Here is a 72089-nt window from a genome sequence, read left to right as displayed (position 1 = left end):
TAATATTTCTTTCTAATTACCACACCACCACGAACGTTATTCCATAGGTGGCTATCTACATTATGAGATTCTAATATTTGTCTTCCTCTGAAATATCAGATATTGACCACTGCTAAAGGGAGGAAGATAGAATACCTAAACGAGCAGTGTTGTCCTGTATTGCAAAACTAAAGCAGTGCTCCTAAAGCATTAAGGAAACCTAAGTAACTCATACCTATTCCTGAAATATCTCCAAAAAATGGAGCAGAATGAAAAGTCCCATCACTTCCCTTCCTGGTGGTGAAATACCAGAAAATCTATGGTTAAATGGACATAATGCTAACTATCTTTTATGCCTTTTTGCAAGGATGCTAAGAGCAACACATACTAAAAATGTGCTTATTGTACTAGCTTATTATAATGGGAGAGGCTGGATGCTCTTATAAGGGTATTTTAGAGAACTGTGCTTATTCTGAACAAGCAAAGTTGTTCCTTACAAGGTGCTTGAGACCAGAGGAAATAGAGGGTGGTAAAACATACAGTATCTCCATACTTGCAGGCATTCAGAATGGATTCCTAAGAATATGTATTTTAGAAACCACTTATGAGACAAAAGTGCAATTTAAAACAATTGTCTTATTTTTATGCATTTATGAGTTGAAAAAGGAGAGTACATCCTGTATTGTAGCCTCAAATAGTTGCTACATAACGCCAACTAGTTAGGAGAACACAGCTGGAAATATCAGTGGCATTTTGCTCTTATCAAAAGTATATTATCTTGTAATAAATATCCTTAGAGAAGTGATTGTTCACTTCCTTAGGGGAGTCTTGTTGTTAATAAGAGAAAGTCCCTTTTAAACTGGAAAGAACATTTGGTTAATTCCCTTTGGTGCTAAGAGAACTTACAGTTAATTTGTAGGAGGTAAAACAAAATGAAAATAAAATGGTTAAACACACAACTAATTACATAAAATGAGCTAACTTTGCTGTTGTTGATATAGCTCCCCCTAGTCAAACTCCCTGACTGCCTCTCACATGCTGAGGAACAAATGATAACATAAGGTCAAGAAAGCAACATCTCTTTGCAGACAGATAAACTCACTTTTTTCTCATGCCATTAAACTAACTGAAAGGATGTGGCATGACACTTCACAATTGTTAAAAGCCAGGTCATTTGTGCAGTGGATCATCTGCTGAAAAGAAGTTTTCAAGGCACTAATTTATTATTTCCACCTCCCGCTTCTTTCTGACTAAAAGCTAGTCCGATTATTTAGGGGTCCTCATTGTAAATCTTAGCAGCTAATAACAGTCCGTGTTGCCTTCCAGAGGCCCTCTGCACTGATCTGCCTGTGGGAATCCACCATTTCTGTCATTTTGCCGCCTCACTTTCCAAAAGCAAGGCATTAAGAAAAGCAAAAACAGTCTATCGGTCATTTGTGAAATAAATTGTAACATTCAAAGGGATACATTTCCCAAGTTCATACATATATATACTGTGAACAAAGACACTTAGCAGTTCATGACATAGGAAAAACTGGGTGCCTGGGTGCCTTCCCCAACAGTTGTCAAATGCAGCTGCCACGGTAACCCTGCTAGTGCTTCAACAAAAACCGCTCAAGGGGAGGCCAAATAGCTAGAGCTGGGGCTTGCAAGACATGTTTACAAGGGTTTTTTTTAATTGACCCCTGCAGGGGACCCTGCAGGTCAGATGCCTCCTACCCGCACTGATATATATACAGGCAAGTCATCACAAAGCCAGATAATGCAGTGATGTCTCTAACTTAATCCCAGCAGACTTTATCAGAATCAGAGCAAGGTGGCATGCCAAACTGGGAGGCAATTAGGTCCAGCTGAGCCTTGTTAGCCTCAGAACCTTTAAAAGCCTGAGCTGGCATTAAGGAAGAGAAAGTTAGTTGTCTATAAGCCAGGATAGGGAGACAGAAAAGTGTTTTGTTTATTGATTTGTGTTTATAGATAGTTGGTGGTTGGCTTGTTTGTTTTGTTTCAAATTAATGTTTAAGGAATGGATCAGAGACAGTGACTGGTTTTGAGTCATTTTAGTTGCACTAGACTAATTTAAAATAAACCTAAAAACCCATAGAGGGGTTTTCTGCTTAACCTAGGTCTCCTGTGAAGTTTTCCTTCAAACAGACCTTATCCCTGCAACCAAGCTAAATGACTGAGAATTCATGATGGAGGAGATGAAAATCAGGGGGAACAACAAAACAAACATTAATTAGCTCCAGAGCCTAACTGTAATAAAGAACTACTCCTCAGTTCTACCCCTAACAGTATGATCTGGGGACTTATTATTCCCCCTCCCAGGATAATAATCCATTAATATTTTCTATTCCATCCAGATCATATTTGTAATATTTACTGTCACCCCATGGTGACCAATCTAAATAAAGCATATTTAAAAAACATCATATTTAATACAAAATTAAATGCTCATTATCATAAAATGACTTTGTTTGTTTTTGTGCTTTGAGTAAGCCAACAGCCCAAATGCCATGGTTTGAGATTTATATGAAAATACTCTGGTCTGTGGACTGTCTGTATCAGCTTTATTTCTGAGTACTCCAAGCCTTATTACAACGTTTCCCTTCACAAGCATTTCCTATTGTTTGGTCTATGGGGGACATAACATAAAATTAGCTTTTACCAAATTGTCGATCTAATTAGACTGCAATAAAAATTCCCTCAGGGAGAAGCAGAGGAGCTGAACAAACTGCACAAAAAAGTTCCCACAATGAAACCACATGAGACAGAAATAGTCTTCCACAGACAGCTTTTACTTCGTTGGTGTAAGACGAGTTCCAGTATATCATTGTTCAAATTGTTTCCCAGTCAGCACTTAGAGAGAAAGTATTGTGTTTTGCCATGTCCTTCGCAAAGCTAGTCTGATGTTGATCTTTAGATGGTGGTAACATTAATAAAACAAGAATCTAACCATAACAGAGAATTAAAAGGCTAGCAGACTCTTAAGGTTCTCATAGAATATCAGGGTTAGAAGGGACCTCAGGAGGTCAACTAGTCCAACCCCCTGCTCAAAGCAGGGCCAATCTCCACTTTCTGCTCCAGATCCCTAAAGGGCTCTCTCAAGGATTGAACTCACAAGCCTGGATTTAGCAGGCCAGTGCTCAAACCCAGGGGAGGGATAGCTCAGTGGTTTGAGCATTGGCCTGCTAAACCCAGGGTTGTGAGTTTAATCCTTGAGGGGGCTATTTAGGGGTCTGGGGCAGAAGTGGGGATTGGTCCTGCTTTGAGCAGGGGGTTGGACTAGATGACCTCCTGAGGTCCCTTCCAACCGTGATATGCTATGAATCCCTTTATGTTGTTCATAGTGTTGGAATACCCTCTTTAATCTCTTTGAACTTTTGTCCCTGATATACAGAGAATATATGAGTTAATTGTTTTTGACTGCCCAGTTTTTCCAATCAGACAGTAGTTAGCTATCACAAGCGTTGAAAACACATATGCTGACCTCCAGTATACACATTCCTGTGATTTTAACAGATCCCCTATGACCCACTGTTCTTTACCATTATGGAGTTCATTTTGGAGTTATGGAATTCAGGAAGCGGATATTGTCCGTCTCCCCAACAGCAGCTCCAGGACCAATGGAATATTATAGGAATTGCCTACCACACTAGGGATAAGTGAACTTTGCAAATGTCTAATACTAACTATCATCCCAGCTGATCCCAAAGTATATGACAAATTCGACATCCATGTGTGCCATTGCAACTGCTACTGCAATGTAGTCAGCTTTGGGGTGATATGAGGTCAGGTGTCAAATAACTCACGTCAATACTACACAACAGGTGAAGAATATTTATTTTATCAGGGGTGTGTGTGTGTGTGTGAGGGGGTTGTTATGATTTTTTAAAAAATGAGCTATAGTTGAATAGTACCATATCCAACTGAAACTGCAGGGAGAATTTAGGTAGACAGAATACAATTACCCAAATTAGAATTTTGCAAGAACACTAAAGTGAAATCCCCATCTTACCTAAAGGTCATAGCCTCCAGCAGTACAGTGATCCTAAACATTATTCCTGGGGCATTTGGTTCAGAAAAAAGTGCCAGCTACTGAACCACCAGCACCATTTTCTGCAGCACAAAGGTTTAACAACAGTTGCTGCCCCAACAAGCTTATAGTCTAAATAGTCTTTATCATATTTGGACTTATTTGAAGACAGCAGCCTAGCATAGAAGAGAAAAATGAAAAGTCATCAGTCACATGGTCTTACACAGTACTTAAGCGGTCCCTTCTGCATAAGTCTCATTTGCCATTTAGAAAATATAACTTTTAGAAAATAAATTCAGTTTTGTGGCTGATATGCAGTGTATCTTGTATGAGATTTGATTGCAGCGCAAGTGTGGCACAAGTCAGACTTAATACAAAGTATTCTATTCAGCTAAAATAATTTCTAAACAGAGAAAAAAGAATCACATTCAAAGTTTGACGGCACATAAAAATGTAATCAATAGATGTTTAAATGAGTGTGCCATTACACATGAACAGTCAGATGGCTTTGGGTTTTTTTTTTTTTTTAAACAAAAACCTGTTTAAGGACGTAACTTTAATATAAGTCTATTCTTTATATTAGACATGGACAAGTCTGGAATATCTGGCCCCATCAGGTATGTCACACTACTCTAGACTGTCATGTCACTCACCTCTACAGTACATCTGAGACTGAGTGACTTCAAGGTGGTGGCACCCACTGATTCTTAAGAGGTTGCGTTGCTCAACATCTCTAACTTGCGAACAATGCTCTTGATACCCCCATGTTTGAAGGTACCTTTCTAGTTTATCTATCCCAGTTGAACAATTATTTCCTTTATAATAAGATTACACTTTCAGAGGTATCTTCTGAAGGTTTTCCTCAGTTACCTGCTGAACTTATAACATAGATGTGAATGCAGCAACATTGTGTATAGAGACTTGGATGCATCCCAACTTATTTTGATTATTTATTGTACTTTGTGGGGAGGAGAAAAATCAAATCATCTGTCTTTCTTTCATGTAAGATAGAGGGGAAAGGAACCACAAAAGGTGGACCCCACTAGCTTCCTCTACTGTATATAGAATGTGAAATAAGATAGTCCTCAGATACTATCATGCTGGGCCCCTTAGAAATAGACAGATGGATGGATAGAGAGACAGATATTTACTGTTTGTAACTGTTGAATTTTCCCTGGGGGTCACTTTATTTATAATATTATGGAAAAGTGGAAAGCTCCTTTCATCCATGTGACAGCCCACATTTGTACTCCTTATTAATGCATACATTCATTAAATAAATAAGAGTTTTTACAATATGCCAACTCCTTGTTCTTACTGTCATTGAATTCCGTGAGTAAAAACTGTGTCATTGTGTTGATTTTTAATACAATAATGATGAGTAAATAATTGGGCAACTGAATTAATTATGCCTTAATAGGATAGTCAGTGATGAAGCATCCAAACACACAAACTGTGTCTCTGAAGAAGGATCATCATTTGGATTACTCCATGTAGTCTATTAAATATATTACCTCTTTCCTGATAGTTCAAAAGTCATCTTTAGCAACCATACAGCTAACAGGTTTCAGAGTAGCAGCCGTGTTAGTCTGTATCCGTAAAAAGAAAAGGAGTACTTGTGGCACCTTAGAGACGAACAAATTTATTAGAGCATAAGCTTTCGTGAGCTACAGGTCACTTCATCAGTACTTCTATATTCTTGGCAATTGCATTCCTGGTGATTTGATGTGGAGTCCTGTTTAGTATTGCTCTGTAGGCCTGATCCAAAACCCACTGAAGTAAATTATATCAGACCCTTAATACATTTCTTCTTCACAAAGAGGATACCAATTCCTTTGAATTATATGGGGTTCTTATTCCCTGCTGCCTTTGTTGCTTACAGTGTGCTACCAGGATAATGAAAAGGGGTACTTGTGGCACCTTAGAGACAAACCAATTTATTTGAGCATAAGCTTTCATGAGCTACAGCTCACTTCATCGGATGCAACATCCAATGAAGTGAGCTGTAGCTCACGAAAGCTTATGCTCAAATAAATTGGTTAGTCTCTAAGGTGCCACAAGTACTCCTTTTCTTTTTGTGAATACAGACTAACACGGCTGCTACTCTGAAACCTACCAGGATAATGTTAAGGATATTTAGATTAGACTTTGGGCTGTCTTTGAAACATTTTCCCTGGCCCTTTTGGGAGTGTTCTTTCCTTGGTTCACTTGTTCACAAAGTATTCTCTTAGGCAATCTCTCACTAACCTTGCAGATTTTGTGGCTCATCTCACTGTCAATAGAACCCTTCTGGGTAGTAAAAGAATCTCATCCTTTCCTCTCATGGTGAGTACACTTGGGATTTTATTCACAGATTCCGTTATAAAAAGGACATGCCTCATGATCTGTGAGGCTGCAATCCAAAGGGAAATTTACAAATACAGTATTAGACTAACACCCTACCATTCCCAAGACATCCAGAGTCAAGACAGAGCAACTAAGATGACAGAACCACAAGGCTACTGTAGGTGTTCTTAGGTGGAGAGTAGTTGTGAGGGGTACAATTTAAAAAAAAAACGTTTAACAGATTTATTGTTGTTTAAATGTTTGTATTGCTTCTGCTTCTCCTACATCCAGCCCAGGAAGAAAGTGAAATTGTCCAAAGACAGTAACTCATAACACAGATCAAAAGTATCAGGCAATGCAAGAGAGAGATTGTTCTCATGAGATTCCCAGCATTGGGAATTGGGTTCTAATATGGTTCAATTTAAACATATTGAATATTTAACAGAAACAAACTCTCACACTTTTGAGCATAGCACAATCTAGGTAGCTAGCAGCAGATATAACAGCTTGTGGTCTCAGTACTTATCCAGATCCAAAATTGTTTGGCTAAAATCCCCAAAGAAGAACAAACTTAGTTATTCAACAGAACATTTTTAATATAGTGTGTGTGTGTGTAGTAAGATCCTTAAAAGAAGCTATGTCTACATGGCCCCACAGTTCAGTCTATGCGGGTGTGAATTGCAGCCTGCACTAGCATGCTACACTGTAACTCCCCCAAGTGGATGCTGCATGCACAAACTAGGTACCCCTAGTTCATGTTAATATAGTCCTCTTTAAACAGGACTGTGCTAATGCAAACTAGGTACTTTTTAGTTTGCACCCATAGGGTCCATGTGGGGGAGTTGCAGCTCAACACACTAGTGCAGACACTGCAATTTACACACCTGTGGTCCAAACTGCAAAGCTGTGTAGAAAAGGGACTACAAAGGGAATATAAATAAGAGTCCAGGCAGGCCTTTCAGTAAATGTATGTAGATTTATTAGCCTGGAGCCACTCCTGGTACACCTACCACTTTCTCCACAGAGGAAAATGACTAATGAGCAAACACAGTGATTCAAGGCTGAGGAACCAGACTTCTCCTTAACATTCATTCATATGAATTCAGGTTCACCATAATGCACACTTGGTCATTAAAATGTGCACTCCATGGGCTTAGACTATCTGGTGTGCCTAAGCTCTGCTCAGCATATCTGATGCAGGGGGCAGGGAGAGCATAGGCTTTCTGCCACAATTTGCTCCCATGACCAAAGGAGACAGAACAGAGGCAGCCCTCAGCATAAATTAGAGTATTAGCCTAGGCCTAGGATTACCAGACTGCAGCACTACCCCTCCCAACCAGGCATGCCCCATAAAACACACTGTCAGGGGTGGGCAACCTGTGGCTCCGGAGCAACATATGGCTTTTCAGAAGTTAATATGCAGCTCCTTGTATAGGCACCAACTCCAGGGCTGAGCTGCAGGTGCCAACTTTCCAGTGTGCCAGGGGGTGCTCAGTGTTCAACCCTCGGCTCTGCCACAGGCTCTGCCCCCACTCCACCCCTTCCTGCCCCCTCCCCTAAGCCTGCATTGCCCTTGCTCCTCCCCCCTCCCTCCCAGAGCCTCCTGCACACCACGAAACAGCTGATTGGGAGGCGCGGGGAGGGAGGGGGAGGCACTGATTGGCAGGGCTGCCGGTGATGGGAGGCACTGGGAGCAGGGCGAGGAAGCTGATGTATTACTGTGGCTCTTTGGCAATGTACATTAGTAAATTCTTGCTCCTTCTCAGGCTCAGGTTGGCCACTCCTGCACTAGGAGGGTAGGATGGAGATTTGTTAGTTTCTCAGGTGCCACAAGTACTCCTTGTTCTTTTTATTAAGGAAATTGCTAATTGTGCCCAGACAAGCATAGGGACGAAGGGGGGCATTCCTTAAACCCAATGACCCTGAAAGAGAGAGAAAGAGTGAGCCAGACTGGATTGCTAGGAGAATAGAAACAGATTCTGTTCTGTTTGAAAGAGAGGGACTATCCAATTTAGCTTGTAATGAAGGAGAAGATTAGCTAAGACTAAAGACAGGCCTACACTACAAACTTTTGTCAGCATAGCTCTGTATACAGAAGGTCATCAATGCACCAATGTTTATCACGCATCAATTTCCTGTGTGAGAAGTACATAAACAGGGGGAATAGATTTAAAAGAAGAACAAGCTTGCAAGGAACTGTTCATCTCTAACAGAGTTCATTGTTATCAGTGCTTTTATAATAGGAAATATTTATTTTGCGTAGCAGTGAGTTCTTTTATTGCCTCACCAAAGCAATATAAAAGCATTAAAGATAGGCCCAAAACAGCAAAGTTTGATTCCAGATATAAATTATACCCAAATTTGAGGATACTCATATCTCTAAAATGGCTTGGACCATGTGTGTGGACCATGATATATGAAGCAATATTTACAGTGCAATGCAATATTGATCAGAATGTAACCCACTTTGGAGGAGACAATTCATGCCCCCTTAGCTGATAAAACAAAACATTCTTAATGCCAACATCTAATATAGCCTGGTTAGAAGGCATTTTCTGGGCTTCAGTCATTAAGCACAGCTAGTAATGTTATTTAGTGTACTAATAATACTTACCACCTTTCGCCAAAAGATCTCAAAGCACTTTAAAAAGATGGGTAAGTACCATTATCCCCATTTTGCAAATTGAGTCCAGGGAGGTAAAGTGCCTTACTGAAAACCACAAAACATGTCACTAGCAGAGTCAGGCCTTGATTCCGGTCTCATGAATCCCAGTCCTACACATTGACTCCTGTTCCCACTGTCTCCTCAACAAACAGTTGTCTTTTATTTCCTGATATTTACATTATCTTTAGAAAAACAAATAAAAATAAATAAAGCTCTGAAAAGACCATGCAAACGTTCCTGGGATACAATGGCTACTAAGATTGCAGAAGGTCAAAGTAGATGATCAATGGTCCATTCTGGCCTTGGAATCTATATGGAGGCTGCTTTACTCTAATGGGAAACAAGAACCCAAAACTGAAAAAGAAAGAAATCCATTCAGACATTTATAGAACCAGTCATTTTGTGGAGTTCTGTAAATGCAGCCTCATCATAACTGGTTAGGTAATACAGCACCTGGTGGTGATGATTTGCTAATTATATTTCAGTTGTGAAAAATTATATATAATTAGCAGGAAAGTATTCACCATAATTGCAGTGTCAACTTCATAGTCTTGATGCCTGTCCCAGAAAAGCTAAATGTAGTGATGAATTTTCACAGAACAGCTTTCCAGATTTCTGCAACAAGCCATCTAACATGCTTACAGGTGTAATGAGCAACCAAATAATTGCAATGATTTGAAATTTGTTAACATGGCATCTGCTGAGATCACTCTCTGTTTCTAATTGCAATTAGCAAGCCTTTTTTTGACTTAGTCAGTTTCCAGTTCCAATGGGTTACTTGCTCTAATCTTTCATTGTTATTGCTCTTCCTTTTTCAGATTCATTTGTTTTGAATTTGATCCTTGGGATAATTGATTGAGGCTGTCCGCTCACTTGAAAGATGGTTAATTTTAAAGGCTGCTAGGCAGTCGGTCTAGAAGAAAAGCCTGGAGTCCAGATTCAAAGCCTCTGTTCCTAGCATCACTGCTGATTTGTTTCTTAGTTCACCCTTCAGTTCAACCGTCTCTAAAAGGTGTTAATACTTCCTTGTCCCACAGGGGCTCTGTGAATCTTAATAGTGGTCAAATTTCTTTATGGCACTTGCATGACATAGAAAGTATTATTGTGCTTGTTGACTGACTTTCATACCTCATGTCATGTTCTTCATTGGATGGTTAGACATTGAAGACCAGCACAGTAAGGTCATATCTACACTAGAAACTTTACCAGTAGCAACTTTAGTGGCATACAGCTGCCAGCATTGCAATGGCACTAGAGCATATACACACTTGGCTGCCTTTACTGTGTCTCCTAGATGCAAGAGATTCTGTTAGTGAAAAGGACATGGCACATAGGTAGGCTGAGGGTTGGCATCCAACTATACCTCATTGCTTTTGAGGATATTTTGGAAGTCCATTGCAGGATCCAGCACTCCTCTCAGGGAACTGTGGGAGTTTGACTCCCATGGTTCCTCACACTTGTTTTCAATCTTTTTAAACCATCTCATTGGTAGAAGCCTGGATGCCAAAGAGATCACAGAATTTTTGTGTCTGTTCTACAGACAATGCACCTGACCTTCTGTATTTGCAGAACATCAGCAACTCTAACAGCGTCTGGGCATGCAGCAATGAAAATGAGAAAACTGAGGAAGAGTGGGATGGTGGCAAGGAATGAAAATCGCCAGGTGCTGATGACATTCACTGACCAGCTCTATATAGTGGAATGGCATTTCTGGACCAATGAAACAAGCAACAAGTGGTGTGACCAGATTGTGATACAAATGTGGGATGACCAACAGTAGCTACAGAACATTTGCATATGGGAGACCACATTCCTGAAGTTGTGTCCTGAGCTCATCCCAGCCCCCAGTCCAGAGACACCAAACTGAGACAGTGAAGAAACAGCTGGCGGATATGCTGTGACAACTTGCAAAACCAGATTGCTATCAGTCAGTGGCAATCTGTTTGGTGTTGGGAAGTCTCCAGTGGAAGTTGTCATCATCCAGGTGTGCAAGGTCATTAAGTATGTCCTGCTGCAGAGAAATGTGATTCTGAGCAATCTGTAGCAAATAATTAATGTGTTAGATGCAATGGGCTTCTTGAACTATGGTGTGGCAATAGACAGTCCACACATCCTGATTCTGATCTCCTCCCCACCTAACACACACACACACACGCCTTGCTCTGGAGTATATAAACAAAAATGGATACTTTTGTGTGGTTATGCAAGTGTTTGTGTATCACCAGAGAGGTGGCATTTATTTTCTCTCACAAAATTGTGGGGACTGATAATGAGAGGAGGGATTGAAGATCAATCTCAACATCAGGTTGCTGTCTTTTAAATGAAAGAGAACTGTGCTGCCTCATGCATTATCATTCTGTACATGCCCCTTTTGGAGTGTATGTGAAGCAAAGCTTTTAGAGCAAATTCGCCAATAAGCATTAAGCATGTGTATTTGGATTTAATATAAGAACACAAAGAAAGCTTGATTGCTAATGGAAACAAGCTGATTATAAACTCAGAATTCATTTCTCGGCAGTTGATGACAGTGTGATATCACTAATCTGGGGCACTGTGTACCTGCAAAGTTCTTCAGGGTAATTATTCACTTATTAATGAAAGGCACAGCTTACTTTTTAAGAAGTAATTTGATTCAAATCTAACAACTCACAATCATTTGAATAGCGGCAAAAGCAACATTATAAGGTATTTCCACGTGAAATCCATTTGGATCTCAATAAAGTAATAAAGAGACTATTTTACAGAAAAGCTAGAGCTGCTGCTGATACTAAAACAAATCCCCTTGTTAGCACAGACTAGTCAAAGGGTACCCTTCAAAGTTTATTTAAAGCTATTTCCACTTATGGTATCAAAGCACACACAATATCTGCATTAAATAACCCAAATCCATGTTTACGTGGTATTTAGAAATAAATGGGGTGTTTTTCTTCTTTCTTACGTTACATGTTCAGATCCTGTCCTACCTGGAAGGCTCTATGATGGCTTGAGTACTAGTAAAATGATACTATTACAAGTATCAAAAGAGTGAAAACTGAGCAGTTGAAAGGGGAGACAAGTTTTTAGTCATACAGTTTAAATCTCTATATTTTAATTTGGTTTTTTGTTAACGGCTATTAATTTAAATAACTAATTAACTCTTTGGTGAATTGATGTGCTTGTCAGCAACCTCATATTTCAATTTGGGTGTGAAAGTTTATAATATATATTTTCTGATATCCCCAAACAAGACTTTCTAGCAAAACCAGGAAATATCAGCACTGGCATTCCTGGTATTTCAACGATAAAACCCAAGAAAGAAAGAAAAACCTTTGCAGAAACTCCTTTCTGGTGCTTTTAATATAAGGTTATGTTGAAAGTAGGGAATGGCTGCCATCAAGGGGTTTGGATTTTAGATTCACAATCAATCATAGTTCTCATTAAAGTCAATGGTTGTGCTAAGCATTCTTTCCAGACCGTCAGAAGGTGCAATTAAGCCCCCTGTATATAATAAAAATGGCTGCAAAAAATGGAAATTACTGCCCAAGACACTAGGTCTCATGGCAGGTCAGGACAAGACTGTGTGGATTGAGCAGGTTCTCTGGTCGCAAATGCAGGGGGATAGAAAAATGGGTTGCAGTTTGTGTGTGTGGAGGGAGAAAGCCTACAGAGGAATTGTGAGTGTGATTCAGAGAGGAAGCAAGGAAACAAAGCTTTATTGGGCAAGGAGCTTGTTGGAGTTGCAGATTTGGTGATTTCTGTCCAGAGTTGTTTGTTTCTTCTGTGTTCAGGGAAACAGGATTTGAATACATATTTGTAAATAAACAAGACTTTACCAAGGATTTTCCTGACTTGCATCCCTGATTTCTCCTCCTAGTGGAAAAAACCCTGCAAGGCTCCAAATATTGGGCCACCCACAAAGGCCAAAGGGGCAACAATGTCATGAAGAATTTCAAAAAGTCACAAGCCCAATATTTTTAGAAATACTTTGGTCTGCATCTGACATGGTCGTTTCTTTTACCTTAATGGTGGCCTCCAATGTCCCAATCTTGTGCTAATCCTGACTCTAGAAGGGATCTAGATATTATGTGTAGGTGAAAGACCACCCTTATAATGTTGAGGGAAATAATTTCCCGATCTCAACTGGGGAGCAGTATGAAGATAAATAGATGTCGTGATTTTGTTCTTGAACCTGTAACTCTTTTTGCACAGAAGTGCTTAATGAAACTAAGAATTAAAAATTGTTAAACAGGGAATGTTTTCTGATAGTGAAATATGTTTGGCAGTGGAACCCTATCCTTAGGAACTTTTAAAACAAGATTAGAGAAAACACTAGAATGTGTGCAGTAGGGAATGATTCTGCATTGGCAAAGGCATTGACTGGGAGATCTAGATTTTGACCCAGTAGGGTCAAAACCTCTGGCAGGTACTGCACTTACATAGACATCTACAGGCAGGGACATATGCAACTGAGTTACATGAATGCTTTTGCAGCCACTCATGAACCAACAATAGAGAGGATCCAGTCAATTCCCCCCCAGCTCCCCAGTCTTGTATCCCAGAACTGTACTCTCTTGCACTGGTCAGAAGCCTGGCCAGTATAAATTCATTACACTGTCTGCCCCTCTCTCAATCTGAAGAGATTACACACTAGCCTTTGTAAACTGAGCTGAGATTTCCCAAACAAACACACTTTTAAGTAAAACATAAAACAGATTTATTGACTATAGAAATATAGATTTTAATTAATTATAAGTAGCAGGCTTGGAATCAGAGTTGGTTACTTAAGAAACAAAAATAAATTCATAGTCTGAGTTCTACAAAGTAAACAGGATTTGAATCAAGAGTGTCTCACCCTGACAGATGGTACAAACAGATCACAGATCCTTAATAACAGGCTTGAACCTGTTATTGTCTCAGGCCACCCTCTCCCAGTTCAAAGTCTTTGTCCTCCAGACATGTTTCCAGGGGTTGAGTTGTTGGGGGAGTGAGGCCAAGTGATGATGTTACTTCCTCTCTTTTATAGTTTTTTCCAGCTTGTTGGAAAGATCTTTACTGTGAGATGGGTTAGTCATTATCCATTGGTCAAACAGTCTCTGTTGTCTACATGTTCTCTCTGAGAAGTCTCCATTGTATGCAGTTCCTAAGATAGAAGATTATTTCGTTGATGGGTGTTGGTGCTCCATTGATGTACCTGTTCCCAACCTCACAACATATTACAGTAAAACACACACATAGCAAGACTTAATAACTTCACATACAATGATAGCACATACAATCCAACAGGATATTAATATTCAAAAGATCAAGACTTTTAAAATGATACCTAATAAGGCATACTTTGTAGAAAACATATCATAATTGTATTATATTCTTTGCCAGAAGCTGGGAATGGGTGACAGGGGATGGATCACTTGATGATTACCTGTTCTGTTCATTGCCTCTGGGGCACCTGGCATTGGCCACTGTTGGAAGACAGGATACTGGGCTAGATGTACCTTTGGTCTGACCCATAATGGCGATTCTTATGTTCTTACGACAGTGGTGAATATGGGTGCTCCTTGGAGGTACGGAGTGTCACAGTCCCCATTAGGCTCCTTTGACAATCTCAGTCCATTTGGAAACAACGTTGAAAACATATGTTTCTCCCTTTGTGTATGAGGGGGTTTGGTTCTGCTTTGTTTTAGTTTTATTGCTAAAGATATTTGCATGAAGACGGGATTTATATTTCTTGGTTCATTTCCTCTTGCTGCTTATTCCACACTTGAAGTCATAATCTTCTGAACATGGTATCCCAGTCATGTCTGCAACTAACTGTGATGTTGCAAGCGGAGGATTATGGCTTCAAGGGAGGAATAAGCAGACGGAACAGATAAAAGCTTACAAAACAAAGATCCTGGTTACATGAAAACATATCTTGTGTGTGTGTTTTAATAAAGCAAGGGAAGAGAAACACAAAAGGGGCAAGAGGTCCATCTCATCAGAGATGGGGTGTGATCATGGTCTTAATAGTCATTGGGTTAGAGAAGAAAAGAGTGAGAATGATTCTGTAGTCCAGTGGTTCGGGCATCATAGGAGATGCAAGGTCCAGTCCCCCTGTTCCAATCACTCTTTCATCATTTATCCACAGTGGAACAGCTTCAACAGGAGAGACTGAGAGAGCCCCACATCAGAATATCCCATTGCTCGGTGGTTAGAGCACTCTCATGAGAGACCCCTTTGTTCAAATCCTTTGTCTCCCTCTGGCAGCAAGAGGGGAATTGAACCTGAGTCTCACACATTCCGGCTAAGTGCTTTAACTACTGGGGTAAAAGTTAGAATGTGGGCACATCCTCTTCCTCTGGCTGGCTTTTAAATGGGATTCAATGGGGTAGGTGCCCTCTGAGCATGCTTACCAGATTGGGCCCCACATGCGATTTAGGCAACCACACACCTGCCTTTCCTGGTTTGTGGATTGCTGTGGGAAGGAGATGGGCATCCAGGAGCCAAGAGGGAGGCAGTAGTGTGCATGCCCAATGCAAAAACATAGATGCCTAGGGAACTTTTACCTTGAAAAACCTAGGCACCTACAGAATTTGGTGGGAGTTTTGTGGAATACAGTAGAGCCAAAACTGGGATTTAGGTGTCTAAATTTGAGGCTTACGTGACTACATATTTTTGTGGATCTCACCCAGAGTCCCTGTCTAAGCTTCTCAGGGCAACAGGATGGTGAGAGTTTGGAGAGGGGAAGGGGATGTTCTGCCCCAGGTTGCCCCAATACAGAATATTTAGGCCATAATTCCCAAATTAATTTAATTTAATCCACCACCCTAATTACAAATAATACAGGCCACCCACCAAAATATTAATTTAGGACAGCCCTTCCTCTCTCCAGAGCTGAACAACTGCTGTCCCCAGGATGGTCCCATCTATTGCTGCTCCAAGAGTAGCTCTGGGACCAACCCTGTTCCTCTGTGCTCAGAGAGGAAGTTCAGATGCCCAGGAGCTGACTTGTTTTCCATGAGAGGAGAGAGGAGTCAGAGGGAGTAGGCTAAGCAGCCATATTTTTCACAAGAGAGAAGGGGGTGGAGTATTTCAGTCTGAGTGGGATTCAACTGCTCAGGGCTTCCTTCACTGCTACTATTCCTTCCCCTCTGTGAAAATAAAGTGGACCCATCTGCTCCTTCTCTCCTCACCCCCTTCCCGCCTCAAAATCCTGTCAGTCCCTGGACTCCCTCCCTCTGATGGTTCTCTCTCCTCCTTGGAGAGGCAGTGCAGAAGAGAGCGGGGAACCCAGAGCTGATGGAGAAGGGTCTCCTCCTTTCTTCAACCTCCCAGCCAGCTGCTGCCCCATGTAGTGAAAAACACCCTGCCTTAATATGTGGGGCAACAGCACAGGGAGGTGGAGTCAGCTCTAACACAAACTGCATGAGGCAGAACATAGAGAAGTCTGATTTACAGACTGGTGAATTAGTGTATGCTGGTGTACTTTATAGCCACAGGGCTGGAATCACTCTTTGCCCAAAGCTGAGCACAGGATTAGAGGCAAAAGCTAGGTCTGGCTGTCAACAGCCCCACTGCACCATTTTAGCAGTCAGGAATAGCTGGGACATAGAAATGACCCAACAATACCACAATGACCAAAAACACAATGACCAAAAACTGCCATGTTCCCTGTACCTGGGGTTCCTGTGCGGGTGGCAAAAAGCCAACTACGCTGGCCACACAATGCCTATCAGGGCCTTCCCTTATGTCAGGAGAATGTATTGGGGGACTGTTATAGCTTTTTTGTGCTGGCTCAAGAAAGTAATCCTGGGACATTGATAAATCAGTCCCAAAGCACCTGATTCTCTTTTCACTCATACTGGGTTTTAATGTGTATCATTCCTTTGACCTCTGCGGAGTTACTCCTGCTTTTAAGTGAGATCAGTGGGGACAGGGGCAGAAGCCTGGATTGTAGCAAGAAAAACAGCAGGACGGTGTATGATAAAGCAGCTCCACCATCACAACATTGCACACCTTACATTCTCCTTTTGGATGGTTCTCCTGTTATACTTTAGCCTTTTGACCCCTCAGAGTTAATGTTACAGCAGCTACTATTCATTCCCACTAACTTACTGATATGTAACTTACATCATCTCTGAACTTGGCCTAGAAACTGGAAGGCATCAGCAGCTCTTTAATATTATTTAGACTATCAGCTCTTCAGGTGAAGGACTGTCTTTTGTTGTGTGTTTGTACAGCCCCTAACACAACTGGGCCCCGATCCTTGACTGGGGTTCTTAGGTGCTACTGCAAAACAAATAATATAATATCAACAATGCAAAAAAAATCCTCATTTTTCTGTTTTAAAAATTTAGCCTAAGGGAAGGTTGTAGCATGCCATTTACAAACCCCAGCTTTGCCTCATTCAGGATACTCTCTTAGCTGAAATTTCAGCGTGACTTGTTCCTTGCAATGTTTATTTTTGCTCATCATCTCTCTACAACAATTTTGGCATATGCAAGCAACTCCTACGAAAAACCAGGTGCATGGACTGGCAGCTTTCCTGCTAAAAGGGATTCAGTCAGATGTTTCTCCCACCTGTGAATTGGCTGCCCAATCTCAGCCAGTTCCCATGAATGTACTTATCATGCTCTATTTCAAAAAGCCAAAACAAAATAGTTCAAGTTGATTGTGTCTAAAAATTCTGATGCCATCATTTTTCTTCCCCTGCAAGGCACCATTATGAATGTCATGATTTCTCTGGTTCTCCATTTTACATTGACTCAAGGGGCTAGATTCAGATCTCAGTTACTTTGGTGTAAATTTGGAGTAACTCCTTCAATCTTATTCTACAGAAACTGAGTTCAACGTCTGTCCCATAAAGTCTGAAATGCAAATAGGTAACTATTAATTTATGACTTTTTATCTATGACATACTGTATTTCCTACACATTGAAGTTCTCCTCCTGCTCCCTGAGGTGTGTTTCAGAGGTAGCCACTTATGGAGACTACATGGATGTATAGCTTCTGCCATGTGCCATGGGAGAAGGTTTCCAGGATGAACTGATTCCATAGATCAGTCTGAGAGGCCCTCCTCAGTTGTGAGGAGCGAACGCATTTCCTGAAAGGACTGTAAACACCAGTCCTTACCCCTAGGTTGTACCCTTGTGCCTAGATGTTCCATTGCAGAGGACTTTGCCTTTCATTCATTCTGTTAGCCACTTCTTCAGCTACAATGGTCAGTTTGAGCCAGTTCCTTCTCTTCACTGCCTGACTGGGTCTTTGGTGCTTCAGCCCTCTGGCTAAGTCATGCACAGTTAAGCCCCTTCCAGGGTTTAGCCCTAAAAAGGTCCTTTGCCTCTCCTGGGCTCAGCTTCACACCCACAAGGTCTTTCACCCCTCCTGTGCTCAACTCCAAACAGTAAGTCCTTTGCTTCTCCTGGGCTTGACTCCGATCCTTCCCCCTTTGTCAGAGTGCCGGCCACCCAGGCTTTTCCCTGCAGGGAGTCTTAAGTATGCTTTAACCTTACTTTCCACCCCTCATGGGCTTCTATCTCATTCCCTAGTTTTCATAGACCTTATTAGCACAGGGCTCCCCACCACTCTAGAATCTGCACCACAGGAAATAACCCTACTCCTGTCACTCTATCCTGGCTCAGCCAGACCCAACTTGTCAGATCTTCCTCCAGATCCTTTATCAGGGAGAGAAAACTCTCCTTGGCTACTCTCTCCTGGCTCTCCTCCTGAACTACTATTAATAATTCTTCCTCTTCTTGGGTTTTGTAGAGTAATAGACTCACTTCCAGAGTCTACGACCACCATGCACAGAACTTGTAATCTTGTTCATGGTTTAGAATCTCACATCTTTTCTGGTATACTTAAATAATTGCAGAAGAATTTTTTTTTTTTTACTGGGCCCCATTCCTTTGTATTCTTGATAGAAGTTGCAAGGAAACTTTTATTATTTTAAGACTCAGAATTTCCTCCTGAACTGGGTTCTCTCTCAGCTCCTTATACTATCTAGCTCTTCCTCTGCTGGCTAGAAGGCATTCAGTTAATCATATCCCAGCTATAAAGGATCCCTAATTAATTTTTCTCTCTTGCATTACAGGTGATGAGGATTAGGCCCTTTCACGGAGACAAAACAAAGAAGACTCATGGAGCTTGTAGAAGGATTGGTCCTGTTCCACTGGTTCCTCCAGAGAAAAGGACCAAAGTCTGATGAGAAAAGACCTATTAAAAATGTGAAAAGATTCAAAAATGAAATAAAATGCCATACTGAATGAAATCAGAGAGCTAAAAATGAGATTCATCACATTTCATCTTTATTTCCTTTCCTTCTAAACTCAATTGGACACATTCTAAACGTAATTGGATTGGAGCTCATAATTTCACACATTTAACAACTAGACAAATATCACTCAATCCCACTGCATTGAATGAGAGCACTTGAGTACAAGATGGAAAGGGTCAGGTGTGGCATTTGCAGCAGCCTGCACACAAAAGCATTCAAATTGGGAGCAGAGAAAAACAGCAACCCCACGTGAGCTCATACAGACACTATAGACTGCAGTTCTGGACTGATTAGGTGGGATCAGGTTCTTCTAAATTCATAGCTTGAGATTCCGAAGCTAGAAGGGACCATTGTGATCATCTAGTCTGACCGTCCATGTAACACAAGCCACAGAACTTCCCCCAAATAATTCCTAGACCGTATTTTTTAGAAAAACATCCAATCTTGATTTTTAAAATTGCCAGTGATAGAGAATCTACCTTGGTAAATTGTTCTCATGGTTAATTAACCTCATACATTTAAAAATGCATATATTTTTTTCCAGACTGAATTTGCCTAGCTTCAACTTCCAGCCATTGGACTGTATTATACCTTTTTCTGTTAGATTGAAAAACCAATTATCAAATATTTGTTTCCCATGTAGGTGCTTATAGACTGTAATGAAGTTATCCCTGGCCCTTGGTTTTGTTAAGCTAAATAATGAGCTCCCTGAATCTATCACTGTAAGGCAGTGGTTTTCAAACTGTGGGTCGCAACCCAATACTGGTTCACAATGTAAGGCACTGGGTCGCGGCGGCTCTGGTCAGCACCGCTAACTGGGCCATTAAAATTCCTATCGGCGGTGCTGCCTGGCTAAGGCAGACTAGTCACTACCTGTTCCGACACCGCTCTGCGCCCTGGAAGTGGCCAGCAGCGGGTCCGGCTCCAAGGCGGGGGGCCCAGAGGGCTCTGCGCACTGTCCCTACCCTGAGCACTGGCTGGCGGGGCGGTGCCTGCGGGCGAGAGCTGGGCTGAGCCACTTGTACACCTCTGCCTAGAAGCCAGACCTGCTGCTGGCTGCTTCCGGGGTGCAGTATTGACTGTGGTGCCAGGAAAGGCAGGAAGCCTGCCTTAGCACCCCTGCTGCACTGCTGACTGGGAGCAGCCTAAGGTAAGCCCACACCCCAATCCCCTACCCCAGTCCTGAACCCCCCCAAACCTGGAGCACCCTCCTGCACCCTGAACCTTTCATCCCCACCCCCAGCCCAGAGCCCTTATCCCCTCCCGCACTCCAATCCCCTGCTGCAGTCCAAAGCCCCCCTCTCACACCCTCAACCCCTCATTCCCAGCCCTACCCTGCAGCCCTCACCCCTGCTCCCCAACCCTCTGCCCTGAGCCCCTCCCACACCCCTCATCCCCAGCTCTGTTGGGTCATGGGCATCAACAATTTTCTTCAACTGTACCACCAGAAAAAAAGTTTGAAAACCACTGCTGTGTAAGGCATGTTTTCTAATCCTTTAAGTATTCTTGTGATTCTTCTCTGAACCCTCTCCAGTTTTTCAGCATCTTTCTTAAATTGTGGACATCAAAACTAGACACAATATTCCAGCAATTGTCAGACCAGTGCTAAATTCAGAGACAAAATAACCTCTATATTACTTGAGAGTCCCCTCTGTATGCATTTGCTCTGTCAAAATAGGAGCTCATGTTCAGAGGATTATCCACCATGACTGCAAAATCTTTTTCAGAATCACTACTTCCTGAATAGGCTCCCCGCTCCTGTAAGAACGGATTACTTGGCACAGATTAGATTACCCTACTTTAATTGTTTTATGTAGAGGCTAATACGGGCCAATAAACAGTAAAACAATAATGTGCCCAGGATTGATTTCAGACTGACAGGCCTATGATTATCTGGGTCATCTCCTTTACCGTTTTTAAATATTAGCATAATGTTAGCCTTCTTCCAATCTACTAAAATTTCCTCAGTGTTCCAAGATTTATTGAACCTTAACAGTCCAGTGAGTTAGTCAGCCAGCTCTTTTAAAACTCTTGTATTCAAGTGAACTATACCTGCTAATATTAATATGACTACTAGTGGAATGGAAAGAGTTTTATTCTCAAAACATGAGATAACTACATCATTTGTTTTTCCCCAAATACAGAACAGAAATATGTATTGAACACTTCTGCCATTTCTGAATTATTACTGGTAATTCTACAATTTTCATCTAATAATAAACAAATAAAATTGTTGGTATTCATTTTGCTCCTAATATACTTTTTAAAATCCACCTTACAGTCCTTAACTCTGCTGGTTATAGATTTTTTTTCCCTTGTGTCCTGTGCTCCTAGCTTCATTACGATAATTGTTTTATATCTGATAGTATATTATAGCTGCCTTCACTTCCCCCTCTAAATCAGGTCATTTTTTTAACCAATTGTGAGACTGTGGCTTTTAGGGCATCTAGTAAGTGTTCTTAAAGCATTCCCAATTATCATTCACATTTTTCTTATTAAATCTTCCTCCCTGCTGATTTGGCTTATTATTGTTTACAGCTTTATTAAACTGAGCTTTTTAAGGCATCAAGTTTGTGTGTGTATATATATGTGTGTATATATACTGGTCTAGACTTTTTTCTGTTTTCTCACAACAAATGTGATCAAGTCATAATCACTTGTACCTAAGCTACCATAAATGTTTAGTTCTGTGATAGTTCCTTTTTATCTGCCAAGATTAGGAGTAATACAGAAGTCCCCTGTGTTAGTTGTAACATGTTTTGAATTAGTAAATTGTCATCTATATTAATATTTAGAAATTCCAAGGATGTTTTAACATAGGCAGCATAAGACCTTCAGCATACATCCTTCTGATTAAAGTCACCCATGATCATGAAGCTCTTTTCCCCCTGCATTTTATAGATAGATGTATAAGTAAGCGGTCATCCTATTCCCGAGTGTGATTTGGTGGTCTGTAGCAGACACCAACTAATACACCGTCTTGTGTTTTATCTGTTAGGACATTGATCTGTAAGCATCAAGATCATTTTCTTCAAGTTACCAGTGACTCGGAAACAGGTAATGCAGCTTTGACATAGAATGCCATTCCCCCACCCCTTTTCCCCACTGAATCCTTCCTAAATAGGTTATAACCATTGATTCTTAACATTTCAACCATGCCAATTATCCTACTAAGTGTCAGTTATATCAACTAGATAAAATGTTTGCTCAGTACTGAGTGATTCCATTTCCTATTGTGTGTTACCTAGTATTTTTATATAGGCTCCTAGTATTTGTATATAGGCAATTAAAGAATTTCTTTTTTTTCACCTCCTTTGGTTTCCTGATTAATTTTGTTCTCAATCTCTCAATTTTGTGTTAAATGAGTGCTCCTGTCTTCCCTGTTTTTACCCTTCATTTCTGTTATTATTTTAAAACCCTCCTGACTACTTTAGCTAGCCTGTACCCAAAAAGATTGGTTCCCTTTCTACTGAGGCATAGGCCATCCAAACTATACAGCCCCATTTTCCCACAGAAGATGGACCAATGTTCCAAAAAGCCAAAACACTACATCCTATACCACTTACCTAGCAAGCAGTGTACTTACCAGATTTTCTGCTTTCTGTCTTCTTTCAGTTTTGGGACAGGAATGATGTTAGAGATGATCTCTTGGACAATCTTCTTCTTCTTCAGCACACTTATGCATTCTTTGAAGTTCCCTATTATCTGTGAGATATCCTGTGCCTCAGTGTCATTAATGCTAATATTGAACCATCACCAAAGCATGCTTGCTCATCGACTTCAGAAGTCTATCCAGTCTTAGAGTGATGTCTCATGTCTTAGCTCTGGGAAGACAGCTCACCATCTCGTTGTCCACCTGTCCCTTACAGAATGTTCTTTTGATTCTTTGGAGTGTTGAATGACCAACAAGGATCATCTATCTTCCTAGATCAGTTGGACAACTCTTTGTGGGCAAACCTGATTTTCTTACAGGTTGTGCCAAGCTTCCATCCATAGGTACATCTCTCCAGTCTCTTGGAACAGCTCGATCTTGAGAGGTATCTTCCATAGTTTCCACAATAAGGACATGGTACTGATTGGAAGCTTCTAACTGTGTGGAATTTCTACTGGTCCTCTTCTATCTGGTGGTCACAGCCTGCCCATCCTCATCTGTCTCTAGCCATGTAAAATGCTGTCATGACCTCTTGTCTCTGGTGGTTATGAACTGTCAGCCCTCTTTTCTTCTTTTTCAGTGCTTACCCAGATAGTCGGCCGTAGTGATCATTCGCCATTTAGTCAGTTCCTGCATAATCACAAAGGCTTGATGGCCTGAGAGTCCAACATCGGAACAGACTCAATGAACCCATGTAATAGGGGGTCTAACCTTCCTAGTCCTACATGATATTTCCTATTCATAACTCCAAAGTTCATATTAGCCCTTTGGGTGACAGTGTGGCACTGGGTGCTCATGTTCAGCTGATTGTTCACCATAACCCCAAAGTCTTTTACAGAGTTCCTGCTTCGTAGGATAGAGTCCCCCATCCTGCAGGTGTTGCCTACATTCTTTGTTCCTTGATGTATGATCTTACATATAGTTGTATTAGAAAACATAACCTTTGCTTGTGTCCTGTTTCCCAAGCAATCCAGATTGCTCTGTATCAGTGATCTGTCCTCTTCTTTATTTACTGCTTCCCCCAGATTTTGCATCATATGCAAGCTTTATCAGTAATGATTTTATGTTTTATTCTAGATAATTGATAAAAATATTAATTAGCATATAACCAAGAACAAATCCTGATATGGGATTCCACTAGAAGCACACCCACTTGAATGAAAATTCCCTGTTTACCATTATATTTTGAGGCAATATTTGAGACCATTTATTATTGGTCTAGTTTCTAATCAAAATGTCATATGATACCAAGTCAAATGCCTTCCAGACGTTTAAGTACATTATATCACCACTATTACCTTTATTAATGGACCTTGTAATCTCACCAAAAAAATCAAGTTAGTTTGACAAGATCTATTTTCTATAAATCCATGTTGATTTTACCTTGATTACAGGTTATGCAGACATCAATAAGAGAGCAACACAGAAGCAGTCCACGTGGAGAAAAGCAGAGTGGATCAGTATCGTGCACGCAGCATACCTTTTATGGGGTAGCGGTGGCAAAATGATGTGGTCCTAGGTGAGCAAAGGAGGAAAAGGGACTTTACTGCAAAGTGACATCACTTGAGAAATATTAGTTGTAGCCTGTGCCCACAATCCAGCGTGGAATGGTGAGAACCTTATTTTTGAATCTGTTCTGTTCCGTACACTCTGCTCTTTGCCATGAACCAGTAGGTCAGTGCAACTGCTGTGATTACAGTTCAGAACAGAGAGATAAAGTCCAAAGAAACTAATGAAGTACTAAGGCTATGTCTGCTGCCTCATCTCCAGTGCAACAAAAGAAGGTTCAGGGCAGCAACAGATGTTATTGCACTGGAAATAAGGATTGTGATTGTGATTACGGCATCGGACTGGGATTTGGCGATCAAATACTTTCCCAATTCTGATACATATTGTGTGACCTTGGACAAGCATGTAACCTCCCAGTGTTTCAGTTTCCTCATGCATAAAATTAGGTTAACGATATTTAACTATATCACAGGGATATTGTGGTACAACACTAATAATTTGTTTTAAATCACATTGGTATCCTTTGATGGTAACTGCTACACATGGGCAAAACTATTATGTTCATCTGGTCAACTGAGAGTATTCCTGGTTAAACCACCTTTTTCCTCCCCCACAAAGATAAATTAAAAAATTAAAAAGGTTAGAGACTTATTAACAGTGCCTCATCCTCTGTGGAGAAAAACAGCAGAAGCAGCTAAAGTGAAAAGACTAGTAACAGAGCTGGTTGAATAACTCATTGTGAATTTTTTCTTGTCATGAAACATTTGCTAATTGCTGCTGTTTCTGCTAATATATTTGTTATTCATAAGTATTCATCCAATAATTGGCATGGACAAATGTCTTATTGGTGAACTGTTCACTTTGACCATTCACTATGTGACTGGTTACCTAATCACTTGGTGTCACTCTCTGACTGAATGATTGAAATCTTTTAAACAGATAAATAACTAATCATTAATCATAAATAGTGAATAATGCACATGTTGGTATGTATTATTTCAATCATGATGCTAAACTTTTTGAAACTTTTGGAAATAACTAACGTGTCTATGAATACTTTGTGTCCATCCCAATCCTTGCAGACAACAAATAATATGACATCATAAACGACTGTGAGCCCAACATACTGCTTTTATTCAACAAAATATTCACAAATATCTTGCTGATATTATTCAAGCAGCTCCAGTTAGTAGCCTACTACTGTTGAATTATCAGTGCTCCTGTCTGAAGTTTTCCTATACACTAGTGTTTACAGCTGATGGAGATTATCTTGCCATCTAAGTGGTAGGGCAGCTGCTTTTGAGTCCCTTGTTCAGGCTCCAGCAGCTAGTATCAGCTGAAGTAGGCTCTTACCAAATTGTCAAGCAATAAAAACAGGGGTAATATTCTGGCTCCATTAACATTAATAGCAAAATTCCCATTGGTTTCAATGGGACCAGGATTTCACCCCAAAGGTATTTGGGGTGAAAGCAGGGGTTTGGCTGGTCATATTAATACAAAGGGCATAAAGCAAACAAAGTCATTTGTGCCATTCTCTTATCTGGATTGGTGGAATTTATCCTGTCTAAGAATCAAAAAGGACTACTATAACAGCACATTTGAAAATAAAAATAACCACAGCTTTAACGTTAAAAAAAGAATAATAGAAATGTAGGGCTGGAAGGGACCTTGAGACGGCATCAAGTCCAGCCCACTGTACAGACCTAGACCATTCCTGGCAGGTGTCTGTCCAACCCGTTCTTAAAAACCTCCAGTGATGGTGATTCCACAATCTTCTTTGGAAGCCTATCCCAGAGTTTACCTACCGTTATAGTTAGAATTTTATTCCTAATATCTAATCTAAATCTCCCTTGCTGCAGATTAAGCCCATTACTTCTTGTCCTACTTTCAGTGGACATGGAGAACAATTAATCAGCATCCCCTCTATAACAGCTCTTAACATATTTGAAGACCATTACCAGGTCCCCCTCAGTCTTCTCTTCACGAGACTAAACATGCCCAGGTTTTTTCACCTTTCCTCATAAGTCAGATAATTGTATGTGATTTGCACTGGATAGTTGCAAGTGCTTTCCAGTCTGAAAAGAGGGGGTTAATAAGAGCACTCAAGCTTAAAATCATTATAATTTACAGTAAAACATGTTTCTTTATTATAGCCTACAGAAACTATCTTGCAAGTTATTGTCATAAATTCTGACTGTACTAAATTGATATTGTCTGCTCTTGACTTTTTTATATATAATTAAAGAGAAAGAAAACACATTTGGAGACATTTGATGGCTCTTATTAGATTTTAAACCAGTTCGGCAGCTGATGTAAATCAGCCTAACTTCACTGGAATCAATGTAACTGAATTCATTTACACCAGTTGAGCTTCTAACTATGATGTTCCAGGGTGAAATCCAGACCTGTGAGGGATTGTTTCACCCCTGCCCAGCACCTTGGGTGCCTCATAAGCTTTGCCGCTATAGCTCCCACCTGGGATGCTCACAAACAGACTCCCAGCATGCAGGTCACACCTTGCATATCTGTGTATAGCCAAAGCCTGGTCCAGCCACTCTGACCCCAACATCCTGTCAGTAACACACCAGCCATACCTTGACTTCCAGCACCACTGGTTACTACTTGCAGGGTGACCCCTACATACTCCCAGTCATAACTTTTCCCCCCAAATTATGTGTTCTTCGCTGTCTAGCCCGCTCCTGGACAGTTTAGGTATTTTAGGTCTGTTGACCTATGATGAAACAATATCCAACAGTTTGCCACTTTAAATGGAGTTTCCATGCAGCCCATTTCAACCGCAGCACTGGATTAGTTTTAATTAAAGAATAAAGTAAGTTTCTTGAACTACGAAGAGAGAGATTTTAAGTGAATACAAGTATAAGACAAAGTCAGAAATGGTTACAAGAGAAATAAAGATTAAACTCTTCTTAGTATGAAAACTTAACAAACTAGACTTGGTTCAAGGTGAAATCCCTTACCACATGTTCCCAGTAACACAGCTGACCAAATTCTCAGGCCAGGATCTGCTCCTGAAGTCCAAAGGCTGGGGTTTTTGTTGTGGGGTTTTGTTGTTTTGTTTTTTTGGTTAGGTGAAAGAGAGAGCGATGGGTAGGGCTTCACTTCATATTTTAAATCCAGTCTCCCTTTGAAATGGGGTCTCCTAAGGCTTACCTATCACAGCAAAGTTTATTGAATCAGTAAAGAAGGTGTCATTTAGTCTGGGGGTGAAGGTGCCCCATTGTCTTTCTTCTCCTCTGTGTATACTTTCATTAATTGATCATGCAAAAACCATAGCGTAGGATGATGAGGAATCACAAAGGTAAGTACATAGCTGAACATTTCCATGACACACTGACATAGATTTAACTATAGACTCTGAAGTGTCTTGTCTCCCTCTTGCTGTCTCAAGGACCTTGTTTACTATTTATATATAAATGGAGATAAACGTTGTTTAAGATAGACCTGCTTGACCACTCCTGCCTACTCAAAGCTATGTGGGTTTCAAAATGTGCTACCAACATCATTCATGGGAAATTCACAGCTTTACATATAATGTCGCTATATACATTTCACCATGATATAGTTGACCAGTGAGTCATTAGTTTTCAAATGATACCTCATGGCATATTTTGTACAAAGATGATTACAGTAGTGTGTAGGATGAGAATACAGAGGTGTATATTGTCACACTAACCCAATAATGTGTTTTCACCAGCAGAACACTGGGACCACTTTGTTCCCTAACGTTTTGAAGATGGGCTAATGTCCAGTTTAATCCACTGACTGCCAAGAATATCCTGCACAGCAGCCCACAATACATGAATACTTTGCACCAAGCTGGATTGCACTGCAGTCTATCAGTGTGTTATTCCCTGTGTTTGCCCCTACTATCCTCTTTGTGCAAAAACAAACAGAATTTATGAACTGTAGTTTCTTATTTTTAATTGGTTGGTATTAACAACTGTTCCATTGAATGCATGTGAAATGTAAGTAGATATTTCTGAGTTTTGTTTTAAAATCCATTTAAAACTGAAGACTAATTTAAACAGCACTTAACCATAGAGCGCCCACACATTTTCTCTCTAGATTATGAGTATTGTTAAACAGAAAAGTTCAAGATACGAATAATATGTCTATATCTAACAATGATATTTGCACTCCTCTAAGGTCATCCATCTGAAGATCTTGATGTCTTTTACAATCCATAATTAATTTAGTTTCACAATACCGCTAAGACAGGCTAGATATAATTTAGCTCCATTTTACAGAGGGAAATGAAGATAGAGTGGGCAAGATTATGTCTCTGGTTATGCAGCCATGCCAGAGTGGAAGACACAGTTTCTCTGTGCTGAGTTCTACAGCTTCTTTTCTGGTGCAATGAAGCTGTCTTGATTGAACAAGTCCAGCTTCTTGTGTTACATATAACTAAGAAGGGGTTTTGACTTCTCAATCTGTCTTCCCAGCCTTGAGGTACTCAGACATTATAGGGTTTAAAATACCCCGATAGAATCAAAGCTCCCAATCCTGGAATCCACATGCAATCAAAACTCTCAGTAAAGAAAACAATAGTTTTGCCTGTGGAAGGTATAGAGCTGGGCAAATCATTTTTGACAAATAATTTATTCAACAAGTTTATACTCTTTTTCTGTTTGTGAATTGTTGACAAACGCTGTGACTTCTTTATTTTTTGAGAGCTTCAAAATTATTTGCCAATCATTTTCTGGATAATTCTTAGTTTGCAGCTTGTTTGTAAGCAGTTTACTGAATTATTTGACATCTGAAATTCAAGCAGTGTTTATTAGACCAATGCCAGTTTGTCACATGGTATGTATCTCTTCCCTGACTGGATGAGCATAATTATTAGAATCAGGTTTCCGGAGCAAATGCTCATCATTACATATTCTAAATTTGCTTTCTGTTCATATTCTGCAATGTTTGCTTAAAAATCAGTATTTCAACAAACATTACATCCAGCAATCTCATTCACTAACATACACAGACAATTAACACAGAAAAGTTGGAGACCTAAAGAAAGTGAATTCACAGACAAATATTGTTTGCCATATCCACCCAGCTCTAGAAATGAGTATGGAATTAGAGTCCAGATCAGTACAGTGAATTGATCAGAAATCAGTCAGTCATGTGGGTTTCCAATATGCAAATATTCAGCCATCTTATACCCACGCAAAAATCATCTTTGCTGCTTCTACATTCTTTCATGGATTCTACTGATAGAATCATTTTTACCCAATATGTACATCCCTCTTCTTTGAACGATGTAGTTATCTGGAATATCAGTTCAAGTCTTTGGTCTTTCACTCTTGATGTTTACCACCCACTTTCTGTCAGTAATTGAGACCTGTCTGTTTCCAGAATGAATTAACTTTTATATATAAAATAAAGATGTACTGATATTTGTTCATGGTCCACTTGATGGCATGGAGCCATAGAAACCAAGGAAAGCAAGACTGAATCCAGCCTCTGATTGTATTTATTTGACCCACAGCTCAAAAGGGCCGTCCTGAAAAAATAAGCAGTAAGGCAGTGCAAGGACTGTGCTTTGGTTGATGACTATGGTGATAATAAGTTTCCCAGCTGTTTCAGACCAGAATGTAAATGTAAAAAGAAAAAACTATCAATCCCCATCCAGGTGTGCCTGTCCTAAACTAAAGCACAAGCAGCACATCTACAGCTGGCATATTGGGTGGTATCTTTTCAAGTGCCAGGCTCCTACTGGAACTGGCCATTTATGTAGTGTTGCTCAGATGGGAAGAAGCCCTGGATGCTGCAATTTTGGGCAGCTGTGCTCCAAACCACATTGAGCTAACCAGCCACCCCCCACTCCATCTTACCTGATATATTATGCATGCTGATAAACTAACATTACGGTCCTATGTTACCACCACTACCACCTGGAATAAATTTTAGTCATCTTAATAAGTTCAAGTTAACAAGGCAAAAACCACTGCCCGGCAATGTGTGTGTTTGTTTTTCCCCAGCAATACAGCGTTTTAGAGCTGTCCAGAGTATTCCACAATATTTCTTTCCACAGAAAGAAATAACTGTTGAATTTCACCCTCTTGATGATTTTAAGCCAGGCCAACACATTGTGGAGGAAGAGGGTCCTGGATCATTACTGGCAGTGTGTAAATCATAGCCCTTGTTTTGCTTACTTCAGACCTGACTTGAAAATTATGATCTGTTAATTTTGTTACTTCAGTGTGTGGCTACGGCTCAGCTAATAGTCTATTGATTCTATTACATGTGCAGCATTTGGAATGGGTTATTACATGGCGTTTGGCCTTTGATATGCTAGTTCATCATTGGGATTTACTTCTGATTGACGGGATCTCTGAATTCAGTGTTCATGCTTGGGCTTTCAAGTCTTGTTTTTATCAGCTTGGAGTGGTGACAGTGACATATAAAATGGAAATGAATTATTGTCACTTGTGTGCTGTTTTATTCCTACTCATTAAACTCTCCATGTTTTAATGTGTTTATTAAGGCTGCAGCCATCAGTAATAAAATTCACATTGCACACTTACTTAAAGATGGCCTTGTCCACCAACATTGGGCCAAATTCCGCCTCCACTTACTCTTGATTTACATTGGTATAACTCCCTTGGCCCACTCTCTTTTAAAAACTGCACCACAGGCTTAAATGGAGTTACTCCAGCTATCCTCTGATGTACCTGTGAGTTGAATTTGGCTCCAGAGACTAAATTATGCTGTGGTGTAAATAGTGATGTAATTTCCATGTTTAGTGTAAATTAGAAAATAGGATATAGTTCCAAAATAGTTGTACCAATTTGGAATGGTGCAGTAGTGCCTACTTTAGTTAGGTGCTCAAAAGCAGGTAGGGAGACATAGCTGGAAATCATGGTGCGGTCTGTCAAAAAGAGGTCATACCAGTGTCTTATCAGTGGAATCCTGCAGTGATGCAACCTGTCAAAAGGTGACTAACAGTAGGGAGTAAGATAAAGCAATCCTGACACACATACTTTGGGGGTAATTCTGCCATTTGTTTCAGAGGTGTAATTCATATTTGGTCTGAATCTTTAGATTTTACACAGCTGTAACTCCACTGCCTTACTGGGAGGAATCAAGCCTATTGATATCAGTAGATAATGCAACTTAGGGAGGAACTGGGCCCTTGTAGTTAAATCTGAATTGTGGCAGCATTCCAACTCTTCCAACAGTGCACATAAAGTATTACATAGGCCTCCAGTGATCCTGTGTAATGCAGTTTTGTTCTCTACGGGGTTCCTTTAAATGGTAACGCTTGAATAGTTGTAATAGTTGATTTTTTCTCTCTCTCTCTCTTTTTACCTTGTTTCCTCTGGATTCAGCTGCTTTGCCAGGAGTACCATGAACGGTGTCATTTTTGCTGCTGGTGTAGGTTGTTGTTGTTTTCCAGATAACCAATTATTGAGCCATCTCATACCCACAAATAGAAAATTTCCCTTTGTTTCCTCTCTATTCTTTCATGTATTCCACTCATTGACGTTAGACAATATCACACCTATGAATGTGTACATGCCTTTTCTTTAGAGTATGTAATTATTTGGAATATCAGTTGATTGCCTTGGCTTTTCACCTCCAATGTTTGCAGTCCACCTTCTCCTAGTAATTGAACCTTGTCTGTTTCCAGTGTATATTAGTTTTTAAAAATGAAAGCGTAGAGAGACATTGATATTTGTGCACGGACTATTTGATGGCATGTGAGGAGATGAACCATAGCATCTGAGGAAAGCAAAACTGATGGCCTATCCCAGGGCATAAAGAGAGTTCTTATCTAGGCAACACAAGTGATATCCCTTAAAGATATCTCAGAATGCATCATTCTGTGCCATCACTGATAGCATAGTTTGCTGAGTTTACATTTTACAAAATATATTATGAATAGAAATATTTTCATGGGTTCTTTTAATTGCAATAAAAATTATAATGATGATGATGTAAAGCTTACACTGCAGGATTGGAAACCTGAACACAACAGCCTTATGTTAGCCAAGAAATTGTAAGGTGAAAAGGGAAAACTATAATATTACAGCAAGAGAAATGTTAAATTTTTGTGTTAAATGTTTGAAGTTAACTATTGGGTTAGGAACCTTTTGTACTTGAAGGGGGTTAATTATTACAATATTGTTAATTATTAGGCTACTAGTCTGGGGTGGGGGGGTATTTACTTATTTGTATCCCACCTCCTACCCCCTCAGGCCAGTGTACTAATTATATATAGCTGTAGCATATTGTGCACGATTTCTTCAGATAAAGTTTCCAATTTAACCTACTTCTGAGTTCTTGGTTAGGTACAGAGTCTGTTAATTGAATTGCTGTAGTTTAATGATGTCCCCTGATGGGATGAGAGAAACCACAGTAAGGTCTGCAGCAGCTGTAGGGTTTTCTTTACATGCATCTACTCCATGCTGTAGGAACATGTACTTTAGAATTATAATCTCATTCTTTCCCACGGGAAAGAAAAAGACTTGAACACTGGGGACATCAAGTATCAGGAAAAGGCTTCTTAAAGGAAAGGGCCAACATTTTCAAGAGTCACTAGTAAATTTGATTGAAAACCACTGCTTCTCCCCCTGCTGAGTGTAATTTTAAGATAGAAATATACACTGAGGTGTGTTCCTAGTAGAAGAGTGTAACAGGGTGGCTCGCCCTGTGGGCTGGAGAGGGGCTAAACCAAGCCTGATTCCAGGATGAGCCCACCTGAGAGGAATCAGGTGATGTCAGTGTGAAAAGGAGCAGGAAGTTGCAGTGAAAGGGGAAAAGATCAGGAAGTTGTGGCAGAGTTTGCAGACGGTAAGGAAAGCTCTCTAGATAGAGAAGCCTTGGAGAGAGCCTGACCAAGTAGCAGAGGGACTGCAAAGGTTCCAGACAGGAGGAGGAGAAACCTTGAGTTTTGTGGACTTATGAATGGACTTTGCATTGGTATTTTAGTTAGTTTATTTTATGTTAATAAACCTAGTCTCTAAGGAGGGGTATCTTTTGACCAAGAAAAAGTCTGAAGTGAAGTTTATTTGAATGGTCCAAGAGGGGAACTGAGGGGGGGCTACCTGTAGCATGACTTATGCAATGGCAACGGTGCATGGGAGACAGCTGGACCAGTTACAAAGAACATAAGTAGAAAGTACTTTGCCTGTTCATTCTCATGCTGTATTGTTTCATGGTACATTTAGAAATCCTTTTTCAATCATTGGGTGTGAGTCACCTTTCCTACGTATTTACTAGCCTGTACTACTTTGATGTGCCATGTGAGTCAGCATATGTTTATGTAAGCAGAGAGCTTTTTTCATTATACCCCTTCCAGAGTGTAATGTGCTTCTTAAAAAACAAAGATTATAGAATCATCGGGAAGGGACCTTGAAAGGTCATCTAGTCCAGCTACCCAGGCTGAGGCAGTACCACATATACTTAGATCATCTCTGACAGGTGTTTGTCTAACCTGTTCTTAAAAGTCTCTGAGAGGATTCCACAACCTCCCTTGCAAGCCTATTCCAGTACTTAACTATCCTTTTGGTTAGAAAGTTTATCTTAAGATCTAATTTAAATCCCTTTGCTGCAGATTAAGTCAATTACTTCTTGTCCTACTTTCAGGGACGTGGAGAACAATTGATCACGGTCCTCTTATAATAGTCGTAAACATACCTGAAGACTCTAATCAGGTCCTCCCTCCATCTTCTTTTCTAAAGATTAAACATGCCCAATTTTTTTAACCTTTCCTCAGAGGTTAGGTTTTTTTAAACCTTTTAACATTATGGTTGCTCTCCTCTGAACTTTGTCCAATTTATCCATGTCTTTCTGATACAGTACTCCATCTGAGCCCTCACCTATGCTAAGTAGAGTGGGACTATTACATCCTGTGCTTTACATGCAACACTCCTGTTAATACACTCCAGAATATAGGTTGTTTTCACACCTGCACCACATAGTTAGCTCATATCTAACTTGTGATATTTATAATCCCCAGATCTTTTTCAGCCATATTACTGCTGAGCCAGTTACTCTGCATTTTGTATTTTTGCATTTGATTTTTCTTTCCTAAGTTTAGTACTTTGCACAGGTCTATATTGATGACTTATTGTTTATTGTCTGCAACACTAATATGGAACAAAACTAGGATGTTCATTTTATTGATAACTTAAAAAAACCCCTAAAATATCCACTAATAATATCTGGACCTCTTCTTACCACTTCGTATTTTATTTCAGTCCTAAATACATTTGTCCTTACATATTTCCCCATGGGGAATGTCATACTAGCTTGAGAGTAGAGTTAGCTGAAAAATTCTGTACTAAGCTTTATCCATTGGAACTGAAATGTTTCATAGAAATGTGGCAGGTTCAGTGGAATTTTCCTCTGAGAGGTTTCTCAAGACCAGGATGGAATATATGAGAGAGAGAGAGAGAACCTAGAATAGCCAACAGTCCAATGATTAGGGCACTGACTTGAGATCTGGGAGACCCAGTTCAAGTCCCTTCTCCAAATCAGGGGACCTTCCAGACTAGCGCCCCAACCACCAGACCAATAGCTATTCTCATGTGGTAGTGGGGAGTTTCTTTCTCTCTCCATCCCTGTTTTTTACAAAAAAAATTCAAAAGATCTTGGCTTCCTTCTGCACCAGAATGAACCCAAATTCTGCAACTTGAATTTTTTCACCAAACTCAATTATTGTTTTCCAGTGAGCCCTGCAGTCCTACTTGATAGGCCAGTGCAATATATTAGATTGTTGCAGAAGTGCTATATAAATTAGAGATGCATACATATGTAAAAAGTTAGATAAGGTGCCAGTAGATGATTCTCAAGAATATGTGGCATGTCTTCTGAGTTTTTTTGGGACTAATAGAACTTCGTTTTGTGCCCTGCAAAAAGCTTATTTTGTGTAGCTATTTAGATGGAGCTCTTAACACAGATAAGTTAGCTTAAGTCAAGTGATACTGCTGTTCTAAGTTTTCTAATCTTGTGCATGCAATAAAGTGACTATTCTTCGTGCTCTGTTTGGTAATTTCATCCAGAGTAGCTGCTATTCATAGTCAAGAGTTACTCCACACTCAAGATAGATCTTGCGGTGCCTTCTACTGGACCATCAAGTTAGCTTTTCTAACTGCTTGATAATAACTTCAATTGTTCCTATTTATTAATTCTATTTTAAGAAGGGAAAATATTGTAGCTCAAAACTTTGAGGGCTCCCATATTTTTATCATATATTGGATTGCCAGACGTGGTTAACGCAAACAAGTGAAGCCATGCAAATCAGCACCTGGTCAGCCACCTTTTAGAGACTCTCCAAAGACCGATTCTATACCCTGTTTTATATCAACATGCAAGGAAGTTTTTAATGCTTCAGTTGGCAGCAGACTAACTGCTTAGAGCAGCAAAGAGTCCTGTGGCACCTTATAGACTAACAGATGTATTGGAGCATAAGTTTTCATTGGTGAATACCCGCTTCGTCGGATGCATGTATTCACCCACAAAAGCTTATGCTGCAATACATCTGTTAGTCTATAAGGTGCCACAGGACTCTTAGTCTGGATCTGTAAAAGCGGCAAACACGGCTACCCCTCTGATACTTAACTGCTTAGAGTAACAATAACTAATTATTTGTGTATGATACCCTAGGAAGAGGATGAAAGAAAATATTATTTAACAAATGGTTAAAATTAAGCTTCAGGTTTTGCAACCTTTCAAAAGGATTCAAAAAGTCATTTTCATTTACAAGTCTTATCTCCCTCCCAGAAACGTAAACCTATATGATTAATAAGGGTGATTTGGGGCCATACAATGTGCTAATTTATACTGGCTCCCAATAGCACTAAAGCAGCCATTACAGCAGCTTGTGGTTCAGATGGGTATAAGGGAGCAACAACCATGCCCATACATTAGCTGTTGGAAGGAAGGATGACATAGGAGCTGCTATGGTGGCTCGATGCCATTCAAGGATTCTCCTATGGTAGGGAAATACTCCAGGGTCCAGTTATAATAGCATTAAGGCAGCTTTTTGGGATGGCACAAAGCTACTCCAGTGTATAAAAGAATCAGGCCCATTTATTCTGAAATTGTTTTAGAATATTTTCAATTGCCTTGTTGTTTTAATTTGTAGAACAATGAAGTCTGAGCATGATCCCTCTCCCACTGGAATCAATGAGAGTCTTGCCATAGACTTCATGGAAGTCTTCAGTGTCAGACTTTGTGTTCAAATATTCAACAAGGATTCAACACATGATAAATCTGTCTACTTACAGTATACCAGGAATAGCGGCCTTTTCTTATTCAGGCTGATAAAATTCAGCACAATGCAAAGCTTCTTAAGTACCAGTCTTATTTCTTCCACTACAAAGAAATAAATTTCAGCCAAAACAGGCATCAAAAAGTAATTCTTTTGGTATTTCTTGAATAAAAGACGATTTCTAATCAGAGGAAAGTGCAGTCATCCATGTGCAGAGTGAGACGGCTAAGGAATTAAATTAAAGGTGGCCTACCATGCAAATGTTTTTCCCTTTAGGCAGTGTTGTCACATCCCAGGGGGAGAAAGTTTGAGGCACAGATCCACATGAAAGCGAAGGACATTTCTGATACGCAGCTATAAATCTTCAATAGTTATAAAACGTGTGTAAGATCTGTAAACACAAGCACATCAGAAGAATAGGAAAAAGCCCCAGCTAGATCCATTCAAATTTGAGGATTTTTAGACTATGCATTTACTAAATCAATATGCAGTATCTGGTTAATAGCCAGTATTATGGACTGTTGGCGATTAATATGGGGACTGTCTGCCTTCTGCCAATTCTGAGCAGTTCATTATTAATGTGTGTTTTTAAAACAATTGTAAATGTGCCCAGAGGCTTATGCACATGTTTTGTACATGCAGGTATAATAAAGAATTATGATAATCTTTCATAATACATTTTAGTGCACTATTGTAAAAAGACTTTATTTTGGTCATTGGCTAAACATCTACTGAACAACAAACATCCGTTTCTGCAGCACCGACATTTCCCTTGAAGGCCTCCCATTCCAGAACTGACCCGTCTACTTCCCACTTAGCAATCTATTAGAAATCTGATAACTAACACAACTTACTTGGTAACAGGATGGTTCTAAGGCAATATTTCAGACAACTGGGCACATTAAATACTATGCTGTGCCTATTTATCAAGTAGGTACAGAGCAAATCCTTAGGAAAATTGTATTTCATTTTATCGTTTTATTAGTATTTATTAGCTTAGCCACATCGCGGATAAGATCTTTGTGGCAAAGACCATGTCTACCTAGGTGTTTATATAGCACCTAGCACAATGAGGTCCTTACCCTCACTGGGGCTTTTCAGCACAACCACAATACAAATAATGAATGTTAACACTGACTCAATCACTTACTGAATGTGAATCTTGAAATACAAACTTTTTTGGTGTTAATATATATGCCTGAACTCCCCATCCACTGAATATTTTTAGAATACGTAACAAATATTGGATTAGGCAAATGAGTCAGGATTGCTCATAAGAGTTAGCGTTTGTGGATCAGGATGCTAAGTATTTTCACACTAAGAAATAAAGTCAGTTTTATAAAGCATATGCCAACTCTATTTTATTTGCTTATCCATATGTTTTGTTTTGTTTTTCTTCTGTACTATCTGCCATGATATTATTTATGTTAAATACACCCATGGGTTTGCTTTGTATTTCTCCGCCTACTACTGCAATAAAGTCATTTTTCTAGCTCGTCAGACACCTGGTTAGTTATACTGCTGGGGTTTCCTAGTTAATTTTATTGTAACTTAAACTTTTATTTAAACGATTACAAGCTTAACTATGCCTTGCCCTCTGCAAGCATTCAGAGGGACAAGACAGGGCATGAGGAATCTTCCTCCCTTACACCCCGCACTATGGTGGGGCATAATTGGAGTCCTTGAAGTCAGAGAGCACAGCGTCTGTCCTTGTCTGGTGCTGCATCTTGTGTTAGACTTCCCTGGGGTTTGGGGGAGACCATATACTTGTTATGCTTATAAGAAGCACACAGGATCTTTTTCAGGGCAAAAGGCAATACACCACATTTATTGGAAATACAACAATTAGCATATACATTCAATCACACACACACACACACACACACAGTTGATGTTATAGTTACCAGCCCAGAGTCCGGATCAATCTAGTGGCCAGCTAGGTTGATCACGGGTAGGTAGGAGCCGGGTTCTGTCGGTCGCGACTTGATGCTCCGGGAAAGTCTTGGAAGGACAAACCCAAAGTTTAATGGCAAAACACCCTGTTTATATAGTGATCTTCCTTCACCGGGACTGATGAGTTTTGCACCATCATGCTGTAATCAATTGCCATTTGAAGAGTGTTTGTTCTTCTCATCCTTTATCTTGTTCTTTCATCAGTCTCTCAGGGAATTACCCCATGCTAGTTTTGACTACAGCTATCTTGTCCCCATTGATGGGTGCCTGCCACAGATTTTAGAGTCGTCAATCTGCCCTCCTCTGACATCTCAAGAGGGGCGTGTTGCAATCTCCTGGCGCCTTTACATCCATCCTCGATTCCTCCCTAGAACTTCTGGTCCGGTGATGGTCTTCACACTTATCTCCTAACACACACATTCCTCATTCACACACAGAACAGGATTGATTTACACAGAGCATTTGAACAGGAACATCAAATTGCAATGCAGGAAAAAACAATAATTGCATTCTCTTACTTATTTCAAAAATGCTAAACCTACAACAAAGTGGTGACACTAAAGTTCTGTTACTGCCTTGAAATCAGCATCAGACAAAAGATTCTGGCTGACGCATCTTTACCAGTGGCATGCTAGGCCATTCCTGTCTGCTTTCAGAAAGGGTGCCTGGCAGGAAATGATTAAATCATACATCAACACATTTAATGCATGGTACATTGTTATTCTTTCTCCTTCATTCTAAATTACACAAAATACAAACATAAAATCCTACTACTACATACTGACCCATATCAAAGGCAGACTCTATATCCCTGCTCCCCCTGTGCCTCTGGAGGTGCTGGACCAGACTCTCCTCTCATTTGTACTGGAGAAACCTCACTGAAGTCAGTGACATTCCACTGCTAAAAAAAAGAGACTGAGATCAGAATCCATGTGGTACAATGGGCCAGATATTTCCCTCTACTGGTGCTGAGACTGGCAAAGGGACTGAGAAGGGAGATAGTGCACCTCCCCTATTCCAAGGCAGTTTGGCTGCCAGCACTGATTAAAGGAGCCTGGAAAGCTGCCCTAAATATCACCCCAACTGCAAAACTCTCCATAGGGAGTTGCACCACTGCAGAAGAGTAGAGTAAAATCCTCTCAATGTCCACTCCATCCCAGCATGCCCCCTGTGCAGGGAATATTTCCTGGAGACCAACAGTTGCTTCATGGCCCCTTTTCACCAGTGCATACAGGGCAGGGATGAACTCCCCCAATGTCTCTGGGAGATTCCTGGGGTGGTGTGACACAGTGGCCCTGCCTTCCCACGCAGGATTATTCCTTAAAGACAAAATAGCTCCATGGCTTTCCTACCTTCTCATGTTCTCTCTCTCTCTTTCTCTCTCTCTCTCATATATATAATATAAAATCAATTCCAAAAGCCTAACCATAAATTTCTATCTATTGCTCTGATGACAAACACTTCACACATAGAAAAGGAGTACTTGTGCCACCTTAGGGACTAACCAATTTATTTGAGCATAAGCTTTCGTGAGCTACAGCTTACTTCATCAGATGCATAAAAGTGGAAAATGCAGTGAGGATATTTTTATACACACAGACCATGAAAAAATGGGTGTTTATCACTTCAAAAGATTTTCTCTCCCCCTACCCCACTCTCCTGCTGGTAATAGCATCCGATGAAGTGAGCTGTAGCTCACGAAAGCTTATGCTCAAATAAATTGGTTAGTCTCTAAGGTGCCACAAGTACTCCTTTTTTTTTTTTGTGAATACAGACTAACACGGTTGCTACTCTGAAACGTCACAAATAAACACCCTGTCTTGCATTGTTGCTCGGTGTTAGTTATTTCGGGACCAGTATTAAATGTTAACAACAGCTAGAAAATATATATCCTTGGCTTTGTGGGGAATAACAGAGGTTAAAGGACGGTAGTAATTATGGACAGGGAGAAAGAAATCCAAATTACAAGTTTCTGTAAATCACCTCTGTGAAATATTGTTTTACTGCACGCAGTCTCCTAATAATATATCCATTGACATTGCCAAGCTGTGTAAAGCTTTGTGCCCTAATTTTTCTTGACTACAGGATTATCTGCAGTAAATTGCAAGAATCATTGTATGACCATTTAGCTATAAATCTTTTTCAAGGTTTATAGATTAATCACAATCCTTTTCGGCGTTGGGATCAAAATGGGGTTTGTAACGTGGGAAGAAATGTAATGATGATGATTTATTATGAACTATTATTTGAAATGCATCACAGTTTGTTAAAAGCAGATGTATCCCCAGGTCATTTCACACCACTGCATGAAAACTTGTGGGAGGAGTACATATAGGAGGAATCCTCAGAGGTTGTCACGGTGGACGATGCAGATCTGCATCTGCTATAGATCAAACTCAATCCCCCTTACCCTTTGCTCATCCCTCTTACACATAGATCTTCATGGGTCTATGGATTGGGGCACATCCACATGAAGGAAGAATCCCTGTGCATGCAGACCTATGGGGCAAGATATGGTCCTTTATTAAGGCCTGATCTAACATCCACTAAAGTCCATACAAGGTTTTCCATTGATTTCAATGGGCTTTGGATCAGTTCCTTAGGTTATGTCCACACAGCAAAGAAAAACCTGCAGCTGGCCCATGCCAGCTGACTTGGGCTCACAGGTGGGCAGGCTGCAGGGACATTCCATTGCTGTGTAGAATTCCAAGCTGGAGCCTGGGCTCTAGGGCCCTGCAGGGTGGGAGGGTCTTTGCTATGTAGACATACCCTTAGTTACCAGTCACCCTGTTCACTAGCATTGGGTAACAATGGAATTATCTCCTCCCATTAAGTCTGTGGAAGCTTAGCATTTGTGTTCCATGGTAGTAGGACTTGACACTGGATGACCAGGCAATCTAAATGCTAATACTACAGACCCTATTCTGTTGGGACAGGAATCCAAACATTCTGATGCTTATCTGAACTATCCAAATGACTTGGGGCTGCAAAACTGAACTGGGAGTCTCATGAGAACAGTCTTTTTGCAGTATTTTTGCTCTTCTGCTTATGATCCCAACCTAGATCCAAGAGTGGGAAATTTGGGGAAAAACAAATTTTAAAAAAGTTCAATTTTTTTCAAACTGAAAAAAATGGTCAATTCAGTTTGTGTTGAGGGCAAAAATTTAAGATGGTTCTCATTTTATTTGAACTTGGGTCTAATCCTGTACCCCTTACTTAGCTCAAAGATTCACCTAAATCTTGGGTGCAGGATCGAGTTGATCCATCCCCTGCTGCTGATGTATACAAAATGGTCTGGATTTGAAATTTGCAGAAAGAATGGGTTGCCACTCTGTTGTTTCCCATTGCTTTTTATTTGTGTCACAAAAAACAATATATAAAATTAGTTAGTGATACATAGATTAAGTCCTTTGTTTTGAAAGCTACAGTGGATTTTATATGTACCGAGAGAGAGAAAGGGAGAAAGCATAGATGAGGAAAATAATCAATTGAAAGCAGACACCAGGAGAATTCAAATTTAAAAGTCTTAGTATCCAATATTAAACTAGTTTTATGCTAGTGTAACGCCACTTATTTCAATAATGCTGGTGTAAAACTGGAGTAATAGGGAAGCGAAGCAGTCTTTGCACCTGATTTTGCACTGCCTTCATTTTGTGTTGTCACTTATACTTGTGCAAAGTGTAAAATCCTTATTAAGTGTTAACATTGTGTAAAACAGAAGCTACCTTATCAGAATGGTAGCTTTTTTCCCTGTGTACTGGTGTAAATAATGACAAAAAGTGTAAGGTAATGAAGAATCAGGCTCATACACACTAGAAAATTTTGTATTTATTTAATTTCTTTTAACCTAAAGCTTCTTTCCCTTGAACTGAAGGGTAATATATTTCACATATTGTGAATTACAGCAACATTGCTGTAGTGAAAATTGCACAACATTAATCCATTCCTTGGCAACAATCACAGCAAGAATGAGAAACAGTGCTGTAAACATATGTAACTCATTCCTGTTACAAACTGAAGAATGTCTCCTCAGGGTCCTCCTCAGGTGGCACAATCCAAAGACACTTCAGTGGTTCTGTTTTATGAAAGACTGCAGGAGAAAAAAACTCAACCAAAGTATTTCCATATTTAACTTTTAATTATACCAGTTATTGCATTGCTACAGTTACTCCAAATGATTTGACTAGTAGGAGAACAACAAAGCTTAGTTTAGGCATGCAGTCTGGAAATAGCTGTACAATTGCACACAATGTGGCATATCAGAAGATTGTTTTCAAAATGAAGTACTAGCCTTGATTATTTTGTTTTTACTTCAGTACCTATAATGAGACACTGGCTAGGGCAGAGGACTGGGATTCAAGACTCTGTCACTCTATTTCCAACTCTGCACTATCTACCTGTGTTATGCTCTCTGTGTGACTGTGGCAAGACACAAAAGGTGAAATCCTTGTGTCAGTGACAAAACTCCCATTGATTTCAATGAGGCCAGATTTTCACCCAACCTTTGTTTACATACAGGTGATCACAATATTTATGGGCTGATACCTTTTCAGCAAACACTTCTGAGTAGCAAATTCTGAATCACAGATATCAGGATTGTTCCAAGAATGATTTTCTAACAAATGCATATACTTAACTTTAAACATGTAAGTTGTCCCACTGACGTCACTGGACTATTCAGGTGCTTACAATTAAACATATGTTTAAGTGCTGTGTTGGCTTAGGGCCTAAATGTCTCTACTATTTTAAATACCTTTTATGTTACAAAACCCAATATATTAAACTTATTTAGCTCAGTTTATTTTTTTAACGATAAGCCATGTTACCTACAGTTAACATTAAAAGCATCTAAATATATGTCTATGTTATACTGATATTCTCTTTTTAAGCTAATAGATTTAAACACTTTAGAAAAATTCTAATAAATAATAATATTTAATCATATTAAAAATAATTCACATTTGAGCTGATGTGAATAACAAGCTCAAGCTCAAGCCTAATTTAATTTAATTAATGGAAAAGCCAGCTAAACCTTAATTATAATGTTCTTAGAGTATTCTAAAACATAAATTAAGTGATACTAATGATAAAAATATAGTACAAGTTTATTTATTACATTTTCTTTATTTCAATCTTCTTTTAAGTGGAATTTAATTTAATTTTAGCAGAATAGATAACTTTTTTTTTTCAAATAAATATCCCCTTTAAGAACAATAACTTTTAAATTGCTAATTAACTGGCAGTATTCTTTTTTGACAGACCCCAGAATTAAGACTGGAAGATAACGGAGAATTCTACCTGCATTAGCAGTCCAATTATGCTGTCTAGAGTTCTGAGATTCTAAATGATGAGACAGAAGTTGTTCACTGCAAGTGACTTTGACTAATGTCAGCCTTGGGACATACTTCTTCACCACTGTTCTGTATGAATAGCGTCTCAGAGGTTTTGTTGCTATTCCAAGTTCTGCAACTAGCCTCACTAAAAGGGTCAAGGCAGGTAAATGTGACCCTGATAACAACATGGCAATTTCTATACTAATGCCAGTGGTTATCTTCTTTCCATGTTGGTGTTTTTTCTTGAGTCAGGGAGGGAGAATCTGTTTTCCTTTTAATGAAGAAAAGACTTACATATAAATCCCTATTCACACAAGTGGAAGGAATGCATATAAATGTTCTGAAGGGTGATGTGAACCATTTAGAGATTTATGACAGCATTATTATTTGTATTATGTTACAGTTAGGAGTCCCAGACAAGATCAAGGACCCATTATGCTAGACACTGTAAAAACAAATAATGCCACAAAGAATTTACAGTCTAAATAAACAAGACAGACAAAGGGTGAGAGGGGAAACCAAGGCACAGAGAGGTGAAGTGATTTGCCCAAGGTCACACAACTGATCAGTGACTGAGCCAGTAATAAAATGCAGGTCACCTGACCTCTAAGCCAGCACCCAATCCACTGTTAGACCTTGTTGCCCTTGGAATCCTGTACTTATTAAAATCAGTAGCACTTACTATAGATTTACCCTGGTGCAACTGGAAGAATTTAGCATCCCCATTAAAATATGATTCTAATGTTATTTAGCTCTTGATAATACCTGTAGGCAGCAGTAAAGTAAGCTGCATGTATATGATATTTCTTGAGTATCATATATAATATTGTACATGCAACATTTTCCTGATGAATTAAAGAAAGAGTCTTTCATTTACTAAATTTCATTTAAAATTAGGATGATCAGAGATTTTGAGGACTCTAACCTAATACATATTATTCCACAGGTAATAAGATTCCATAACTCGCTGATAACAGAGGATGGTGAGGTATTTCCTGTATGAAATCAAACAGACTACTACAGTCGTATTTTCTAAAAATGCCTGGTGATTTGAGCATGAATCTCACTGGAATTTATGGGTAAATCCATCCAGACTAGTGTAAATTGGGAGTAACTCTATTAACTTCAAGCCAGTGAAGTTACAGCAATATGAAGCTTCTGTAAAATCAGAATCTGGCATCTAACCTTTAGACATTAACCCAGTCCATGAAGCCTTCAGCACAAGTGTCACTTATTAATGAATATAAATCTGTTTTCAATGGACACTGTAGTGGAATTTTTGTACCCTACTACTCCAACCCACATGCCAAATACACACACTCTTCATTTCTCACTTCACATTTTTGTTTCAGAAGAAGGAAGGTGAAAGAAAGGAAGTCTTTCTAAAAGACATGGCAAGTTCAACAACAAGTTTTTAGGCATGATGCAGAAGTCACTGGGTAAAATCCTATGGCCTGTGATAAACGCAAGGTCAGACTAGAGATCACAGTTGGTCCCTTGTGTCCTTAAACTCTACAAATCTATGAACCTGTTCTGTGTGGGTCTCAGTTTGCGGCTTACAGCTTGATTCTCTTCTCACATGATGTCCATGAGATCAGCACAGTGCCCTTAGAGTTTGGGTAGCAATGGGTTAGCAGTCTATTAGCCTCCTGCCTTTGTTCAGAGTCATGAAGAGCAGCGTTTCGATAAGTGGGTGGGTAAAGAAGAATGCCTGATACGGGAAAATCTTTTGAAGTTATTTCAGGATGAAATGGCACTTAAATAGGTCACCTTCTGCCAGCTGAGGCTGCTGTCATTCAGTTTTTGGATTATGCCTGCAAGGTTATTTCTTGAGGCAGATAGAAACAGCTGGCAGGAGCTGGAATATTGCATCTTTTTATTTTTCTGTGACTGCTAGGAAAACATGAGAGCGAGACCTCTAGGTATGGAAACTGTTCCCAGAGCAATACAATGGGGTATCATCATAAGGATACAGCATACACAGAAGGAAGGGGGTTTTAGCATCTGTTTCAGAGGCTCATAGTGTACAAGCCAGGAGTCTTGGATGCTGGTAATCAAGTATAAAGATGGATATCAGTTGCTAGCATCAGTTTTGATTGGAGGACACCATCTGAATAGTAATCAAGTTTTGTTTCCTTCCAGCAATAAGGTGGTGTAAAAAATCAATGAATTGGCAGTTATTACATTTGACCTTGGTGCATGAAATAATGAGGGCTCTTTTACTTTGTTTAACTTGAAATTTTCACATAACAGTGTGGTGTAGAGGTTAACTCTGCAATGTGATACAGGAGACCTGTGTTCTATTCATCTCATTTCATCTTTCTGTGCCTCAGTTCCCTATGAATGTTTGTGAGGCACAAAGATACTATGGAAATCAGTTCCATATAAACACATACATAAATAAACCTAAATCTCATCTCAAACTGGTGTAAACCAGAAGTGACTCAACTGAAGTCAATGGAGTTATACTTGTGTCAAAGCAGTGTGACAACAGAATCAGATCCTTTTCTTTGTAATGTTATTTAAGATCCTCAGATGGAAGCTCTACAAAATCACACTAAGACATATACACAGTTCAGTACAAGGAGAGGGATTATATGGGTATTAATATAGTGCTATAAGTTAGTCAATTTTCCTCTGTTTTAGACCTTATTTGTAATTGCATTGAAATCCATGGGACGGCACCAGTGCACAGTGAATTACCTCTGAGGAGCATTTGACCCATTGTACTTGCACACCAAACTCATGGAGTGGAAAGGAGTGGACAGTACCAGTTCCAGGCTACATGGGAGTTTGCATGCAGTGTTGTAGCTGTATTGGTCCCAGAATATTACTGATACAAGGTGAATGAAGTAAAATCTTATATTGGATCAACTTCTGTTGGTGAGGGATCTCGAAAGCTTGTCTCTCTCACCAACAGAAGTTGGTCCAATAAAAGATATTACCTCACCCACCTCGTCTTTCTCCATGGGAGTTTGGCAGTTAAGTGCCCTTAGCAGTTTGTGATTCACAGCAGATTTCAGGCACATACAAATAGTTCAAAAACATTTGCTAGAAGGGCAGATTGTGTGGATTTTGGAGACTGAACAGGCAATGGTCCTTTTAACTAGAACTGCTTGATTAATAGGTATTAAAGTTTATTGGCACTTAAATAATTCGTTATTCTGTTTTGAATGAGATAAAGGTCAGAGGACTAGGAACAAGGAAGGAGTTGAGTCGAGGTGTCTTCCAACATCCATTGCACTGCAGACAAAATTACCCTGGCTTCTAGCAAGATGCACTCTGTGCTCAAACTCCTATGAAGTGGGAATTATCCATCCTGATGCTGGAATGGTAAAGACATGTTGAGTTCATCAGTGCATATGCAGACTGGTGTGTTAGCAGAAAAACACTTCAGTTAGGAGAGATGCTTGCTTGCATATTTCAAGCTACAGCTAGAAATTCTCCACAGCATGCACTTTTAATTATTATGTGCTTTATTAATTGTTACTGTTATTGATCAAGTTGTTGCCTGTAAATCCGGCTGCTTTATAAAGTACCAACCTTCTGCAGTTGAGATGTGTTGGCATCAATTAATGGATGCCTGGAGTAAAGATGTAATTTTACAAGAGATGTCACTTACGGGGACTGATTGCATATGATTATCTCCTGCTGCTCTTCGGTTCAAAAATAGCAAGAAAAGCTGATTTCCTTATAGCGTTCAGAGATGTGTTGTTATCGGCTAATGATTCAGAATTCAATAGAACACGTTGTGTTCCTCCAAGAGACATTAGGGATGCAAAGATGAAGTCTATTCTTGCATCAATTTTCTGATAAAAGGCAGATTCAAAAACCAAATAAAAATAACAAATGAATATAAAGAAAGAATGAAAGAAAATTGAATGATTAACACATAGCTGCAGACCTAGTAACTTCAAAATAGGATTAGAGATTTTTATGAGATCTACGATTTTCAAGAAAATTATTAGCAATTAGACAATGCAGCAAGTTGCCAAATTAATCCAGTTACTTCACTGATTTAGACATTAAATTAAAAATAAATAAACAGGATTTACAATTTAGTTGGACAACAATAAATTTATAACATTCAAAGTAACAGAATCTTTGAGATACCCACAGCTCCCAGTAAGAATCAATCTATCAACTTTTAGCACTTTGTCACTGCCTGAGCTTCTTAATTCTCTTGTGTCAAATTTTTATTTTGTTTCAATACCACAGGAGTTGGGACTATTAAGTTATATCTTTGACTGTGCTATTGTCTTGCTTAGAGGCCTTGGCCCACTTCATTTCTCTCTGCCTCAATTTCCCTGTCTATGACATATATATAATCCTTACCTATCTAAAATGAATGGGCTTTTGTAAGGTGCTTTGAGATCCTCAGATGAAAGGCACTGTAAAAGTGCAAAATATTATTAGGGAAGGATAGAATTTCTACAGTGTCCCCAAGCATCATCATCCGAGCATCCCAAATGAATGAAATTCTCCCAACATGAACCTCACACAACTCAGAGCTACAGTGGGCACATTTAAAATATTTATTTCCGGTGTTGAGATCTTATTGTTCCAGTGGTATTCAACATTGAAGTATAGTCACTATTGTTGAAATAGGGAACATCTCTAATACAGGAATTAATTTCTTAAGTGTGCCCATTGTAAATACAGTATCCAGCTCCCACAATATTACCCAAGCTTTCATACTTTATCTAAAAAAGCAAAAGCCTGCTTCTTGTCAACAGGAGAGAGAGAGAGAGAGATCATTGCTGTCATTTCTATTTGTGGGAGATGCTCAGATACAACAGTGATTGATCCATAAGAACCTAGATAAAGACTAAGCCAAAGAAAACATCAAATAAAATATTACACTTCAAAGTGAAACACAACGTACAGCTGAAAGACCAGATGATGAAAACAACAATACAGTCTCAAAAGTACTATAGCTGTCATGTTGGATAAAGACCATCATAATTCAGAATAACTGGGCTACATCAACAATGGGCCATATAAATGCTCAGAGAAAACATAGGATTCCTAAACCCTTAACAAACCACAACAATGGTAACTGCACTACCATGGAGTCCATCTGAAACTAGATTCTGTTACCCTTCAAAACTTACATCCCATTCACAAAGTTGGTAACATATTTTGACTGGTAGAAAAATAACTCCAATTATATGTCCTTTCATGGTAAGGACCTGATTGTAAACCCCTTATTCTCATTGGTGAGATGTTTCTTACATGAGTCATCACACTGATTTCAAGTGAAAGGAGGTTAAGAGGGTTTAGTTACCTGACAAGTGTGATGTTAGGATGCATTCACTAATGCAAGGAAAGCCTTAACAAATTGTGCCATATAATCCACATTCTTATTTGTGTCTTTCTGATCTACCGTATTGCCCACTACATACTTTTGTGAAGGATGAAACCATGGTTGTGCTTAGTTGTAACTAGAGCAACAGAAAACTGCTTGGCTCCAAATCCCCAAATCCAACCCCTAACCCTGAGTCCTTTGGTTCTAGATGGATCCAAATCTAGGAGAACCTAATTTCTAGTTCCTGTTTGATGTAGATAAGATATTATGAGAACAGAACTCATGATAAGAATTTCATCATTAAAAATGACAGAAATAACCCAAACAGCAGTGTGCACTGAAATCTCATGAGCAAAGTTCATGAGATTTCAGTACAACTGAATTTGATCCCATATTCAGTCTGATTTGATTTCACATCTGAACTTCAAACCCAATCTGAAAATCACTTCAGTCTATTTCCATTTTTAAGTATTTTCCTTATCAGAATAATCAGAGAAGAAGGAAGGAGAGATTGAAAACATGCACTAACACACCATAGAATGTGATCCTAGAGCAATAAACCTCTGTTATTGCTTGGCTCTCAGGGACTTTTTCCAGCATACTTTTGTTGCCTGTTTGACGCTCTCCTATCATGTATAGAAACCCCACTGCGTATCCTAACACCAACATATGCAACAGTGATAGCCGCCAACAAACTCATCACAACATCATGCTTAAGTTTATCTTCTTTAAACAAGAAAGCTGAGTCCTAAAGACTGGCTGCTTTTGTTTTCTTAAATGATGTCAGTGTTGCTGCACCAGTTTACACCAGGAGGAAATGTAGCCCTTTTTTAATTAGTTAACATTTGACACTGAAGACATTAGCCAGGTCACATTTTTTTTTCATTTACAATTGTGCGCCCAAAATTAATTGTACTCATATGTTTTTGGTTAATCAATTGGCAGAGATTTTATTGGATGCTAAAGAACTTGTCTCGTTCATGTTGCTCTAGTAATTGCAACAATGCAGTCAGCTAGCATAATGAAGTCATTATAGTGCATATACTGTACTATAATTATCATTAATTGTACTTTACATCAGATGGTCCACGGAAATTCTGACTCCCAAAGCTGGATGCTTTCTTTCTATCTTTGAAAATGTTGTCTTGTGTCATAATCCAAACAATTTCTCACTTCTTACTGGAAATTTCAGAATTCCTTTTCTTACTTTTCTATAAATTGAAAAATGCAGTTGCTGACATAGGGAATATGCAAAGCATTTATTCACAGAGCTCAAAATTAGTTTTATGTGTGTTATGCAAAGTGCCTTCTTTTGCAATTTAGCATTTTGACTGTGTGGCCTACATAACCAAATGTGTCATTTGTTATATTGTGTTTTATATATTAACTACTGACGATCCAGATTAGAGGAAAAACAAGAGTATCATGTAGGTCTTGTTCAAGTCCTCAACCGCATTGGCAGTTTACATCCAGTTAGTGGCCAAATTCTGTTGGGTTTTCTTCCACAACATTTTGAAGATCCAAACCTTCTATTCTATCCTGATAGATAACAGTCTTGCCAATCTCTGATCATCTCCAATCTTGATCACTACAACCACTTTTCTGTCTGACCTCCCTGATGCACATAATGCTTGATTGCTTCTAAGTCCCTCTAATCCACCCAAACGGTGGGCCACTAAGACAATCTTCTTAGTCTGCTGATCTGACTACATCAACACCTCTTTGTAAATCTCCACTAGGACTGATTGTGAGAATTGTGAGTAGCTACAACTCCAATTTACTTCACTGGCAGTCACAAGAGGCTCAGCAACTCTGCAGATCAGGCCCAAGGTGCCTCATATTGCACACTCAAAAACTGAGAAGCCCAAGATTAGAGGATGCTCATGCAAATATATGTCTTATCCCTACTATGTCTCAATTTCATGTTCTGTAAAATTGGCAGTATAATATTTTCATATCTCACAGTCATATTCTGAAACAGAATTAGTATCTGTTAAGTGTTTTGGCATCTTTGGATGCAAAGTATTACTTGCAAAGTATTTAAATCAAGAATTAACTATACGCAAACTGTATGCAAAAGTGAGGTGTAATGTTAGACTCTTTCTCCAGACAAAGCCCTGGTCTACACTGTGTGGGGGAATCCATCTAAATTACGCAACTTCGGGTATGTGAATAACGTAGGTGAAGTTGACGTACTTAGATTGACTTACCGTGGTGTCTTCACCGCAGTGAGTCGACTGCTGCCCCTCCCCCGTCAACTCCGCTTGCGTGTCTCGCAGCACTGGAGTACAGGAGTCGATGGGAGAGCGCTCGGGGGTCAATTTATCGCTTCTAATCTAGATGCAATAAATCAATCCCTGCTGGATCGATCGCTGCCCGCCAATCCGGCAGGCAGTGAAGACATACCCTGAGATACTCTAGTCTTACATAATGAGCAGTGGCACATAGTTCCACAAGCATAATTTGCTGTACTATTCAAAAACAAATATTGAATACAGCTTCACATAACATATACACTTATTCATCTCTTAGGAAAGCCCCAGAGGAAATCCTTCATGCTTAACATTAATATTATTCACAAGAATGTAATAAGTTAGCAAAGAACATAATGAGAAGTGTAAGCCAGAAGTGAAACAGGAAACAGCATGGGGTTAGGGTGGGCTAGATAAACTACAGTAGAACTGGGTCTCTTATTTTTATTTCTCTCTCTCTGGGATGCTTTTAGAACAGACAATTCATTAAGCTTTCCCTCTTATAACTCTCATCACAGTTAATACACCAGCAATCTCAAAGGAAAGAAATGTATTATATAGCATAAGTGTACAAGTGCCCTTAAGGTCAAAGTTTTTTAAAATCACTACTCTATGTTCTTGGAGCCTGCTTTGTTCTCAGAATTCAAAGGTATTCCTACTCCAGATTAGGGTTGGCCAGAAAACAAGAATTCTAATTCATGAAAAATGTTGAGGTGTCAACATTTGGTTTCATTCTGCGTTAGAATAAAAATTTGACCTTTTGAAATTTTTAATGAGAAAGAGAGTCCCTATCCAGAATAGTCTGATTGGGAGTAGGTATTTGAGCCTGGGTCTCTCACATCCCAAGTGAGATCCTGGGTCTCTCACATCCCTAACCACCAGGCTATTAGATATTCTTGGGTATCTTGCTCTTTCTCCTTCAATCCTCTACCCAAGAAAACCTCCTAATGAAAATTTCATCAAAACTCATTTGTTTTCATAAAAAGTTTCAGTTTTGACAAACTGGCATTTTCTGATTGAAAACAAGTTTTATCAAAAAAATTCCCAACCAGCTCCACTCCAGATGCTTCTCATTTATCCATTTCAGACTCCTGCCTTCCTCTTTACTGAGTAATGCTGCTGTTTTGATATTGATCCTATGTCTACGAAAAGATCTTCTGCCTAAACTACTTATGTCTGACCTATAGTTGTGGTCACACCTAAAAAGGAGGGTGAAATTATGACCTGTTAAAATCAATGGCATCAGGATAGGATTTCATCTGAGGTACATATTTGGCCAAATGCTCAGCTGATGTATATTTCTGTAGCTCCACCTGCTGAGGATCTGGCCCAATGTTGTTTGCTGAACAGAAAATCAAGCAACCAGGCTGTCTTTGGTCAACAGTGTTTATGGGAAAATAGGAGCTTCTTGCCATAGCCAGTATCTAGGGTGACCAGATAGCACGTGTGAAAAATAGGAACCGGGGAGAAGTAATAGGCAACTATATAAGACAAAAGCCTGAATATCCAGACTGTCCCTATAAAATCAGGACATCTGGTCACCCTACCAGTATCATAACAGTCAGTCAAGACAACTAGCATGAGTCACATTCCTTGATCTTTACCTCTAGAAATATAGACACATTTTTCCATTGTTCCCTTTTTATGCATGTATGTGATTTTCCACATATGGTACTAGGAGCTAAAATTTCTCAAAGATAACCTTTAATCTCTAACATAAACCTATCCTAATAAGATGGAGGGATGGTCTTCTGGTTTAGACATAAGACCAGGAAGTCAGGAGATCTGGAGTCTATATCTGGCTCTTCCACACACACTACCTGTGTGATCTTGCTCAGATTATTTCATCTCTTTGTGAACATGAGGCTAATAGTCTCCCACCCAACAGGGCTGTTGTGAGGCTTAATACATCAGTTTTTTCAGGGTGTTCCTATCCAATAGAGATGAGTATCATAGAAAATGAAGTGGGTTGACTGCACTGAAAATAAATAATCATCCATGTGCGAAAAACCAAACAAATGCTTCTAGCAGTGATAATTAGAAGCCATAAAGTATTTATCAAGATCCAATTGTTCCCAGAGTTGAGGGAGTTTGAATCTAGGGGTGTTTATTCAGGTCTGATTTTCAATTTTAACACTCCAGCAGCACTAGGGCTCCCTTCCCGTGAATGTCTTATGTACCTAAAAGTTCACGCTATAGGGTTTCAGCCTGCCACATGAAGGGGTTGTGAAGGGATTCCCCTCTCCCCCTCAATGTATTCTTGGGTTTCTTCATTTGCTTGCTTTTGATCTCCTTTGTGTCAAGCATAAGGGATGGCCACAGCTGGAGATGGGACATTGGGTTGGGAAGGCCATGGCTCTGAAGTGGCACTGAACATTCTCTCTTTCAGGAGGTTGGCTGCTGGTTCTAGCTCACATGCTTAGGTCCTAACTGATCACCATATGTGGTGTAGAGAGAATTCCCCTCTCTCCCCGCAAGTCAGATTGGCAGGGACCTTGGGCTTTTTTTTTAATCTTCCTCTACAATGTATGCATCCAGGTGACTTGCCAAGATTATCTGTGTATATCTATCTCAGTCATTTCCCTGCTGTTCTGAGGCCTTGGCACCAATGCACCACAGTCCCGCCAGTTCTCTGCCTGTGGAACATAATAGTCTAGTCTCCCGAGGGCTGTAATACTTAGGCCTAATTTTGGTTGTGGGGCTAAGTGTTCAGGTGCTGGGTGGTGTTTTTGGCATGTGTCATGCAGGAAATCAGATTAGACAATGTCATTTCCAGTTGTTTTCCAAGCTCTTCAAAGCATATCTGGCTCATTTTTTTCTATTTGTTTTCCAAGTCCATTTTGATCACTTTAAAAACAGTGGCCTAGAGGCCGAGTTGTGCCTGAATAGTGCTCAGCACAATTTGAATCAGGATGTAAGGGGGGATCCAATCAATCTTTATACTCTCCTAATTCTTGGTCAATCTGTCTTGGGAAGCAGCAAGCTTCTGACTCTGATGTGGGTTTTGTGGTGGATAATCAGCTGAACATGAGCTCCCAGGATGACGCTGTGACCAAAAGTGCTAATGAGGTTAACACAGGAATATCAAGTATTTATTATTTGTATTATTGTAGTGCCTCGGTGCCCCAGTCCTGTTATTGGTGGTTGTTCTTTAGGAAGTTCCAGTCATCCAATCAGGGAGCAAATGTAATCCACACACCTTCTGGGAGTGGTGTTCTGTCCCATCTAGTGGCACTGAGAGCACTTAAAGAGAGAGATAAAATGAGTTTGCTCTACAGTCTTAGCTAATAGCCAGTTGGCTTTTACCTAATGCAGTAGAGGCTCATGAACTAAGCTCCAGAGGTCCCCGGTTCCATCCTGCCTGCCAACGACCGGGGTCTGTTGGCATTACACAAACACAATGCCATGTTACTTTAGATGGCCAATTACATGCCAGGAATTACAAAGTGCAAATAAGTGAAATGAATATACACGCCCTTTCTGTTGAAATTGTTTACATAAATTACCCGTGAATATTTAGGAATATTTCTGCAAATGTAAGGGCTGCTTCAGAAACAAATAACTGACCAACTCCAGAATTAGTATTTGCAGATAGCAGCACAACAATAAGGAATGAGCTATAAGGTCCAGTTTTCCAATGTGGAGGCCTTAAGCGAATTTATATTTACATATCATAATCACCCCTAATATAGTCCCTATTCTAGCTTCCTCTTCTGAAAGCCTCCTACTGAAAATAACTTGATGCTCTTTATGAAAAAGTAAACTGCTCCGGAGGCAGAGGCCAACAGTCAGGATAGGTATGTGGATTTACATATTCTGCTTACTCTGATCCAGCAACTGCAAAGAAATTCAGCAGACAGGCATGGTGCCTCTTTTTCTCACATGCCTATCTGTCTCTGCTTGACCCGAGTTTGACTTTGGAGCTGAAGCAGGCCAAAGTAAAGAGGTATTAAGAGCTGGAACAGGTAGTGCAGAAAGAATTAGAAAGAAAATGACTGATTAAACTATTGATCAGCCTCTCTGTTTAAACTAACATACTGCTACATGTAGAATTAAACCACAGAAACTGAATTCCAATGAGGTGAAAGGTCCAATTCAAACACACAGTAACCAAGGAGATTTAGAGTTCAGGAAGATCAGGGTCAGGGAAGAGAAACTTGAGGCCAAGCTTGGAAGTACAGGATTGTGAAATTGGAGAAGGATCTGTTTGTAGTGGGAGGAGATGGGGCATGTAAAATGTTCAGACACATTTCTGATATACCTTTTCTATATTCTGGAGTTCTCCCTTCACTAGAAATCATAAGCAGATTCAGTAGAATTAGGAGTGCTGGGACACCCAGCATTTCCACTGTGGCTTGTACTTATAAAGCAGATATGTTGATGGTTCTAAGCCTTTATATAGTTAATCCCCATTCTGGTTCCACAGCTCATCTTTCCTGTCTATATTCAAATACTTCTTAAAGGCTCACTTCTTTTGCGAGGCCCACAAGAAATAAGTTAATGTTCTTTTTTAAAATGCCAAGTTACTACTACTACTGGGTTTCCCACTGTCTCCTGTCTTTTCTGCATCTGTCTTTTAGACAGTAAGCTCTTTAAGCCTGGGGCTCCCTTGAATCTAGTACAGTGTAAAGCACATTGTTGTCACTTAAATAAATAATAAGACTTAATAATCCCTCCCTGCTGACAACCATTACCGTACTGAGGTCTACTATTCCACAGGCTCTCAAACTTTTTCATAGTGTGCACCACCTCTTAAACAGAGAAATCCCATTCACAGTTGTGAAGATCCTCTTCCAATCACACTCAAATAAAAACAATTGCTTATATGGAAAAGTAACATTCGGAAAACATTAAATTTACTCTAGCTATCCTTTAAGGTACTTCAGGAGCTGAAATTGGAATAGAACTAGCACCTTATGACTAGGGGGTTCACCACAGACTGCCAGGAAGGGGTCTATGGACTACAGCTGGCAACCAGTGTACTACTGCACGTGATTAATAATTTATCTGAGGAGAGTTCTGAGACAAGTCCTTTATTTTCCCTATACCTCCACCCATTATCTATCCATCTAGGCTACAGAGTTGAAGACTGCAGGATACTCTAGAAATCACAAAACCATATTGCCGCTGTAGCACATGGATGTTGTTCATCTTTATAATTTTGCTAAACAGTTAATATTGAAGTTGGTCCTCATTAGGTGGAAAAACTCAGGAAGAATCACTTTCTATAAATATGAATCTAACCTTGCTGAGTACATTTCTTAATTAATGTTCCATTAACTAGTTGATGATATCTGGTAAACTAAATTAGCTGATCTGAATGTAATTAAAACTTCAGTAAGTGGTGGGCTCCCATTTACTGTCATGACCTGTTTCCTGTGGAAAAAAACAACAACAATTCAAAACAAAATATATTTCAGTCTTACCTCTGTGTTCTCTCAATTGGTGCTCACTTGAATTAATGGAAGGTTAAAATAATGCAGCAATGATCAGTTTATTTGATTTTTAAGCATGTGACATAGAGTCTTTGTACATTATGAGGATACTTATTAAAGCAGTGTGATAATAATTCTTTTTGTGCAGAGAACTCAGCAGAGCACTCTGTCATCTATATCATGAAAGACAGAACAAACAGGAACCAGGAATCTTGGGAGAGGAGGGGAACTTTGTTTAAATTCCAGGGGCTTCCTGTTTTCTGTTGGGTCATAAATATGGTGATCAGAGACACTCTCAAACCCCATTTATGTGAAACTCTCAATACAAACAAACTAAAGCAAAAGTATTCAAACTTTTTTGGAACCAAGCATAATTTTGGTTTGGTTCTTAGTGTTTTTTATCTAATTTAACTAATTCGTCCTCTCTGTTTTAAATACCACTGGTGTTTTGTCCTTGTTGACTCTGCGGATCTAACTCTTTCACTATTTGACATTAAAAGTTCCACTTGTAATAGAAGTAAGATTCACACCAGAATCTGTAGGTGATTACTGCATTTTGAGTGACCACAGTGATGCAGAAACACTCTGCTTTTCTTGTCTTGTCTTGTAACATATGATCTGCTTAGTGCCATATGATCTAAATGCAGTGCAGACATAAGCGCTGCCCTCAAGAAGTTTACAGTCTAAACAACAAATGAAACAACAGGGCAATCAGAGATATCAAGGGCCTGATGCAAAGTCTACCAAGTCAGTGGAAAGACTTCCATTACCTTTGGTGAGCAATGAGCAGACCTACACTAGAAGCGCTACAGCAGTGCAGCTGCTCTGTGTCTGGTGAAGACACTCTATACCAACAGGAGACTGCTCTCCCTTCAGCATAATTACACCACCTCCACAAGAGGCAGAAGCTATGTTGATGGGAGATCACCGGTGTGGACAGCACTTAGGTTGCTTAACTTGTGCCACTTCGGGGGGGAAGAGGGGTGTCTGTGTGTCTTTTTCGCACCCTGACCAACGTAAGTTAGATCAACTTAAGCGGTAGTGTAGACCTGCCCTTTGACTCAGAGTCTAAAAGTTGACCTGAGTGAATGCTGCAAACAATTTTCTGTGAATATTAACTTGATTTTAAGTGAATTTGTTCCAAATATTTATTCCCCTTTAGTGGTTACTGTCTGCAAATATGGTAGCCAATATGGTTACAAAAGATTACAAAAGAATATTCACAGAAGGAAAATTTTGAAATCATCATAAGAATGAGGACTTGCACCAGCAACCTGATTCTCACAGATTCACCCATCCAATCAGGAAAAAGAAACATACCATGTATGCCATGTGTCTAGTCAAACAGCTTGCATTTTGAATATCAAATGTTCATGCTCATCTGCTTGTAAATAAGCTACAGATCAACAATTATTTGGTGAATCATTTTAAATAATAAATCTGTGAACAATCATGATCTGGCTGTGTATAATTTGCAAATAGAAGAGGAGGGGTATTTGTTGAGAACATCATTTGTTGTGTAAATTATTTGTTGTTTATTTACCCTACTTTACTTAGGACTTTGTTAAATAGGGTCTGCTCCTGTCAAGTGCTGTAAATTGCTGAGTACCCTCTAGCTGTTGAGAATTGAATGGTTTTGATGTATGTCTATCTATCTATAGTATTTAAGGAGTGTTATTCTCCCTAGCATCCAGTTGTCATCTAAACCTATGGGTCCCTGATTTGCTTGTATTTGGTAGATATAACTGGGCTATATGGTTATAAGAGAGGTTGTTTTCTTTCTTTTTGTATGTTGGAGAAGGGCACAAGTGAACCTAGGTCCTGATCCAACATCCACTGAAGCCAATGGAAAGACTTCCATTGACTTCATTGAGTGTTGGATCAGGACCCTAGCCATAAAGTGGCTGGGTATGGAGAAATGTAGGTGCCTTCAGACATGTTAGTCTCCATGTTAGTGCCTCCAGAATTGCTAACCTCTTCAAAAGGGATGGGGTGATGTGGCCTGAGGGTGAGGTGCATTGAGGCCAGTGGAGCTAGGGAAGCGTGGGAAAGGAGAGCAAGGGCTACCTTTCCCTAAAGTGACAGGGCTCTTGCTAAAGCACATGCCACTGGGCCTGATCCTAAGCTCATTAAGGTAAATGGAAAGGCTCCTATTTCATTAAGTGGGTTTCGGATCAAACTTATAATGTAGTCCTGTGTCTGTCCTGTAACTGGACCCATATGTTCCCAAACACCCAGAGAAACTGAACCGTATTCTATATAGAAGACAATAGGTCTGTACCAGCTTCTCGCATAAGAAGCGCTGGTCCTTAGCTTATTAACTAACCCATCAGTAAACAATGTTAAAGGTCTTTTTTCCAAGATCACTGAGTGTATCTGTTAAATAAAATTGCTGGCTTTTTTATTCCAATGCACTAAATTAGGGATCGGCAACCTTTGGCATGCAGCCCAGCAGGGAAATCCACTGGTGGGCCTGGCCGGTTTGTTTACCTGCAGCGTCCACAGGTTTGACCAATCACAGCTCTCACTGGCAGCGGTTCACCGTTCCAGGCCAATGGGAGCTACAGGAAGCGGCGCGGGCAAGGGACGCATGCCAAACATTGCCAATCCCTGCACTAAACTATAAGATCAGTTTAAAGTGTGATGCTCATTCACTGTATCTTGCCGGACAGAAGTTTATTATTAAAATATTATCCCAAAAGATATTAGGAATTATGTATATTTTCATTTATAAATGGTGTTTCCCGCTAAAGATAATTTAAAATGTATCTGTGAGTGAGTGAGCGAACGAAAGAAATTGCAGAAACAGTTTGTTCAAGAAACATGGGTAAAATACTGTAAAGCACTTTCTTAATAACCATTATTTCCAGAGAACAATCATAACTTAGCTGACCATAGCACACCATAGTGCCATGTGTTTGTCTCTTCAAGCACATGTAGGTTAGGCCAGAGATCTCAAAAATACTAGGTTATGGGACAGTAGTTCTCGAAATTATAGCTTTTTAAATTAACATTCCTTTAGCCTTAAAATTCCATTTGCTGCCCTGCAAGGTGAACACTATTGAATTACATTCAGTTCCTGCAGCAAACACATTCTTTTTCTGAAAGACTGGTGGAATTTTAAGGCTCCCACATTATAGCTAAGAAAATAAATCATGCATAAATGTTCCATTTTGTAACGTTCTGTCTAAAGCTGTCTGTATACTCAGTGATTGGTCAATATGAGTGGATCATAGCAGATCCAATTATTAACTGAAAATACAGAGAGTGTGTAACAGGATGGCTTGCCCCTATCATGGTCTGGGGCCACCCAGCCCTGTTCAATTATCAGACCCAAGTGGAAAACGGGCAGGTGTTTTCTATAAAGGATGGAGAGAGCACTGTTAGGAGGAGAGCTGCAGGAGACAGGTTGATTCTTGTGACTGCCCTGGATTAAAAAGAATGGTAGAGAGTGAAAGGCCCCGTGTTCCTGCAGCCTGTGTTGATTGGGGAATAAGCATTCAGGTATTGCTATTCCACCTGAAATAGCACCCACAATTTGACATTCATTCCACATTATCAAAGCTCTTTAAACATAAAATATTAAGAATTCCATACAATGAAAAAAAACATGGACCCCATTTCCATGAAAGATGCAGGTATTCCAACTTTTGGAGGCTTGCCACCTCAAAATCCCATCTTTTATAGTCAGTTGTATGATTGATCACCTTCGCAATAATAGTTTAGTTTGAGTTATAGGTTATCTTCCACACGAGCAAATAAAAGGAACTTAGTGTAATAAAGTGACTAGTGTGAAAGGCCACTGTCCTTTACTGGAAACATTAAGAACTGTTTGGTTGTGTTTCACAGAACCTGTACTGCTAGTTGCTGACAGTTTCTCCTTTAGCTAACATTATAAGGATCCATGCTTTCCTTGCAGTAAGATCTGAGTTCCACCCCTTCTGCTGCCGTGAAGTTCTGCGTAGCTATAATGTGCAGCATAGTGACAACTATGAAGTGGTAGAGGGCCATGGACTTGTTACAATATGCTGGTGCCAGAGTACAAACACATTTATACAAAATAGTAAACTTAGGTCAGAAACTGAATGTTGTTGCCTTTGTGTGGCAGAGCCTTAACTCATTTGTCGTGCTGTAAGGGTCACTGCACTGTGCTCTCAATTTACAAGGGAATACAAACCTACACAATTTCTCAAAATGACAGAAGGAATTGTTACACCAGAAGGATTAAGTACTTAAGTTTTGTAACTGTCTACAGAAGGAAGAAAATGGAATCACTGCATTCTTCCCTGTATGCACTTTATGATAACTCATTTGTAGGTACCTGATGACTAAAAGTATAAATATATTAGCCAGTTCTTCATATTAAATCCTTTTAAAGCCACTATACACTGTGTGGCTTTTCAAATGAATTATCCTGAGCCATGGCCATAGTCATGTTCTAAGAGTCACAGATTTCTGAGTTTACACCAGGGAGAGCTACTTGCTGGCAAATTAGAAGCATCCTTATGTGTTTTCGCTTTCTTGTTTCTTTCTCTGTTTGGGCACGATGTCTTCCCAGCATTATTGATGGGCTGTGTGACTGACATCTGCTGAGGAAATCAATAGAGACTTGCTTCCTATAAATGACAGGTAAGCACATCAAAAGCTCTGATTGGGCCAAACTCAGCTGTCAGAGGGAAACAAACTCCCACAGTGAATTGTAAACTAAACATGATAGATTTCTGCAGACATTTTTAATCCAAACTGCTACTACTTTGACTCTATAACTAAACAGATTCAGATTTTGATATGAAAACCAGAACAGCTAGAGGTGTGTGTGTGTGTTTGTGTTTGTGTGTGTGTGTCTTTCTCCTCCACTGGCATTGTCAAGCTATATAAAAATTATGAGCCATATTGTGGAATGCACAGAGCACAGATCTGTGGGATGGTATATGCAAAAACTGGCTTAAAATTCTTCTTTACACTACATTGATCTCAGAGCAACCTCTATTCAAACCTGTCCTCCCTCACTCCCTCCCTGGGCAATTAAAGCAGATGAATTACAATAGCTACAAAAAGCCACAAGAAAATGAAAACACATCTGAAGTTTGGCATGATAAACAGGCATTCTGGCCACACTTTCTTTTCTCCAGCCACAATCCCCTTTCTCTGCTATAGCAATAGGGAGGTAGTGTGGCATAAAAGCCTGTACACTGGGCTGTATGTTACCAAAGGATCACACTTTACCCTGAGGTGGGTTGATCTTGTAACAAACATTAAAAAATCATGAGTCAGGCTCTCCAAATTAATGAAACTGCTTTCAAAAATAACAAGAGTTTTTAAAAATAACATGCTTTAGTTTGTTGTTGTTGTTATTTATTATTTAAGCCTCTAGTTTCTGGAACTTCAGGATGTACTCAGGTTTTTCTCTGCACCCATGAGGACTAGAAACTCACTTTTAAAAAAATGTAAGCTGAAATTCTCATGCAATCAGTTGCCTCCAGGAGCTGGGGCTTTAAGAAAAACATGAACTAGCTTGACACTTATGATAAAATCATGAGAGTTACCCACACTGTTGTTTCAGAACCACTTAAGCCAACTTTAAGACTACATGAATGTGGTCTGCTGCAAATCAGCCTCCCTGCACCAGAGGCTCTGAGCTTTGGGGTTTCTTCATTATGTTTACTTCCTCCATGCCATAAATTTGCAGGCAATGACTAGGTCACTTCCCCATGGAGTGACCCCCCTCACATTCAGTCTCAGAGACTGACAGATTCCTCAACAAAGACCTTGATACAATAGTCACACAACAGTGTGAGGGACAGAGGCAAGTTGCAAACAGATGCACTGACATTGTTATCCAACAGAAAATGAGCCAAATTCATCCCTATTGTTAACTCCACTGTGTGGATCATTTTGAAGAGGAGTAAATATGTTGTTTTCTTACCCCTATATTCCTGCTTTTTGAAGAGTGGAGGATGATTTCCAAGTTGCCATGTATTCTTGCAGCTGGTATATTCTGTGCTCTTAGGAAGTTGTTCTAAGAGGTATGGAGTTTATTGTGTTAGAAAGCAAGCAAGTTGTGACAGCTGCCAAATGAAAATTTTCGCTGGTGCTCACAGGGTTCACATGTCCAGTCAGTTTCATGCACTGTTTAACACAACAGGCAAGCCCAGCAAGGCAGAGAATATCTGAAAATCACTTACCAACTCTCCCAGACATGGATTTAGATTTCCTGCTTAACATGACATCTTTGTTTGGGAAATAAAGTCTGAAAATAAAAAGAAAATGTTCGTATAGGCTAAGGGTCTGATCCTGTAAACACTTAATAACAGACATTGAGCCAGATCCTCAGTTGGTGTAAATCAGTACAGTTTCACTGGAGTAAATAGAGCTATGGCAGTTTACACTGAGTGGCTATGGCAGTTTACAGCTGAGGATTTGCCCCAGAATTCTTGCTACTGCAAATAGTCTACATTGAGGCCAATCGGAGCTATGGGTTCTCTGCATGTCTGAAAATCAGGCCGTTCCATTCATACCTAAGTGCCCAACTATATACTTAGACACCCACATTTGAAGATTATGTCTTTGGTGATTAGACAGATTGGTCATGAGTAATGAGGGCCTAACGGGGCTAATCCCACCTGTTAAATCTCCTCTCCTTTACTTCTTTAAACAAACAAAACTTCAGTCTGACAGCTACCTTTCTTTCCCCTCTTCTCTCAGGCTGCACAATGGAGAAAACGGCGGGGATGAGCAGAAGGAAGAAAGGAGGAAGGGGCAGAGGCATCTAGTTTCTTCAGTGCTGCAAGATAGACTGCAGCCAAGGGAGGGAGAGAGCAGGAGTGTCTGGCACCTTCAGTACAGCAGCATCACAGAGTACAGCAGGGAAAAGGAGCAGGTGAGCTTGGTAGCCTCCAGCCCATAAGAAACCTTCTCCTTGAAAGTATAGAGCAGCCCTGAGATCACTGCATACTCACAGGCTGCTTTCAGTCCTCTTTGAAGCTAAAGAAAGTTAATGCCAGAGTATGAGCACAGGAGGAGCCTCAATGCAGAACTCAGTCCCCTCCTCAAGTGGAGCCCAACGGGGGGATAGTAAAGGCAGAGGAGTGAGGAGCTGGCCAGGGAGGCAACAGTTACAGGCCTGTGACCTGGAGAAAGGATGGGAAAGGAAAAGCGGGAAGCAGAGCTCAGGGGCAGGGGCCTTCTGCTTTTCAGGAGAAGCAGGGGGAGCAATGTGGAAGCTACAGTAGAGGAGGATTGTGGGGATGGCCCTAGATCAGCTAGCATGGTGGCTGATTTTGTTGGAAGATCTTTTTGTGTGGGAAGGAGCGTAAAAAGAAAAAGTGTAGTGGAGTATCTAATTATCTATTTGCTAATCCCAGGCCCAACACTTATTTGGGGCATCAGCCATTGTTGTGACCAGGATCCATTTAGCAAATTCAAGAAAGTAGGCAAAGATTTACTGGCGTGTCACAGGAGAAATGTTCAAAAACTAACTCTATGAACTAATGTCAGGCAGATGTAGGGAAACCCCAGCACCAGCTCCAAATAAATTATTATGTGAGCATTCTGCAATTTAGCCAGTTGGTTCTCAGAGCATGACTGGAAGCAGAATCAGATTGAGATGCTCTAGGCGTGTATATTTCAAGGACCCCAGCTTCTGGAGACATGATTATTTTACATTAAAATCTCAGCTTTTATTTTTAAGAAGTAAGTTTCTATGCCTGATCTTTGGGAAGAAAAGCCTTAAAATATGACCCATGTGTAACCACTACAGTGATAGTTGCCTGATACAATAGCTCTGAGTGGAACTGCCCCATACATCTCAATGGGGTGTTAACTCTAAGACCCACTACTTTGGGATCCTCACCAGTACCACCCGCAGAGGATTCTATGTAGCAAGAGGAGAAGAGTGCATTGGGTCTGTCCCACCCACCCAAACAGATACAGTCTAGCTACTTGGGGGAGTGGGGAGGAGGTGAGAGGCACCCCTGCCTTTCTGAGGCTCTCTGCTGCCACCTCTGCAACTCCTAATGGGAAGAGAGGCCCCTGGTTTCACTTCTGGGGAAAGAAAGGGGCCTTTGCCTCCACCTCTGCTTCTCTGTCAAGAGAAAGCAGGCCCACTGCCACCACCTCTTCAAATAGCACATGGTGTCATGGCACAGTAGGGCACCCTGTGTCTTGGTATGCACAGGGCCCCAGATTGCCTTCATAGTAGGGGAGAAATTATTCTAGTATGCCTTTGTAGACTCCTGTTCTTCATCTGATTCAATACCAGGTGGGTCTCCCCCCTCACAGATTATAATAGCTTTAAGGTTGCTCTAAACTGCACCATCTACAACTGTCCCATGGCCCATTCTAATGGCTTGAGTCACTGGGGTACAGGAAAGCACCAGACTTTTCTCCAGACAGTACCCCCTTCGTGTTGGGCAAAGAGGAGAGGTGGTATAGGAGTCCTAATCCTAAATACCCAAGGATTCGCCTACCCAGGAAGTTTCCTTCATCAGCTGGACCACCACAAGAGACCTAAAATCTCCAATGGAGAAAGGAATCTGGCCTTTGATTTTCAGTATGTTTGGGGTGGACTGTTAAAAAAATTAGGTTGCTTTCTTAACGCTCTCTCGTACAATTGTCATGAAATGTATTATAAAATGAAGATATAGGGACAGATCCTTAGCTGGGGAAAACCAGCTGGGTGAAGCTGTGCCAGTGTGCAACATCTGACCTATATTCCCATCTTGGGAGACAAGAAAAGACATTTCACCAGGAGAATAGCCATCTCAAAGTAGCAGACATTCTTCTTGACTTTCTAAATGGATTGCAGTCCCTCCTCAGCTTGACTGGATTTAGATAGCACACTCCCTCTCTGTTAATGGCGGTCTTGGCTCCTTAACTCCATGCTAGGGATGTACAGTACAAGAGTACACCAAAATAATCCACTTAGCATTCACCAGCCCACTGCAATTATGCCATTGCTTTGCTAATTATGCTGGCAGAGAGCTTGCTAATGTCTTCTCCATCTCTATTTGAGTATTTAAACATTTTAATGAATATGTTATTTAGTGTAATAAAGCCAGAGTTTCATATTAAATTAATAGAGCAGTGCAACCAAGAATCCCATAAAAGCAATTTATTCTTGGTTTCCATGCAACTGATCTCCAAGTACCACCGGTTTGGCCATTTGAATTGTACACTGTCCCATGGACACTATATAAATACTATTCAATTACAAATGGCTATCATATTCAAGTGAATTTGATTTTTTTTCCCTTCTTTCAGCCAATCACTTCAAACAGCAGTTGATACTTGGTCTCTGTTGATTTCATTCCTGGATTTGTTTTCCTTGAGGTTATTACTTTTCATTTTTTAATACAGATACAAGATGTATCAATGTGTTTTCAGTGCTACTGTAAATTATCTTATCAGGCAGCCAAGTGCTTTCCCAAGTGCTAAGCTTGAGTAAACAGGCTTACACTGTTTCTCCAAGGGGCATGGAATCCTCCCCACTGGGCTGTGAAGAGTCTAAAATTCAGCTGTTAATACAGTAGCCTCCCATGCACCTGCTCCAACCACCATAACATTCCTCTGAGCTGATGCAAATAGAATCCTGGGGGTGATCCTGCAAGTTGCCGAGAATCTGAGTGAAGTCTATGGGAATGGTGGGTATTAATCCTCTCCCAGGAGATACTGCACACCTTGCAGGATCAGGTCTCTGCATAGCACATGTGTGAACTCACAATATGTACCCCTGCATGCTGTCCTCTACCCTATCACAATGGAATTGCACCATTTCACTGCTTCTTTGGCATTCTCACCTATGCAAGAAGAGACAAAAGTTTCCACCATAGGAAAAGAAATAAAACAACTCCCTCTTCCCCCAGTGTTGTGTATAACGGTGAAAAGTTCACATGAAAATTTGTACCATTTTGTTTCTGTTGATTTTGTGCCCTATAGATTTCACTTTTCACTATAAAATGAAATGGCTATTTTCAAACTGCAAAGATAGACAAATGCAAATGCTGAATTTCAAATGAGAGATTCTGAAGCCCTGTTTTGCTCAGAATGGGCTGGGCTTTCACTGGGAAAGATGTGTGCATGGAAAAGGAGCGGTCATCTTCAAGCAAAGAATTTAAGAAACATAGCAAAATTCTCAGAAAATTGACTCATATTTGAGTTTGTAAATAATGAAAAATGCCTCCACTTTTGGGGGGGAAGGTAATTTTTGTGTTTAAACACTTACTGCATCTCCACTGAGAACTGATAATACCAACTCTGCAATAGCTTTCAAAGCTTCCACAGCTCTGTGGTGACATAAAAATCAATGTTATGTCTGAAGTCCAGGGATCTGGAATAGATCTGAAGTCTTTGGCCCAGATGCATCCTCAAGGCTGGCTTTTGTCTAAACAGATCCTGCTGGAAAGCCAGCTGGCATGAGGAAGATGCTGTGAAGAAAAGCAAACACACCCTCTTTTATGGCACGTATGGGGGGGTCCTAACTACATCTAAGGGGAGTGATGTAATTGTTGGTATCTTATTATAATTGAAAGTTGCTTCACCAGTGGAAATCCTAAAGAAGATCAGGTGACTGCAACACCCCTGCTGAGTGTATCTGAAAAGTAGATTACTTTTATTTTGGTGATTAAATATGGATATTGGTACCTAACGTTAGGTCCCAAATTTGGAAATTGTTGGCCTTATTCGATTCTGCTTACTGTGGTGTCATGAGAGTTTTTCTACCTACAACTCTGCTGAAATAGTTTTGTGCTCTGGAGAAATTATCCCTAAGGTCTAGACAGAGAACAAGTGTTTAATTCTCTTCCCTGTGCAAAGCTCTGAGAACATGGTAACTTTTCCAGGGAATTCCACAGAAAGGGAGGGACAGAATTGTACTCTCCTCTAAGCTATAGGCTGCTGTCAGAACCAATCCATGGCAGTGGTAGCCTCCACAGCTGCCACACACCTCTAACCCAGGAGAGTGTTTGTCTCTGTGTGTTCCAGCTCCACTGGCTATGTCCCCACCTTATCGTTGATATTCTGCTCCACAGCATGCGGATAGTTCAACTACCTCAGGAGTGGGTTTTCCACACCTTGTTGTTCACATGCAGCAGAAATCCTCCAGCTCCTCCGCTTTCAGGCTGCTCTACAGACCTCATTTTGTGCTGGAAGATTTTCCCCCAAGATTGGACCTAACTTCACTTGTGCTGCAGATCAGATTTGAATGCTTAGTGCCACTCTCTGAGAAGAAGGTAGAACCCAGAGGTAGTTTCCACTTCAAACAACTAAATTTGGTTTCTTCTATTGTTGGGTACAGCATTAGCTGTCTGAAATGGAAACTCTTCAACATGAACAAAAAGGAAGTAAAACTTAAAAATCTACGTCCTGAGCCAATGCGAGAAACAAAAAGCTATATGTTCCACCTTGCATATTGCTGTTACGCTGGGAGTACCTTTCCCAGGCCTGAAGAAGAGCTCTATGTGGCTTGAAAGCTTGCCTTGCTCACCAACAGAAGTTGGTCCAATAAAATATATTACCTCACCCACCTTGCATCTCTAATATCCTGGGTCTGACAGGGATAAAATTACACTGCATACATATCTACTAGTATGTAAGCTGTTTGGGATAGGGACTGTGTTTGTATAATGCGTTACAGACAGGGTCGTCCCTAGGGTGGTGCAGGGCTTGGGACAATGCCCCACCTGCCACCGGCCCAGGCTCAGCCCCCACTCCACCCCTTCCCCCAAACCCCCGCCTCCCCTCTTCTAGCCCTGCCCTGCCCTGCCCCCCCCCCCGCTCCACCCCCATTCCACCCCTTTCCCCAAGCCCCACCCCGTCTCTTTCCAGCTTCCACCCCCTCCCCCAAGTGACTCTGAAAGCCAGCAGGACAGAGCAGAGCAGGTCACGCTCATTGCTGCTGGCACCAGCCTCCTGCTAACCTGCCAGGCCTCCCAGGACCCCATGTCCCAAAACACAGGGCACCCCAAAGTGCAGGGCCTGGGGCGGTTGCCCCAGTGCGTCCTATGGACGGGACAGTTCTGATAACAGAACAGGGTCCTGTTCCATGACTGGGGCTCCTAAGCACTACAATAATACAAATAATAATTCCACATAGAAACAAAATCCTCTTTCATTTACTTCATTCAGGCTTTGGGTCCCATGATCAGTCCCGGCACGAACTATGCATTAGCCAAGGGGAAAGGGATAGATGGAAGAAGTTAGGCAGCTCGTGTGCTAAAACCACGTATCATGCCCTCCAGGGCTAGTCTAAATTTAAAAGTTTGGTGGCATAGCTATGTCAGTTAGGCATGTGAAAAAATCACATCCTTAAACAACATAATGATGTGGACAAAAGCGTTGGTGTAGATGCAGTTATACTTGGGTGGGGTGGGGGAGTCCTTTGCTGATATTGTTTATTTCATTTGGTATAAGCTGCATCTCCAATAGAAGAGTTTGCCAGTATAGCTTTACCGGCAAACCCTCTCTAGTGTAGATAAGACCTAACATTATTTCATTATTTCCTTGCATGACCACATCTGTCTGTCTGTGCCACATGTTGTCTCTTGTCTTATACTTGTAATCTCTTTGAGGGCAGAGACCATTTGTTTGTTCTGTGTCCAAGTCACTACCACAATATAAAAAAATGATTATAATTCTAGTTTGTATGATTCCAGCTTTCTACCCTGAATGAACAAATGCAATGAACAAAACTCTGACTTAAACCCTCATTTACTCACTGGCATACTTGTGAAGCGTGTGTGTCTATGCACATTTGAAATAGAGTCCCTGGTGGATGATTTACAAAAAGTGTGTCCATATACATAAATTTTACTATCATCTGAATCAATATGCAATCCAGTCTACTGTTAAATCCTTTCCACTTTTATTTTGTATGAATTTATTACTCTTCACACAGCGCTCTGAAGTTTAAGTCAGGGGCTGCATCTTGATTACTCTAATTACTCTGCATTCTGAAAGTGGTGTGCTCGCACCAACTGAGCTAAACGTGCGTCAGAGTTACTATCCTAAATCCCCCTTCTTTAAGGGGTTTACAGACACTATCCCATCATAACCTGCTCCTAGCTGATTTTCAATAAACAGGAGGACTGCTTTTCTACCTCATTTCTCTTCCATTAATACTCAGTGACTTCAATGGGAATATTAGACATGCAAGGAATGCAGGATCACCCTGAGGCATCAACCTGAGAATGATTTTTTTTCAGTGTTTGAAGGTTTTTGTTTTCTTTTTCCTTTGCTTTTTAAAGTTACAAGGCTGCAAATAAAACCAGGTGTTTAGATGTTTTCTCCACCCCTCTGGAGACGAAGGCAAGTGATTAATTCAAAACATAACCATATCTTCTATTTCTATAGCACCTTTCATTGCAAAAAGCACCAATCCCAAAGCACTTAACAACCTAAATAAAGTAGGCATCATTACAATTCAGCATTTGCCATTCATCAGGGATTGTAATACTATAGCTCCAGTTTTAACTATAGGATAATTATTGCAGATACCTAGAGTAATGAATGTTGAGTTTTCAATGACAGACTGTTTGTGAGTGTGCAGAATGTGAACCAATTGTCCCAAAGCTAAAACGTAGCCACCTGGGGTGGAACACATCATCTGTTCAACAGCACATAGGAAAACTATGCAACAGTTGAAAAGAGGCATTGAAAATTACCACATCCATTTGCAGCTGAAAGATAAATTTTAGGTGTCTGAACTGGAACTAGGCCAAAAATGCTGACATTAACAACCTCTTCTCTAATGAAAAGTGATATGGGTTCTTTAATAGTTGCAAATAATCAGGACTTTTGTTTTAAATATCATCTGAAAAAATGATTTTGTCCAGTGCCCCTTCTGGTACCCTACCAGGGCACTGACTCCAATCTGAGTCAATGGATTCAATACCCCTTAATAAGTCACTAAAGCAACACCTTCAGTTATCTTTAGAGATTTCCATCTCCTAGTACTGACAGGTCAGCTCCTGCTTAGTTTTGCGAGATCTAATGAGACCACAGTCCATGGTACTGCTGCCAAGGATATTAGAATCATTTGGTGTTTCTAGAAAAAGTGAGTTTGCTGAGGTAGGCAAAGTTTCTTAAAAGTTACAGTAAGTTCTTGCCAAAGACATTTATCAGAGCTTGTAAAAATGGATAAATGTGCATTTACACAATGGAGTGAAATACAGTAGCTTCAGAAAGAATAATTGTCTTGAACAGTGCCTTAAAAATTGTCTGAAAATGCATATACTTACCTGAGAGACTAGAATAACATTTTAGAAATCTGTAGCAATATATCTATGCACTAAATGCTCAAATGTAAAGGGGGAGTACATTGAACTTGAGTGTGACTCTAGCACAATGATGCACAGTGGGTCCATGACAAAAACCCTAAGAGCTAGTTGACCACAACTTCCGAGTCATCCTTCTCTTTCTCTCATTGCCGGACTTAGAGAAGCAAGAACAATAACTGCCTGAATGATCAACTAGCATTGGCAGTGAAAGATAAAAATCTGTTAACTGTTTTAACCATGAAAGATTCATTCATACTGTGATAATGTTTAGGCGGGATTACAATGCAGAACAAAAAGATGGGAGAAGAGGTCCAGTTGCAGCTATCTTGTCAGTATTATTAAGCATCAAATATTCATGCTAACTGTCCTTCTTTATTTTTCTAGGCTGGAAGTGGATGCTGTCATGTAGCATCCCTACTCATAGAACATTTGATCCTTCACATCAGGCTACTCTAAATGGCTGCTAACTTCTGCTGTTTGTTCTGCAGGACAAATTTATTGTGATATAAGTCTCTGGGTTAGATTCTTAGATACACACACAGTACAGGTCAGGGAGTGCCATGATAATGGTGCTGCTTGGTTTCTTCCATCATGCACAATGCATTAGAACAGTTTCAGGGCTCCTTCCTAGTCACGTCACAAGACACTGAATAACCAGCCCAGGATCAGGGAAGCACGATGCCATCTCAACCACACCAGCTTCCCCTCTACACTGGCAGCAAGGATGTAGGTGACATATGACTCCCTGTATGTCACTGAATGATCATGCTTCTTTAGTGATCTTTCCATGGCCTCTTAGCAAGTGTTTGTAGCCATAACACACTGGCAGTGTGGCACATAGTGATCATGGTATGACATCACATGACACCAATGTGATGCTGAAGCGTTTTATTTTATTTA

At 40.1% G+C, this 72089-nt stretch overlaps 2 long non-coding RNA genes across 2 annotated transcripts; one reads left to right on the top strand and one right to left on the bottom strand.

Moving 5' to 3' along the window:
• Positions 1–13705: 13705 nt before the first annotated feature.
• On the bottom strand, positions 13706–62968 carry LOC119566527. Its single transcript, XR_005225683.2, has 5 exons — positions 62843–62968; positions 24272–24403; positions 22823–23961; positions 17091–17249; positions 13706–14121 (listed from the first exon to the last, which is right to left on the bottom strand). It is a non-coding gene; the product is annotated as an uncharacterized LOC119566527 (long non-coding RNA).
• On the top strand, positions 21302–24412 carry LOC122466378. Its single transcript, XR_006291813.1, has 3 exons — positions 21302–21427; positions 22235–22293; positions 24283–24412. It is a non-coding gene; the product is annotated as an uncharacterized LOC122466378 (long non-coding RNA).
• Positions 62969–72089: the final 9121 nt, after the last annotated feature.

Source organism: Chelonia mydas, chromosome 6 (assembly GCF_015237465.2).
Source record: "Chelonia mydas isolate rCheMyd1 chromosome 6, rCheMyd1.pri.v2, whole genome shotgun sequence".
Classification (NCBI taxonomy): Eukaryota; Metazoa; Chordata; order Testudines; family Cheloniidae; genus Chelonia; species Chelonia mydas.
The sequence above is the reverse complement of the archived record's forward strand: the minus strand, read 5'-3'. Positions and strand labels throughout refer to the sequence as shown.